The sequence below is a fragment of the Arachis hypogaea genome, chromosome 12 (genome assembly GCF_003086295.3).
Source record: "Arachis hypogaea cultivar Tifrunner chromosome 12, arahy.Tifrunner.gnm2.J5K5, whole genome shotgun sequence".
NCBI classification, from domain to species: Eukaryota; Viridiplantae; Streptophyta; class Magnoliopsida; order Fabales; family Fabaceae; genus Arachis; species Arachis hypogaea.
Window position 1 is genome coordinate 51,394,862 of NC_092047.1, and position 65,752 is coordinate 51,460,613.

The 65,752-nt window shown below is 38.8% G+C and overlaps 1 non-coding gene across 1 annotated transcript; it reads right to left on the reverse strand.

Moving 5' to 3' along the window:
* Window positions 1-39,450: 39,450 nt before the first annotated feature.
* LOC112731958 (small nucleolar RNA R71) lies at window positions 39,451-39,558 on the reverse strand. The gene has a single exon (XR_003167705.1). It is a non-coding gene; the product is annotated as a small nucleolar RNA R71 (small nucleolar RNA).
* Between the last annotated feature and the right edge of the window lie 26,194 nt (window positions 39,559-65,752).

A 65,752-nucleotide genomic window follows, 5' to 3' on the forward strand; every position in this document is an offset into this window, starting at 1 on the left:
TGTTCCTCTTCTTGCTGGTGGTTTGGGAGTGGCTTTCTCCTTTCCTTTCTTGGTGGCCATCCTGAAAAAAGAAAGAGAAAGTAATATGTAAAGCTAAGGGTTCGAGCAAGGGAGTGAACAATGTGGGTGGTAATCCATGCATGATAAATAAGGATGTCATTAACACATGGTCTAGACTACATGTGAAAAGTTCATCAAAGGTAAGATAGTAAATGCATGTGATGGGAATTAAATGCAAAATGTTTATTGGCATGCTGGCAAAGGCATGAGTAGCATAGATCAAGCATTTAATGTACAAGTTAGATTACCTCATCATTCAAACTAACAATCTGTTTGTATTGACAATTATATTTTAATCAATAAAATATAAAAGGGATTTTGTGAAAAGCAGGCATTAAAGTAGCGGGATAGAATAAATTAAAATAATGTGCAATGCCATACAGGTCTTTTCAGAAACACATAGCATGCATGTTGAATGTGTTATTGGAAGTAGTAAATTTGAACATACAAGCAACCCTTATGAAAAGTAATATTTAATTGTCAAACAAATCCATGATAATCCACAAGCAAAATATGGAAAATAAAGACTGAAATAAATTTTCAACAGCAATAAAAAGGAATAAAAAGGAAGAAAATAAGGAAAATATAGATAATAAAGGTGAAAAGAAAATTTTAAGACATAAATAAAATTGATAAGGGAATGTAAAAAGTAAAGAGAGAAAGAAAAGAACCTTGATGATGGTTGGTGAAAAATAACGAAGTAGAAGGTAAAAAGTGAGAATGAGTAGAGAAAGAAGAAGGGGGAAGAAAGAAATAACAAAGGAAAAGAAAAATTAGGATTTGGGGAGGAAAAGATAAGATATTTTGGCTGATTTGAAAATTCTGTGCGCCGCATGTGACGCAGACGCATGGCTCACGCGGTCGCGTGGCATATGAATTTGTCAAGTGACGCGGACGCATGGGTCACGCGGTTGCATGACTTGATTTGTGCGATTGGCACGAGGGCAGCGACGTGTTCGCGCAACTTTCTGTCTAAAACTTATTTTGCCAAAACATTTGGGTGACGCGATCGCGTGAATGGCGATGCTTTGAAAATGACGCGGCCGCATGGGGTACGCGGTCGCGTGATGTAGTTGGTGCTTTTAGCACCAGTCCAACCTAGCTCCATCACAACATGCTACCATACACCTATTTATGTCTATTTTACAGGGTCACGTGTTCGCGTAAGTGATGCGGACGCGTGGGAGGCCATTTTCCAAACGACGCGGCCGCGTGGGCGACGCGGCCGCGTGGGTGACGCAGACACGTGAGCATGTTTGTGCCTAAGGTACGCCTCCAGCCATGCTTTCGCGTGACTTTCTGTTTAACTTTGCTCTCTTCCCTACGCACATGTGATGCGGACGCATCGCGTGCGTGTGTTTTTTTTTTTTAAATAATATGAAAAATGCTTATGCAAATTATATGCAGCTATATGCAGGGATGATGAGAAGAGTCATTAACATCATAAAAATAAAGAAAAATTAAAACTAAGACTGAAACGGAATGATCATACCATGGTGGGTTGTCTCCCACCTAGCACTTTGCTTTTACGTCCTTAAGTTGGATGCTCTTCAGGCTCATTTTGCATCTCTTGGTTGGTCTTCCAAGAGGAAGATCTCTAGTTCCTTTTGATTCTTTGTCTTCTCACCATGATAAATATTTAGGCGATGTCCGTTGACCTTTAGAAATTTGGAGCTAGTAGGATGACGCAGGTGGAAAACTTCGTATGGCTCTACCTTTTCTACTCTGTAAGGACCTTCCCATCTTGATCTCAGTTTACCTGGCATGAGCCTCAGTCTGGAGTTATATAGTAGAACTAACTCCCCTGGTCTGAATTCTTTCCTTTTAATGTGCTTGTCATGGACAGCCTTCATTTTCTCCTTGTAATGCCTGGAGTTATCATATGCTTCTAGGCGAAGGTTCTCTAGTTCTGCTAGTTGTAGCTTTCTTTCAGCACCAGCTTTTGTAGGATTCATATTGCACTCCTTCACAGCCCAGAAAGCCTTGTGTTCCACCTCTACTGGAAGGTGGCAAGCCTTTCCGTATACCAAGCGGAAGGGGCTCATCCCAATGGGTGTCTTGTACGCTGTTCTATATGCCCAGAGTGCATCTTGTAGCCTGGCACTCCAGTCCTTTCTATGAGGTTTTACTGTCTTCTCCAGAATACGTTTAATCTCTCTGTTAGAGACTTCTACTTTTCCATTGGTTTGGGGGTGATAAGATGTGGCTACCTTGTGAATTATCCCATGCCTTTTCAGTAATCTTGTTAGTCTCCTGTTACAAAAGTGGGTGCCTTGATCACTCACGATTGCTCGTGGTGATCCAAAGCGACAGATAATATGATTTCTAACAAAGGAAACAACAGTGTTAGCATCATCAGTACGGGTAGGAATTGCTTCCACCCATTTAGAAACATAATCTACAGCTAACAGTATATAGAAGTAACCATTAGAATTTGGAAATGGACCCATGAAGTCAATGCCCCATACATAAAAAATTTCACAGAAAAGCATATGCTGTTGAGGCACCTCATCCCTCTTGGATATATTACCAAATCTTTGGCATGGGGAACAAGATTTACAAAATTCAGCAGCATCTTTAAACGGGGTAGGCCACTAGAATCCACAGTCTAGGATTTTTCTAGCTGTTCTTTGAGGGCCAAAATGTCCTCCACTCTCAAATGAGTGGCAGGCCTCTAAAATAGACTGGAATTCTGATTGAGGAGCACATTGTCTAATTACCTAGTCAGCACCACACCTCCATAAATATGGGTCATCCCATATATAATATTTGGACTCGCTTTTCAGCTTGTCTCTCTGGTGCTTATTAAAATTTGGAGGAAAAGTATGGCTAACTAGATAATTAGCTACGGGTGCATACCAAGGAACTACTTCAGATACTGCTTGTAAGTTATCAAATGGGAAATTATCATTAACAGGAGTGGAGTCACCCTTAATGTGCTCAAGGCGAGTCAAGTGATCTGCCACTAAATTCTGGTTACCACTCCTATCCTTAATTTCTAAATCAAATTCTTGTAACAGCAGTATCCAACGTATTAGCCTTGGTCTGGACTCCTTTTTAGCTAATAAATATTTTAGAGCTGCATGGTCTGAATACACTACTACCTTAGTACCAAGTAAATAGGCTCGGAATTTATCCAGAGCAAAAACAATAGCAAGAAGCTCTTTTTCAGTAGTAGTATAATTAGACTGAGCAGCATCTAAAGTCTTAGATGCATAAGCAATTACAAAAGGATGCTTACCTTTGCGCTGAGCCAGCGCTGCTCCTACTGCGTGGTTGGAGGCATCACACATAATTTCGGATGGTTGGCTCCATTCTGGTCCTCTTACAATTGGAGCTTGAGTCAGAGCGGTTTTTAGCTTATCAAACGCTTGCATACAGCTCTTACTGAACTTGAACTCAATATCTTTCTGCAGCAATCTGGATAATGGTAGTGCTACCTTACTGAAGTCCTTAATGAATCTCCTGTAAAAACCTGTGTGGCCAAGGAACGAACGGACTTCCCTCACGGAGGAGGGGTAAGGTAAACTAGAAATAATATCGACCTTTGCTGGATCTACAAAAATGCCAGTATTAGACACAACATGTCCTAGTACATTCCTTGTTTGATCATAATGTGACATTTTTCAAAATTTAATACAAGGTTTGTATTAACGCATCTGTCTAACACTTTAGATAAACTATCCAAGCAAAGGCTGAATGAATCACCATATATACTAAAATCATCCATAAAAACCTCCATACAGTTCTCAATAAGATCAGAGAAAAGACTCATCATGCATCTTTGAAAAGTAGCAGGGGCATTACACAAGCCAAAGAGCATTCTTTTATAAGCATACGTTCCAAAAGGGCATGTAAAAGTAGTCTTCTCCTGATCTTCTGGAGCTATATGAATTTGAAAGTATCCTGTATAACCATTTAAAAAATAATAATGAGATTTACCTGACAGGCGATCAAGCATTTGATCAATGAATGGCAAGGGGTAATGATCCTTGCGAGTGGCTTGGTTGAGACGCCTATAGTCAATGCAAACTCTCTATGAATTCTGCACTCTAGTTGTCAAAAGCTCTCCATGTTCATTCTTTATTGTTGTGACTCCAAACTTCTTTGGCACTACTTGTATTGGGCTGACCTATTCACTATCTAAAATCGGGTAAATGATATCTGCTTCAAGTAGCCTGGTCACTTCCTTCTTGACAACTTCTAAGATGGTGGGATTCAATCTTCTTTGAGGCTGACGGACAGGCTTTGCTCCCTCTTCTAAGAATATTCTGTGCTCACAAATTTAAGGACTAATGCCTACTATATCTGCCAAACTCCATCCAATTGCTTTCTTATGTTTTCTCAGCACTCTGAGTAGTTGCTCTTCTTGTTGAGAAGTGAGTTCCCTTGCAATGATGACTGGAAACTTCTGCTTGTCCTCAAGGTAAGCATACTTGAGGTGTGGAGGAAGGGGCTTTAACTCTAATTTCTGCTCATAGCTAGGCTCTGGATCATTCGGGGCTAGTGATAAAGGTAGAGTTTTCTCATTATTTTCAGAAAGTGTCCCCACACTTGAACCTTGCTCCATGTATTTCTCTTCTAGTTCTTCCTGGTGAACTTCAGCTACAGTTTTATCAATAACATCACACTGGAAGATAGAATGATCTTTCGGAGGATGCTTCATAGCTTCATTCAAACTGAAACTCACTGTTCTGCCATCTATCTCAAAGGAGTAAGTTCCTGAGAATGCATCCAGCTTGAACTTTGAAGTCTTCAGGAATGCTCTTCTAAGCAGAATTGATGATGGTCTTCTTATGTCATTAGGGGGCATTTCTAGGATGTAGAAATCTATGGAAAATGTAAGCCCTTTAATGCTCAATAGTACATCTTCAGCAATTCCAACTACTGTAATAATGCTTTTATCTGCCAACACAAAACGAGCTGCCGACCTTTTTAAGGGAGAGAGCCTCAAAGTATCATATATGGACAAAGTCATTATGCTAACACATGCTCCTAAATGGCACATACAGTTAGAAAGTATCACATCTTTATGTATGCACAAATCCTTTAGAAACTTTGCGTATTTAGGTACCTATTGAATAACATCAAAAAGGGGAACAGTTACCTCGACCTTTTTGAATATTTCTACCATTTTGGGGTCAAGTTCCATCTGTTTTCTGGGCTTCCTTACAAGTTGTGGAAATGGAATAGGAGGGGCGCGAATTTCAGCTCTGCCTCCTTTGGTGCTTCATTCTGTGGTTGAGCTTCCTCTTCTTCAACTATATTCTGTACGTCTTCTTCCTCTTCAACATCTTCTACTTCCACCACATCCTCTACTGACACATTTTCTGAAGGGTTTGGCCCATCATGGTTCCTCTCCTGTAGTGTGGTTCTGGACCTTAGGGTGATGGCGTTGATGCCACCCTTGGGATTAGGCAGTGGTTGAGAAGGAATTCCATTAGAGCTTAAAGGTTGATGTGTGGAATTAAGTGAGGAATCCATTCGGGAGACGAGAGCTTGTATAATGGCAGTTAAGCCATTCAGACTAGAGTTAAGCTGAGCATGCATGTCTTGCTGTCCTTGCGCAATAGAACGGAGTATCTCGTTATTTGATGAAGAATTAGAATAAGTAGTCTGAGAGACTTGTTGTTGGCTTTGCTGGGTTCCTTGTAATTGTCTAAGGTGAGGTTCTCTATAAGGTTGGTTCTGATTCTGCTGTCTGTTATTGTTATTGTTATTCTACCTCTAGTTTCCGTTATTGTTTCTGCCTCCTCTGTTAAAGTTATCTCTCCAGCCATGGTTAGAATTATCTCTCCAACCTTGGTTGGAATTGTCCTACCATCAAAGGTTATTGTTGCCACCTTGGTTGTTGGTGCACAAAATTGTGATCATCAACAATGGCGCCAAAGGACTTGGAGCTCTTAAACGTGAATCACACTTTGTCACAATTCCGCACAACTAACCAGCAAGTGCACTGGGTCGTCCAAGTAATACCTTATGTGAGTAAGGGTCGATCCCACCGAGACTGTCGGCTTGAAGCAAGCTATGGTCACCTTGTAAATCTCAGTCAGGCGAATTCAGATGGTGATGGAGAATTGATAATTAAAAGATAAATAAAACATCAAATAAAGATAGAGATACTTATGTAATTCTTCGGCTGGAATTTCAGATAAGCGTATGAAGATGCTTTGTTCCTCCTGAACCTCTGCTTTCCTATTGCCTTCTTCCAATCATTCATACTCTTTTCCATGGCAAGCTTTATGTTGGGCATCACCGTTGTCAATGGCTACTTCCCGTCCTCTCAGTGAAAACGTTCCAAATGCGCTGTCACCGCACGGCTAATCATTTGTCGGTTCTCGATCATGTCAGAATAGGATCCATTGATCCTTTTGCGTCTGTCACACGCCCCACAATCGCGAGTTTGAAGCTCGTCACAGTCATCCCTTCCCAGATCCTACTCAGAATACCACAGACAAGGTTTACACGTTTCGGATCTCAGGAATGGCTGCCAATAATTCTAGCCTATACCACGAAGGTTCCAATCTTAGATTAGAAACCCAAGAGATATGCATTCAAGCTTGTTCATGTAGAACGGAAGTGGTTGTCAGTCACGCGTTCATAGGTGAGAATGGTGATGAGTGTCACATAATCATCACATTCATCATGTTCTTGGGTGCGAATGAACATCTTAGAGAAGAAATAGACTTGAGTTGAATAGAAAAACAATAGTACTTTGTATTAATTCATGAAGAACAGCAGAGCTCCACACCTTAATCTATGGTGTGTAGAAACTCCACCGTTGAAAATACATAAGAACAAAAGGTCTAGGCATGGCCGAATGGCCAGCCTCCCAAAGAGGGTTCAATCATCAAAACATGATTCCAGGATGATCAAAAGATTAAAATACAATAGTATAAGGTCCTATTTATAGAGAACTAGTAGCCTAGGGTTTACAGAAGTCAGTAATTAATGCAGAAATCTTCTTCCGGGCTCACTTGGTGTGTGCTTGGGCTGAGCATTGAAGCTTCCATGTGTAGAGACTTTTCTTGGAGTTAAACGCCAGCTTTTGTGCCAGTTCCGGCGTTAAACGCCAGAATTCTTGAGCTGACTTGGAACGCCTGTTTGGGCCATCAAATCTCGAGCAAAGTATGGACTATTATATATTGCTGGAAAGCCCAAGATGTCTACTTTCCAAAGCAATTAAGAGAGCGCCAATTGGGCTTCTTTAGCTCTAGCAAATCCACTTCGAGTGCAGGGAGGTCAGAATCCAACAGCATCTGCATTCCTTTTTCAGCCTCTGAATCAGATTTTTGCTCAGGTCCCTCAGTTTCAGCCAGAAAATACCTAAAATCACAAAAAAACAGACAAACTCATAGTAAAGTCCAGAAATGTTATTTTTATTGAAAAACTAATAAAAACATAATAAAAACTAACTAAAATATACTAAAAACATACTAAAAACAATGCCAAAAAGCGTATAAATTATCCGCTCATCACAACACCAAACTTAAATTGTTGCTTGTCCCCAAGCAACTAAAAATCAAATAGGATAAAAAGAAGAGAATATACAATGAATTCTAAAAATATCTATGAAGATCAGTATTAATTAGATGAGCGGAGCATTTAGCTTTTTGCTTTTGAACAATTTTGGCATCTCACTTTATCCTTTGAAGTTCAGAATGATTGGCTTCTATAGGAACTCAGAATCCAGATAGTGTTATTGATTCTCCTAGTTAAGTATGTTGATTCTTGAACATAACTACTTTATGAGTCTTGGCCGTGACCCAAAGCATTTTGTTTTCCAGTATTACCACCGGATACATAAATGCCACAGACACATAACTGGGTGAACCTTTTCAGATTGTGACTCAGCTTTGCTAGAGTCCCCAATTAGAGGTGTACAGAGCTCTTAAGCACACTCTTTTTGCTTTTGGACCACGACTTTAACCACTCAGTCTCAAGTTTTTACTTGACACCTTCACGCCACAAGCACATGGTTAGGGATAGCTTGGTTTAGCCGCTTAGGCCAGGATTTTATTCCTGTGGGCACTCCTATCCACTGATGCTCAAAGCCTTGGATCCTTTTTATTTTACCCTTGCCTTTTGGTTTAAAGGGCTATTGGCTTTTTCTGCTTGCTTTTTCTTTTTCTTTCTTTTTTTTTTCTTTTTCGCATTTTTTTTCTGCAAGCTTTCTATTCACTGCTTTTTCTTTCTTCAAGAATCAATTTTATGATTTTTCAGATCATCAGATAACATTTCTCCTTTTCCCATCATTCTTTCAAGAGCCAACAATTTTAACATTCATAAACAATCAAATTCAAAAATATGCACTGTTCAAGCATTCATTCAGAAAAACAATAGTATTGCCACCACATCAAAATAATTAAACTATTTTAAAATTCGAAATTCATGCACTTCTTTTTCTTTTTCAATTAAAAACATTTTTCATTTAAGAAAGGTGATGGATTCATTTTCATAGCGTTAAGGCATAGACACTTAGACACTAATGATCATGTAATAAAGACACAAACATAAATAAACATAAAGCACAATTTTCGAAAAACAGAAAATAAAGAACAAGAAAATTAAAGAACAGGTCCACCTTAGTGATGGCGGATTGTTCTTCCTTTTGAAGATCTTATGGAGTGCTTGAGCTCCTCAATGTCTCTTCCTTGCCTTTGTTGTTCCTCTCTCATGGTTCTTTGGTCTTCTCTAATTTCATGGAGGAGGATGGAATGCTCTTGGTGCTCCACCCTTAGTTGTCCCATATTGGAACTTAATTCTCCTAGGGAGGTGTTGATTTGCTCCCAATAGTTTTGTGGAGGAAAATGCATCCATTGAGGCATCTCAGGGATTTCATGAGGAGTTTTCTCATGCTCTTGTCCATGAGTGGGATCTCTTGTTTGCTCTATCCTTTTCTTAGTGATGGGCTTGTCCTCATCAATGAGGATGTCTTCCTCTATGTCAATTCCAGCTGAATTACAGAGGTGACAAATGAGATGAGGGAAGACTAACCTTGCTATAGTAGAGGACTTGTCTGCCACCTTGTAGAGTTCTTGGGATATAACTTCATGAACTTCTACTTCCTCTCTAATCATGATGCTATGAATCATGATAGCCCGGTCTATAGTAACTTCAGACCGGTTGCTAGTGGGAATGATTGAGCGTTGGATGAACTCCAACCATCCCCTAACCACGGGCTTAAGGTCATTCCTTCTTAGTTGAACTGGCTTCCCTCTTGAATCTCTCTTCCATTGAGCGCCCTCTTCACAGATGTCCATGAAGACTTGGTCCAACCTTTGATCAAAGTTGACCCTTCTAGTGTATGGGTGTGCATCTCCTTGCATCATGGGCAAGTTGAATGCCAACCTTACATTTTTCGGACTAAAGTCTAAGTATTTCCCTCGAACCATTGTAAGCCAATTCTTAGAATCCGGGTTCACACTTTGATCATGGTTCTTGGTGATCCATGCATTGGCATATAACTCTTGAACCATTAAGATTCCGACTTGTTGAATGGGGTTATTGAGAACTTCCCAACCTCTTCTTCAGATCTCATGTCGGATCTCTGGATATTCGCCCTTTTTGAGCTTAAAAGGGACCTCGGCGATCACCTTCTTCTTGGCCACAACTTTATAGAAGTGGTCTTGATGCACCTTTGAGAAGAATCTCTCCATCTCCCATGACTCGGAGGTGGAAGCTTTTGCCTTCCCTTTCCTCTTTCTAGAGGTTTCTCCGGCCTTTGGTGCCATTAATGGTTATGGAAAAATAAAAAAGCTTTAGCTTTTACCACACCAAACTTAGAAGGTTGCTCGTCCTCGAGCAAAAGAAGAAAGAAGAGAGTAGAAGAAGAAGAGCTAGAGGAGATGGAGGGGCTTAGTGTTTCGGCCAAGGGGGAGAAGTAGTGTTTAGGTTGTGTAAAAATGAAGGAGTGAAGATGGGTTTATATAGGAGTGGAGAGGGGCATATGGTTCGGCCATTAAGGGTGGGTTTGGGTGGGAAAGTGGTTTGAATTTGAATGGTGAGGTAGGTGGGGTTTATGATGGATGGATGTGGATTAGTGAAGGGTTTATGGAAAAGAGGGTAGGATTTGATAGGTGAGGGGTTTTTGGGGAAGAGGTATTGAGGTGATTGGTGAATGGGTGACGAAGAGAGAGAGAGGTGGGGTAGGTGGGGATCCTGTGGGGTCCACAGATCCTGAGGTGTCAAGGATTTCGCATCCCTGCACCATGTGGCGTGCAAAATGCCCCTTGCTGTCAATCCTGGCGTTAAACGCCAGGTTGCTGCCCATTTCTGGCGTTTAACGCCAGCTTCTTGCCCATTCCTGGCATTAAACGCCAGTCTGGTGCCCATTTCTGGCGTTAAACGCCCAGAATGGTGCCAGACTGGGCGTTTAAACGCCAGTAAGTTTCTCCTCCAGGGTGTTCTGTTTTTCATTCTGTTTTTCCTTCTGTTTTTGATTTTTCAATTATTTTTTTGTGACTTCACATGATCATCAACCTATAGAAAACATAAAATAACAAAAGAAAATATAAATTTAATATAGATAAGTAAAAATTGGGTTGCCTCCCAACAAGCGCTTCTTTAATGTCAATAGCTTGACAGTGCCTCTCATGGAGCTTTACAGATATTCAGAGCAATGTTGGAACCTCCCAACACCAAACTTAGAGTTTGAATGTGGGGGTTCAACACCAAACTTAAAGTTTGGCTGTGGCCTCCCAACACCAAACTTAGAGTTTGACTGTGGGGGCTCTGTTTGACTCTGTATTGAGAGAAGCTCTTCATGCTTCCTCTCCATGGTGACAGAGGGATATCCTTGTGCTTTAAACACAAGGGAGTCTTCATTCACTTGAATGATCAATTCTCCTCTGTCAACATCAATCACAGCTTTTGCTGTGGCTAGGAAGGGTCTGCCAAGGATGATGGATTCATCCATACACTTCCCAGTCTCTAAGGTTATGAAATCAGCAGGGATGTAATGGTCTTCAACCTTTACCAAGACATCCTCTACAAGTCCATAAGCCTATTTCTTTGAATTGTCTGCCATCTCCAGTGAGATTCTTGCAGCTTGTACTTCAATGATCCCTAGCTTCTCCATTACAGAGAGAGGCATAAGGTTTATGCTTGACCCTAGGTCACACAGAGCCTTCTCAAAGGTCATGGTGCCTATGGTACAAGGTATTGAGAATTTTCCAGGGTCTTGTCTCTTCAGAGGTAATTTCATCCTAGTCAAGTCATCCAGTTCTTTGATGAGCAATGGAGGTTCATCCTCCCAAGTCTCATTACGAAACAACCTGGTATTTTGCTTCATTATTGCTCCAAGGTACTTAGCAACTTGCTCTTCAGTAACATCTTCATCCTCTTCAGAGGAAGAATACTCATCAGAGCTCATGAATGGCAGAAGTAGATTCAATGGAATCTCTATGGTCTCTGTGTGAGCCTCAGATTTCCATGGTTCCTCATCAGGGAACTCCATAGCGGTCAGTGGACGTCCATTGAGGTCTTCCTCAGTGGAGATCACTGCCTCTTCCTCCTCTCCAGGTTCGGCCATGTGAGACATGTTTATGGCTTTGCACTCTCTCTTTGGATTCTCTTCTGTATTGCTTGGGAGAGTACTAGGAGGGAGTTCAGTAACTTTCTTACTCAGCTGACCCACTTGTGCCTCCAAATTTCTAATGGAGGACCTTGTTTCAGTCATGAAACTTTGAGTGGTTTTAATTAGATCAGAGACTATGGTTGCTAAGTCAGAGTGGCTCTGCTTAGAATCCTCTGTCTGTTGTTGAGAAGATGATGGAAAAGGCTTGCTATTGCTAAACTTGTTTCTTCCACCATTGTTGTTGAAACCTTGTTGAGGTCTCTGTTGATCCTTGCATGAGAGATTTGGATGATTTCTCCATGAAGGATTATAGGTGTTTCTATAGGGTTCTCCCATGTAATTCACCTCTTCCATTGCTGGATTCTCAGGATCATAAGCTTCTTATTCAGAGGAAGCTTCCTTAGTACTGCCTATTGCTGCTTGTATTTCAGACAGACTCTGAGAAATCATATTGACTTGTTGAGTCAATATTTTATTCTGAGCCAATATGGCATTCAGAGTATCAATCTCAAGAACTCCTTTCTTTTGAGTTATCCCATTATTCACAGGATTCCTTTCAGAAGTGTACATGAATTGGTTATTTGCAACCATTTCAATGAGTTCCTAAGCTTCTGCAGGCGTTCTCTTCAGATGAAGAGATCCTCCAGCAGAGCTATCCAATGACATCTTGGATAGTTTAGACAGACCATCATAGAAAATACCTATGATGCTCCATTCAGAAAGCATGTCAGAAGGTCATCTTCTGATCAATTGCTTGTATCTTTCCTAAACTTCATAGAGGGATTCTCCTTCCTTTTGTCTGAAGGTTTGGACTTCCACTCTAAGCTTGCTCAATTTTTGAGGTGGAAAGAACTTTGCCAAGAAGGCATTGACTAGCTTTTCCCAAGAGTTCAGGCTTTCTTTAGGTTGTGAATCCAACCATGTCCTAGCTCTGTCTCTTACAGCAAAAGGAAAAAGCATAAGTCTGTAGACTTCAGGGTCAACCCCATTGGTCTTGACAGTGTCACAGATTTGCGAGAATTCAGCTAAGAACTGATGAGGATCTTCCAATGAAAGTCCATGAAACTTGGAATTCTATTGCATTAGAGAAACTAATTGAGGCTTAATCTTAAAGTTGTTTGCTCCAATGGCAGGGATTGAGATGCTTCTCCCATAGAAGTCGGGAGTAGGTGCAGTAAAGTCACCAAGCACCTTCCTTGTATTGTTGGCATTGTTGTTTTTGGCTGCCATGGTTTCTTCTTCCTTGAAAAGCTCTGTTAGGCCCTCTAAAGAGAGATGTTCTTTAGCTTCTCTTAGCTTTCTCTTCAAGGTCCTTTCAGGTTCAGGATCAGCTTGAACAAGTATGCCTTTATCTTTGTTCCTGCTCATATGAAAGAGAAGAAAACAAGAAAGTAGGGAATCTTCTATGTCACAGTATAGAGATTCTTTGAGGTGTCAGAGGAAAAGAAGAATAGAAGGAGGAGGTAGATAGAAGAGAATTCGAATATATAAAGAAGGAGGGAGTTCGAATTGCACCTTGAGGAAGAGTGTTAGTCCTTTAAATAGAAGGATGTGAGAAGAGGGGAAGAATTTTCGAAATTAAAGTAAAAGATTTTGAAATAATTAAAAGAAATTTTGAAAATTTGATTGATGATTTTCGAAAATTAAGATTGGAAAAGAAATTAAGTGATTTTTGAAAATATTTTGAAATTAGAAATAAAAAAGATATGATTGAGAGTTAATTTTGAAAAAGATGTGATTGAAAATATATGATTGAGAAGATATGATTGAAAATCAATTTAGAAAAATGAAGTTTTTTTTTAAATTAAAGTTGATTACTTGACTAACAAGAAATTAAAAGATATGATTCTAAAATTTAAAGTTTGATCCTTTCTTAATAGGCAAGTAACATCTTGAAAATTTTGAAGTAAATCTTTAATTATAACAAGGATTTTCGAAAAAAAAAATGGAAAGAAATTGATTTTGAAGAGATATGATTGAAAAGATATGATTTGAAAAAGATTTGATTTTGAAAAATTATGAAGATTTGAAAAAATCTAAATTAGAAACAAAATCTTCCCTCTAGTGTCATCCTGGCATTAAACGCCCAGAATGGCATCCATTCTGGCGTTTAACGCCCACAATCCTACCTTTTTGGGCGTTAAACGCCCAGCTAGGTACCCTGGTTGGCGTTTAAACGCCAGTTTTCCTTCTTCACTGGGCGTTTTGAACGCCCAGCTTTTTCTGTTTGATTCCTCTGCTGAATGTTCTGAATCTTCAATTCTCTGTATTATTGACTTGAAAAGACACAATTTTGAAAATATTTTTGAATTTTTTTCTAATGATGAGAAATAACAAAAAAATGCAACTAAGATCAAATGAATAATGCATGCAAGACACCAAACTTAGAAATTTTGTATTAGAGGCTTTAACAAATTGAGAATGCATAAGAAAAACAACAAAACACACAAAACAGGAGAATTTAAAGATCAGAGCACTGAAATCATCAAGAACAACTTGAAGATCAATGAAGAACAATATGTATAAATTCGAAAAATGGAAGAAGAAGAAAGTCATGCAATTGACACCAAACTTAAAAATTGATACTAGACTCAAACAAGAAACATAAAATATTTTTGATTTTTATGGTTTTATAAAATTTTTCTGTGATTTTCGAAACTTATATGGAAAAGAAAATAAAGAGATTCAAAACTTTTAATGAGAATTCCAGTAATCATGCAATGTTAGTCTAAAGCTTCAGTCTAAAAAGATTAGACATGTTTGGCCAAGCTTCAGCAGGACACTACATTCAGTAGCTAAATTGATGAGAATCAATCAGCTTTTGTGATGATAAGAGCATCACCTTGAAACTCTAGAATTCATTCTTAAAAATTCTAAGTGGTACCTAATCTAAGCAACAAGATGAACCGTCAGTTGTCCAAACTCGAACAATCCCCAGCAACGGCGCCAAAAACTTGGTGCACGAAATTGTGATCATCAACAATGGCGCCAAAGGACTTGGAGCTCTTAAACGTGAATCACACTTTGTCACAATTCCGCATAACTAACCAGCAAGTGCACTGGGTCGTCCAAGTAATACCTTACGTGAGTAAGGGTCGATCCCACCGAGACTGTCGGCTTGAAGCAAGCTATGGTCACCTTGTAGATCTCAGTCAGGAGAATTCAGATGGTGATGGAGAAGTGATAATTAAAAGATAAATAAAACATAAAATAAAGATAGAGATACTTATGTAATTCTTCGGTTGGAATTTCAGATAAGCGTATGAAGATGCTTTGTTCCTCCTGAACCTCTGCTTTCCTATTGCCTTCTTCCAATCATTCATACTCCTTTCCATGGAAAGCTTTATGTTGGGCATCACCGTTGTCAATGTGATAAACCCCATTTTTAGGGTTTATCTTGTATTGAATTTAGAGTATTTTGATGACCTTTTCTCGCATTTAACCTATGAATTAGCATGGTTTTGTTATCTCTCCCGTATTTGTGCTTAAGTGTAAAAACATGCTTTTTAAGCCTTATTTTGATGAATTTTGATTTCTCCTTGATTCCATAAGGTGCCTTGATGGGTTTGCTAGTGATTCCAGGATTGAAATAGGCCAGGCATGGATCAAAGGAAGCAAGGAAGGAAGCATGCAAGTAGAGAGAAGCACAAAAAGCCAAAGAATTGATCACGGCCATGCACGCGCACGCGCACAAGACGCTCGCGCGCACATTGCGGAATCAGCCAGGTACGCGCACGCGTACCGTGCGTGCACGCGTCGATGTCTGCACATTACTTCATTAAAGCAACACGTGCCTGGCGATTTTTGAGGGGTTTCTGAACCCATTTTTTGGCGCCAATTGCTGATAGAAAGGAATAAAAGGATCAAGGATTAAAGGGGAGAGGCAATTAGATTAGAAGTGAGTCATAGCTTTAGTTTAGAGTAGTTTTAGAGAGAGAAGCTCTCACTTCTCTCTAGGATTAGGATTAGGTTAGTGTTAATCTCTCTTCTTAGATCTAGGTTTAATTCATGTCTTAATTCAATTCTCCTTTGCCAATTCTTAATCTTCTCCTCTTCCTCTCTCTAGTTATGTACTTTAATTCTTGTGATTCTTCACTTTGTTTTGGATAGATTGTTGTTTCTTTTATTCCCTTTCAATAATGCAATTTGAGGTAATTCATGATAATTGTGATTTCCTTGGTTGTTGTTGTTAATTCTTTGTATTCAATTGTAGTTAGAATTCATTCTTGTTGTGATTTGCTATACTTTTCTTTTGTGCCTTCCGAGTGTTTGATGAAATGCTTGGTTGGATTTTTGTACAGATTTTGTTCCTCGTGGCCTAGGTAGAGTGATTAGTGACTCTTGAGTTATCTAATTCCTTTGTTGATTGATAATTAGAGATTGCTAATTGATTTGAATGCCTCTAAAGCTAGTCTTTCCTTTAGGAGTTGATTAGGTCTTGAGGAATCAAATTGATTCATCCACTTGACTTTCCTCCATGGTTAGGGGTTAACTAAGTGGGAGCAATGAACAATTCTCATCACAATTGAGGAGGATAACTAGGATAGGATTTCTAGTTCTCGTATCTTGCCAAGAGCTTTGTTTGTTGTTAGTTTATTTCCTTTGCCATTTATGTTTCTTGTACAAAATCTTAAAACCCCAAAATAACTCACAACCAATAACAAACCACTTCATTACAAGTCCTAGGGAGAACGACCCGAGGTTCGAATACTTCGGTTTATAAATTTAGGGGTTTGTTTTAGTGACAAACAACTTTTTGTATGAAAGGATTCTTGATTGGTTGGGAAACTATACTTCACAACGAGACTTCATTAGATAAATTCTAAACCGTCAAGAATTCGTTTATCAAAATGGGGGTAGTTAGAGTATTTTGAATTTGTATAGGTTATTATATAGTTAGGTGGGAAAGTCTATACTAATCAAAGATCTAAACTCTAGCCCACTTAACCATAAATGATCCTACCTTGACCCTAACCCCATTACAACTTAAATGAAAGACCTCATGATGAATTTATGCATACATTGAATAAGTGTTGATTGTTAGAAGAAAATCAAATTTTGGAAAGCTTGATTAGAAGAGAATTGAGTGAATTAACCCTTAAACACTTGAGTGAATAGAGCGGATACACATCCGGTGAGGGTTCAAAAGTTTAAGTACATGTGTTCACCCATATTATTTATATTCTTGCAAGCTTGGACTCTTTTGATTTGTTTTTGATAAGTCAATACAATTGTGGTTTGGGCTTAATTCCTATTGCCTAGCTATTGTGCTTATACATGTCTCTTGGGAATTGATTTGTTTGAACTAAGCATTTCCATTTGCTTTAGGTAACTGCATATAGATAGGACTCATATAATTTAATTGCATTTAATAAATGTCATACCCCTTAGTTCCTTCTTATTTTAGCATGAGGACATGCTAAGGTTTAAGTGTGGGGAGGTTGATAAACCCCATTTTTAAGGTTTATCTTGTATTGAATTTAGAGTATTTTGATGACCTTTTCTCGCATTTAAACTATGAATTAGCATGGTTTTGTTATCTCTCCCATATTTGTGCTTAAGTGTAAAAACATACTTTTTAAGCCTTATTTTGATGAATTTTGATTTCTCCTTGATTCCATAAGGTGCCTTGATGTGTTTGCTAGTGATTCCAGGATTGAAATAGGCCAGGCATGGATCAAAGGAAGCAAGGAAGGAAGCATGCAATTGGAGAGAAGCACAAAAATCCAAAGAATTGATCACGGCCATGCACGCGCATGCGCACAAGGCGCTCGCGCGCACATTGCGGAATCAGCCAGGTACGCGCACGCGTATCGTGCGCGCACGCGTCGATGTCTGCACATGACTTCATTAAAGCAACACGTGCCTGGCGATTTTTGAGGGGTTTCTGAACCCATTTTTTGGCGCCAATTGCTGATAGAAAGGAATAAAAGGATCAAGGATTAAAGGGGAGAGGCAATTAGATTAGAAGTGAGTCATAGCTTTAGTTTAGAGTAGTTTTAGAGAGAGAAGCTCTCACTTCTCTCTAGGATTAGGATTAGGTTAGGGTTAATCTCTCTTCTTAGATCTAGGTTTAATTCATGTCTTAATTCAATTCTCCTTTGCCAATTCTTAATCTTCTCCTCTTCCTCTCTCTAGTTATGTACTTTAATTCTTGTGATTCTTCACTTTGTTTTGGATAGATTGTTGTTTCTTTTATTCCCTTTCAATAATACAATTTGAGGTAATTCATGATAATTGTGATTTCCTTGGTTGTTGTTGTTAATTCTTTGTATTCAATTGTAGTTAGAATTCATTCTTGTTGTGATTTGCTATATTTTTCTTTTGTGCCTTCCGAGTGTTTGATGAAATGCTTGGTTGGATTTTTGTATAGATTTTGTTCCTTGTGGCCTAGGTAGAGTGATTAGTGACTCTTGAGTTATTTAATTCCTTTGTTGATTGATAATTAGAGATTGCTAATTGATTTGAATGCCTCTAAAGCTATTCTTTCTTTTAGGAGTTGATTAGGTCTTGAGGAATCAAATTGATTCATCCACTTGACTTTCCTCCATGGTTAGGGGTTAACTAAGTGGGAGCAATGAACAATTCTCATCACAATTGATGAGGATAACTAGGATAGGATTTCTAGTTCTCGTATCTTGCCAATAGCTTTTTTAGTTGTTAGTTTATTTCCTTTGCCATTTATGTTTCTTGTACAAAATCTTAAAACCCCAAAATAACTCACAACCAATAACAAACCACTTCATTACAAGTCCTAGGGAGAACGACCCGAGGTTCGAATACTTCGGTTTATAAATTTAGGGGTTCGTTTTAGTGACAAACAACTTTTTGTATGAAAGGATTCTTGATTGGTTGGGAAACTATACTTCACAACGAGACTTCATTAGATAAATTATAAACCGTCAAGAATTCATTCGTCAAAATGGCGCCGTTGCCAGGGATTTGCAATGGTGTTGTGTTATTGGTTATTGTACATATGTGAATATTGTGAATAGGTTTATCTTTTGTTTGTTTCTTAATTTTTGTTAGCTTTATTTTGTTCTCTCATTATGAATTCTCACTTTGGCTTTGAGTTTGGTTCTAAGTGTGTTGTAGGAAATGTGGACTTTAATGGCAACATGTACCATGGATGGAACCAACAAAGATGGGAAGAGCCTCAAGGAATCGATCACTCCTATTGGCAACAACCTCTGGATACTTATAGGTATAATTTCCATCCTAATGCATGCCAATTTAACGGCTATGATGATTCTTTTTGTGACACTCAACAACCACCATCATATGCCTATGAATCTCATCCTCAACATGAACCTCAACCATTCTCACAAGCCTTTCATCACCAAACACCACCCTATGATCCATATCCATCATATAACCAATCATCCATACCATATTCTTATGGCCATTATGAGCAAGAACCTCTAGAATCACCACAACCATATCAAGATTACTCCCAAGAACCACCTCAATACTCACCATCTCCATACCTTTACCAAAAAGAATCACCTTCCTACTATGAACCCTCTCTCCAAAATGATGAACCTTCCTACCCACCCCAAGCCCCAATAGACGATTCTCTCACTTTGTTACTTCAAGAACAAGAAGCTATGAAGCAGGATACACTTGAGTTTGTGACCAATTTGACCAAGGTAATGCACACTTTAGCCCACCAATGTTTGAATACTCGAGGTGCTTCCATAGCCACATGTGGAACCGCGAAAGAAGAGCAAAGCATGAAGGAGAGATTGGAAACTCCGGTAGGGGATGAGAAATGCCATTTTGTATTGGAGCAACTAGAGGAAGCTACAATCATTGAAGAAAAGGAAGAAGTGGTTGAAGATTTAGGAGATGTTAAAAGTCCAAGGGAATGTAGCACCATGGAGCACTCTTCCAAGGAGCTTGATATTGATGTTGAAGAGGGTGCGCAACCTCTAAGGCATACCGTCGTTGGAGACTTGGAAGAAGTTTATCAAGAGATGGATTCAATCATGGATGAATTTCTCTCTACAATGGAATCTTCTCCCATTGGACATAAAGTTGAAATTATAGAAGAGTGTGCACAACCTCCAACACCCTAGGTGAGCAATGAGAAAGAGAGCTACCAAGAGGAAAACGTTGGCACGGTGTATATTGAGATTGAAGACTATAAAGAGGTTGATCAAGAGATGGATTTAGTCATCAATGAATTTCTATCCAAAATTGAATCACCTCCCATTGGGCAAGAAACCGAGGTTCTTGAAGACAACACCAAGCCAAGTAAAAGGGAAATGGTTGAAATTAAAGAAATTTTTCAAGAGGTGGAAATACACAAAGAAGAGTACAAGGAAGTAGACCTTGCATTGTCTAAGTGTGGGGAGGTACCCCTTCCCAAGTTACCATCTAATACAACATTTAAGTGGGTAAAATCTCTATCTCTAGACTTTAATTTCCCACTTGAATATGGTTTGATTGAAAATAATGGACAACTTAGAGCTCTTTGTGGACTTAAAGGAAAAAGAGAATTGTGTAATGGTTGCAAGTTAGGAATTAGGCTCATTAAGGTCAAAGTTTCAAGGCATAGGAACGATGATTGGAAGAATACCACTTTGCATGGGTCTCAAAGGAAGGCGTGGCATATTGAAGAGAATTCTATATGTTTACCACCCGGAAGGAAAAAGTATGAAGATCAAATTGAAGACGGGTGCGAAGATAAGATATGGGACCCCGGCTTGCTAGGTGAAGACCAACTATGGGAGCTCATTTCTTGGGAAGAACTTTGCCCAAGGATGGTGAAAATGGTTGGAAATTCTGTCAACCAATTGAGAAGCAAAGATCCTTGGAAATTCAAGGATGAGTACAAACATAAGCCACCATGACAATAAGCTCTTCAAAATGTCCAACTTAAGGACTTAAACTAAAAGTGCTAGGTGGGAGACACCCCACCATGGTAAACTCTTTCCATTCTCTTTTGAATTTGCCTAATAAGTGATTTGAGTTGCCATTGAAGGTAGATGTTTCACATAATTTGGTTGTACAACTTAATTGTTAGCTTAGTCACGTGTATGTTGTGTTTAGTAGTAGATGAATAATATCAAATTGCATTTTTGTGAATTGTATGATGGTTGATTGAATAAAGAGTTGCGAGCAGTATAGGGAGCACTTGAGCATAATTTTCTGCATGAAAAAAAAGGGGGTGGGGAGGATGCGCACGCACACCGTACGCGCACGCGTCCCTGAGCGGATGCATCATCACCCATATTCCAGAGAGTTGGGTCTCTCTTAGGCCAGCGCTATGCCTCAAGCCCAATTCCTTCCACGCTGACGCGCACTACGTGCGTGCGCGTCCATACAGCTATAGGGAAACGCACGCGTACGCGCACCTGCCGCGTACGCGTCGATCTGCTGCTACAACTTCTGGGCCAACAGCCAGAGAGTTGCGCTGGATCTGGGCCAACTTTAAGCCCCCAGCTCAACTCAACTCACGCGAACGCATGCTGCACGCGTCCGCACCCCTCTCTGTTTCGCTGTCCACGCGTTGGCGTACTTCACGCCTCCGCGCCCAACCAATAAGTTCAAGCCATCCACGCGAACGCGCACAGTGCGCGTGCGCGTCGATGCGTATTAGCATCACCAAGGCCAAAGGACCCAAGAGTTGTGCCAACTCTGGGCCTCTTTTGTGCCTTCAGCCCAGCACATCCGCGCCGACGCACACCTTGCGCGTCCGCTCGCGTTCCTATTTCTTCATCTACGCGCAAGCGCGTAGGGCGCTCTCGCGCCATTCTTCCATTCCTTCCACCCATGCAAACGCGCAAAGTGCGCGAACGCGTGGATTTGAATTCTCACTTACCCCAGAGATGCGAGCCCTAGCGCATTTGCGCACCCCAACTCTCTCTTCCTCTAACGTTCCATTTTCCCCTCTCCCACCATTCTTCACCTTCTTCTTCTCCTGACCGGCTGTCCTCCGGCGAGCGCTCCGTCATCGTCGCTGCCGCCGCCATCATTGCCTCGCCCTTCCCCTCTTCTCCCTCCCTTTCTCTCTTACTCCTCTGACCTCCTCTCTGCTTCTCGCTGCCTCTGCGCAACCAGCGCCGCCGCGACCACCATCGCCGCCGGTGCAACCCAACAGCCGCGCTGCTCTGGCCAGTTCTTCCTCTCACCGCTTCACTTCATTTTTTTTCTTCCTTTTTCTCAGTTCAATCTCTGCACCCAGGTTCCTCCTCTCCTCTGTTTTACTTTGTTTCGCTGCTTTTTGTTAATTACGTTAGTGCAGTTAGAATTAGCCTAGTTAGTTAGTTTAGTTTGATTTAGGTGGTTAGCGAATTTGGGCTGAGTAGTGGATTTAGGCATTGTTTGATTTTCTGTTGCTATATGAAATTGCTCTGTTCTGCTGCATTGCCCTGTGTTCATGTATTCTGTTAATGCTGCTCATTTGTGATGAATTGGTGAAGGAATTGTTGATTGCAGCAACTGCTTATACCCTTTGTGCTGTTTGAATTGTTTTGTTGTTAAACTATTGACTGTCTGCTGCTTCTATATGAACTCACATATGGTTTTGTGTTCTTCATTGTTGTTGAATTCATATGGAGCCTGCTTCGACTTTTAAGTTTGGGAAAAAAAACCAATTTGCTGCTGAAATGCTGCCGGATTTTCATTAACCACAGTTTTCTTTGTGCTGATCTTGTTTGATGGATGTAACAGCCCCTAGCTGATGAATTCTGTTCAATTAGAGCGCTGTTGCTTAAATGGTTTTTGAAACTCCTTAAGAACAAGTTCTTTGGTCATGCTTTTCGTATTCTTGCTTGCTAGTCATGCCGATTTGCTTCCTTACATTGCATAGTTGAGTAAGCTTTTCAATTGACCATTGCTTGTTATTCATGCCTCTTTTACATCAACATACAAGTTGAAGATTTTTCCACGTTTCTCTTGACTTGTGACATTGATGTATCATTGGATTTATTGTTGAATGCCTTTTGATTGGTTCACTCCTTGATGAATTGATTCTACCAACATAAATTCATATGATTTTAGTGATTTTCACATTGATTGATGGTTTGTTTCATATTAGTTGCTTTCTAGCAATATCATATTTCATCATCAATAACCTGTTGCAATTCATGATTGTGAACGTGCTTACAGCATTGTTTTGTTCACTCTTTTCAAATTGAGATAGTAATTACCATATCACTAATTTTCAAACTGATTTCTAACTCTAACTCGTTTAACCAACTAACTTCTTTTGATTTTCCACCTAACTCTTTATGTCATTCTTTTGGATATGGTGCTTTCTGAACTCAATTAATGAATAATGTGCAAGACATGGTTTGCATTCTTGGTTTGAAGTTCGATTTGAATTCTATATTCTGTTGCTTGCATTCCAAGAAACCTTCTTCCTTTATTCACTTCATGAATATGCTTTGCTTTGAGTGCTTTGTATCTACTTGGCTATAGGCTTATGTTATATTATCTATGTTTTCAGGATGTCGGATAAAGGAAAGGCTATAGCCACTACTTCCAAAAAGAGGAAGCGCTCCAAGACCTCTACACCCTCACCATATGCTAACTATGCTAAGAATCCGCTGAATGAGGAGGAGAAAGAAAATCAGTTACTCCCATCCACTGATCCAACCAAGTTTCCAAATCTCTACTGCGAGCTACGCCTTTCCCGTTATGCAAAGAAAAATCTGAATATTGAGAAGAAGCTGAATCTTCCCAATTATGTGAGGCGTGCCATAAACGCCCGTATTTCTGAGCTGGGCTTGGATTTCGTCGATAGGGACTTGGGACGGATTAACATCTCGTGGGTCAAGGAATTTTACTGTAACTTCTTCTGACAAAACTTGGATTCAGTATACTTGAGGGGTAGAGAGATTATGATCACTGAGGATGCCTTACAGGATGCACTGCTCTGCAGAGTTAGTACTCCTGAGACTTGTGCCTACCAGCAGGCAGAGGTAGCTCTCCTCTCTATGACTTTTGACTATGAGGCGCTTAGGCGCGTGATCGCTACACCAGATGCTTCCTGGGTGATGGATTCGAGCAACACAAAGCCCAAGGGCATGCTATTTGCATATCTGACTAGGGAGGCTAGGACTTGGCAACAAATATTTGCCCACTATGTCTTCCCTACCACTCACTTTTCAGAGATTCCGATGGATATGCTAGTCTTGATTCGGTGTGTCATGGAGGGGAAGGAGGTATATTTTCCCCGACTGATTAGGCATAGCATGTGGAGAGCTCATATTCGCGGCTTGTTACCGTTCCCGACACTGGTTACTAGCTTAGCTGAGCTAGCTGATATCCTGTGGGAGGACAATGACGTGACACCACCACCTCCAGATGACGATGACAAGGAAATTACTATTCCCTAGGGTGTATGGGTGCACGAGAAGCCCCCATCTAGCCGCCGTTCTCGAGCTAGAGCGGCAGTCGAGGCAACTATACCATCTTCTTCGACAGCAGCCCTACCTCCTTCAGCACCTGAGCCCACTTACCTACTGGTCCAGTGTCTATTTCGGTTTTTGGAGCGCGAGAGGCTCCATGTCAGACGCTGACTGGATCGGATGGATCAGGCACTCATCTCCCTTGGCGCTGAGTTACCTCCACTTCCAGACTCTCCGGCCTCCGATGAGCAGGATCATCAGGAGGAGGATGCGGATGAGCCGATTCAGCAGGATGCACCTCCAGCTGCTCCTGACACTACAGAGATTCCACAGACCCATGAGGAGCCGGTTCCACAGCCTCAGACAGATTCCGCAGTTACTGTTGTACCTTCCACTGATCCTCCGGTTTAGCATCGAGGACGATGCTTGGTCTTAAGTGTAGGGAGGTCACCGGTAGCATCATTAGAGGACCGGTGAACATTTTGGTCACTTTCTTAGTTACCTTACTTTGCATATCTCTTGTATATATTTGATGCATCTTGAGTTTATTTTGGATACTCTTGCTATTTTGGCTCGTTTTGGGATACCTTTATTGCTTATTTTGGATTTTAGATATTTTGATACTTTTGGATATCTTTAGATGTTTTAGATGATAGATTCCATATTTTTAGTTGGATTTTTCTTTATACATTTTTGCATATCTTCTTTTGTATATCTTTCTTTTTTAGTTTGAGTTTGTGATTAGAAATCATGTTTTAAGTGAAAACTTAGTCATCCTTCCTTTTTGCATAGGAAATTGGTTTTAAGTGAAAAAGAAAAGGGTGAACTAAGGAAAATTTTTGCATTTTTCAATCACAACAATGCTTAGTCAAATATTGAGATTTTCCAAGAATTTTAATTAAAGGACATAGGGCACCAACCCAATTGATTGAAGGAAACTTTTGGTGCAACTTGCTTGAATTTCATACTTTGTGAAGCATGTATTGAATTAAGAACACAAGCTTATGAGACTTGAGCCTATTGATGTGGTTACATTTTATAACCACTTATTTTCCATTCTTGTGTGCGATTGTTCTCTTTCTATGATTGTGATCCTTGATTTGCTTGATTCTATATGTCCATTTATTTCTTGTATTCATGTATTTATATGATTGAGGCCATTATTTCATTAGCCTACTTACCCAATTAACCTACCTTTTTACTCTCCATTGTTAGCCAATTTTGAGCCTATGCTTAACCAACTTATTCTCATTTTAGCACATTACAAGTCCAAGGCGGAAAACCAATGAAAAGTCCTTGTTTGGATCTTTGATTAGCCTAGGCTAGTGAGAATATTTATTATTCAAAGTTGGTGAGGCTTGGGAACATTGGATGGGATAAAAAGGGGTAGTACACTTCCATATTTAGGAATTGGGAACATACTCATGTATTGATTGAATGTATAAGACCTTATGCAATTGATGTCCTTGTACAGAGTATAAAAGAAAAGAAGAAAAAAAAAAGAAGAGAAAAATAAAATGAAAAAAAAAAGAGAGAAGAAAAAAAATAATAAAAGGGGACAAAATGCCCCAAAGTGAAGTTCAACAAAAGGGAATCAATGCATAAGTGTTATAAATCAAGAAATAAGATGCATGAAAAAGAAAAAAAAAATGAAGAATGGGTAGTTAGAGTATTTTGAATTTGTATAGGTTATTATATAGTTAGGTGGGAAAGTCTATACTAATCAAAGATCTAAACTCTAGCCCACTTAACCATAAATGATCCTACCTTGACCATAACCCCATTACAACTTAAATGAAAGACCTCATGATGAATTTATGCATACATTGAATAAGTGTTGATTGTTAGAAGAAAATCAAATTTTGGAAAGCTTGATTAGAAGAGAATTGAGTGAATTAACCCTTAAACACTTGAGTGAATAGAGCGGATACACATCCGGTGAGGGTTCAAAAGTTTAAGTACATGTGTTCGCCCATATTATTTATATTCTTGCATGCTTGGACTCTTTTGATTTGTTTTTGATAAGTCAATACAATTGTGGTTTGGGCTTAATTCCTATTGCCTAGCTATTGTGCTTATACATGTCTCTTGGGAATTGATTTGTTTGAACTAAGCATTTCCATTTGCTTTAGGTAACTGCATATAGATAGGACTCATATAGTTTAATTGCATTTAATAAATGTCATACCCCTTAGTTCCTTCTTATTTTAGCATGAGGACATGCTAAAGTTTAAGTGTGGGGAGGTTGATAAACCCCATTTTTAGGGTTTATCTTGTATTGAATTTAGAGTATTTTGATGACCTTTTCTCGCATTTAACCTATGAATTAGCATGGTTTTGTTATCTCTCCCGTATTTGTGCTTAAGTGTAAAAACATGCTTTTTAAGCCTTATTTTGATGAATTTTGATTTCTCCTTGATTCCATAAGGTGCCTTGATGTGTTTGCTAGTGATTCCAGGATTGAAATAGGCCAGGCATGGATCAAAGGAAGCAAGGAAGGAAGCATGCAAGTGGAGAGAAGCACAAAAAGCCAAAGAATTGATCACGGCCATGCACGCGCACGCGCACAAGGCGCTCGCGCGCACATTGCGGAATCAGCTAGGTACGCGCACGCGTACCGTGCGCGCACGCGTCGATGTCTGCACATGACTTCATTAAAGCAACACGTGCCTGGCGATTTTTGAGGGGTTTCTGAACCCATTTTTTGGCGCCAATTGCTGATAGAAAGGAATAAAAGGATCAAGGATTAAAGGGGAGAGGCAATTAGATTAGAAGTGAGTCATAGCTTTAGTTTAGAGTAGTTTTAGAGAGAGAAGCTCTCACTTCTCTCTAGGATTAGGATTAGGTTAGGGTTAATCTCTCTTCTTAGATCTAGGTTTAATTCATGTCTTAATTCAATTCTCCTTTGCCAATTCTTAATCTTCTCCTCTTCCTCTCTCTAGTTATGTACTTTAATTCTTGTGATTCTTCACTTTGTTTTGGATAGATTGTTGTTTCTTTTATTCCCTTTCAATAATGCAATTTGAGGTAATTCATGATAATTGTGATTTCCTTGGTTGTTGTTGTTAATTCTTTGTATTCAACTGTAGTTAGAATTCATTCTTGTTGTGATTTGCTATACTTTTCTTTTGTGCCTTCCGAGTGTTTGATGAAATACTTGGTTGGATTTTTTTATAGATTTTGTTCCTCGTGGCCTAGGTAGACTGATTAGTGACTCTTGAGTTATCTAATTCCTTTGTTGATTGATAATTAGAGATTGCTAATTGATTTGAATGCCTCTAAAGCTAGTCTTTCCTTTAGGAGTTGATTAGGTCTTGAGGAATCAAATTGATTCATCCACTTGACTTTCCTCCATGGTTAGGGGTTAACTAAGTGGGAGCAATGAACAATTCTCATCACAATTGAGGAGGATAACTAGGATAGGATTTCTAGTTCTCGTATCTTGCCAAGAGCTTTGTTAGTTGTTAGTTTATTTCCTTTGCCATTTATGTTTCTTGTACAAAATCTTAAAACCCCAAAATAACTCACAACCAATAACAAACCACTTCATTACAAGTCCTAGGGAGAACGACCCGAGATTCGAATACTTCGGTTTATAAATTTAGGGGTTTGTTTTAGTGACAAACAACTTTTTGTATGAAAGGATTCTTGATTGGTTGGGAAACTATACTTCACAACGAGACTTCATTAGATAAATTCTAAACCGTCAAGAATTCGTTTATCACAATGGCTACTTCCCGTCCTCTCAGTGAAAACGTTCCAAATGCGCTGTCACCGCACGGCTAATCATCTGTCGGTTCTCGATCATGTCGGAATAGGATCCATTGATCCTTTTGCGTCTGTCACACACCCCGCAATCGCGAGTTTGAAGCTCGTCACAGTCATGCCTTCCCAGATCCTACTCAGAATACCACAGACAAGGTTTAGACGTTCCGGATCTCAGGAATGGCTGCCAATAATTCTAGCCTATACCACGAAGGTTCCAATCTTAGATTAGAAACCCAAGAGATATGCATTCAAGCTTGTTCATGTAGAACGGAAGTGGTTGTCAGTCACGCGTTCATAGGTGAGAATGGTGATGAGTGTCACATAATCATCACATTCATCATGTTCTTGGGTGCGAATGAACATCTTAGAGAAGAAATAGACTTGAGTTGAATAGAAAAACAATAGTACTTTGTATTAATTCATGAAGAACAGCAGAGCTCCACACCTTAATCTATGGTGTGTAGAAACTCCACCGTTGAAAATACATAAAAACAAAAGGTCTAGGCATGGCCGAATGGCCAGCCTCCCAAAGAGGGTTCAATCATCAAAACATGATTCTAGGATGATCAAAAGATTAAAATACAATAGTATAAGGTCCTATTTATAGAGAACTAGTAGCCTAGGGTTTACAGAAATCAGTAATTAATGCAGAAATCTTCTTCTGGACCCACTTGGTGTGTGCTTGGGCTGAGCATTGAAGCTTCCATGTGTAGAGACTTTTCTTGGAGTTAAACGCCAGCTTTTGTGCCAGTTCCGGCGTTAAACGCCAGAATTCTTGAGCTGACTTGGAACGCCTGTTTGGGCCATCAAATATCGAGCAAAGTATGGACTATTATATATTACTGGAAAGCCCAAGATGTCTACTCTCCAACGCAATTAAGAGCGCGCCAATTGGGCTTCTTTAGCTCCAGAAAATCCACTTCGAGTGAAGGGAGGTCAGAATCCAACAGCATCTGCAGTCCTTTTTCAGCCTCTGAATCAGATTTTTGCTCAGGTCCCTCAGTTTCAGCCAAAAAATACTTGAAATCACAGAAAAATACACAAACTCATAGTAAAGTCCAGAAATGTGATTTTTATTTAAAAACTAATAAAAACATAATAAAAACTAACTAAAATATACTAAAAACAATGCCAAAAAGCGTATAAATTATCCGCTCATCACAACACCAAACTTAAATTGTTGCTTGTCCCCAAGCAATTGAAAATCAAATAGGATAAAAAGAAGAGAATATACAATGAATTCCAAAAAAATCTATGAAGATCAGTATTAATTAGATGAGCGGAGCTTTTAGCTTTTTGCTTCTGAACAGTTTTGGCATCTCACTTTATCCTTTGAAGTTCAGAATGATTGGTTTCTATAGGAACTCAGAATCCAGATAGTGTTATTGATTCTCCTAGTTAAGTATGTTGATTCTTGAACATAGCTACTTTATGAGTCTTGGCCGTGACCCAAAGCATTTTGTTTTCCAGTATTACCACCGGATACTTAAATGCCACAGACACATAACTGGGTGAACCTTTTCAGATTGTGACTCAGCTTTGCTAGAGTCCCCAATTAGAGGTGTCCAGAGCTCTTAAGCACACTCTTTTTGCTTTTGGACCACGACTTTAACCGCTCAGTCTCAAGTTTTTACTTGACACCTTCACGCCACAAGCACATGGTTAGGGATAGCTTGGTTTAGCCGCTTAGGCCAGGATTTTATTCCTGTGGGCCCTCCTATCCACTGATGCTCAAAGCCTTTTTCAGCATCTACAGTTCTTTTTCAGCCTCTGAATCAGATTTTTGCTCAGGTCCCTCAATTTCAGCCAGAAAATACCTGAAATCACAAAAAAACACACAAACTCATAGTAAAGTCCAGAAATGTGATTTTTATTTAAAAACTAATAAAAACATAATAAAAACTAACTAAAATATACTAAAAACATACTAAAAACAATGCCAAAAAGTGTATAAATTATCCGCTCATCAGTTGTAGTTGCCACCTTATTGATTGTATCCTTGATTCGAGCGGTCATAGAAGTTGTGAGTGGCTGCCACGGTGTTGTCTTCCTGGAGTTGCGGGCATTCATCAGTATAATGACTGTAATCAGCACAGATCCCACATACCCTTTGTGGAACTAACTGTTGGCTCTGTTGTGGTGAAGGCTGAGCTTGTTGTTGATTCAACTGCATTTATTTCAGTAAGTTGGTCATTTCACATATACTCTGTGTCAGAGCAGTAGTTTCTTTGCTAGAAGAAATCTCTGCAACAGCCTTGGGGTTGCGTCTCTGCCTATGATTCCTAGTGGACTCAGCTAAGTCGCTGATCAGCTGCCATGCTTTATCTGCGGTTTTGTATTTCTTCAAAGATCCATTACTAGCACCTTCGAGTGTAGTTTTATCCTGTGGGTTCATGCCTTGAGTGAAGTAGCTGATCAAAACTAGTCTATCAATCATGTGATGGGGACATGCGTCCAGGAGATTGTTGAAGCGCTCTTAGTATTCGTAGAGAGTCTCGGATTTGCCTTGGACAATCATTGAAATCTCTTTCCTCAATCTATCAGTAACTTCAGCTGGAAAGTATTTCTCCAAAAATTATCTTCTAAGCGTGTCCCAGTTAGTAACAGTTGCTTGAGGTTGGGAGTAGTACCACTCCCTCGCTTTTCCCTCAAGAGAAAACCGGAAAGCGATTAATAGAACAGAAGTTTCATCTGCACCATGACGCCTAACAGTAGAACAGGCTGTCTGGAAATTCCTAAGGTGCTTGACAGGCTCTTGAGCAGGTAAGCCATGAAACTTGGGCATCAAGTTGATCAGTGCGGTTTTCAGTTCAAAATCTGTATCTGCAGTCGGGTGATGCACTTGATACGGCTGCAGTGTAAAATCTGGGGCTCCTGCCTCCTGGAGAGTAATCCTCCTAGGTGCTGCCATATTTCCTGCACGTAAATCAACTGGATCAGTAGTAAATGAGCTTGTCTCGCTCTCAGATGGCGGTTCAGATTCGCCCTCAGATGAAACTGGTGAATTGATAATAATCACTTCACCGCCCTCGGAGGCTAACCGACGTCGAGTTCGTCTAATATGTGAAAGAGTTCTTTCAATTTCAGGATCAAATGGGACTAAACTCGGATCAGGCAATGAACGCGTCATTTAATGAGAAATACATGTAACTCATGGTAACAGAAATAAAAATAAAATATGCAAATAAAATAAAATATATACACTAATTAATAATTTAGCACACTATTGCAACTCCCTGGCAACGGCGCCAAAAATTGGTGCGTGGCAGAAGTTAACCAATTTAGAGATTCAATTAAGAGTCAGCGTTGCACGTATAGCTCTTAACCAGCTAAGATCTGCCTCACCAATTTAGAAAAGGGTTGTCACAAATTTTAGAAATAAAATACTGGGAGTATGAGTCCCAGGTCGTCTCCCAACGAGTTGCAGGAAAGAGTGCTAATTTATTATTCAGAAAATTCCCAGAAAGTTGAGTTTGATAATAAGCAATTGAAATAATTGTGAATTATGGCAATAAAAATAAACTAAGAATAATTATTGATGCTCTGAATAGAAAAAGGCCTTGACTGGGGGAATAATAAAGTGGAACTCCTATCCTTATTGGGATCTTCTCAAGTATGGTGTAAAAAGGTTGTTGTTCTCACTCGATTTTTCCTTACTAAATAAGGAAAGGTATGGTGACTGAGCTAACTCTTACCCTCAGATCCTAGCCCTCTCCCTTGGGGAGGTCTAGTGTTAGTAGGTATGGAATTAGCCAACAACGTCCAGTTTGACCAGGCACTTGAGCATTCCATCTCAAGTATCTCCCGTTAATTAACCCCCATGTCAAGTGGAGGATCTACTCCATTGACATGAAATTAATAATCATAAAAATATGCGAAGACATAATTAAATAAAATAAAGTAGAGAATTAAAATTAATTAAAATAAAAATGACTTTATATATTAATAAATTCGAAACGCAACATAATCATCTGAACATAATTAATAATTAAAAATAAGAGAATAAGGAAACAAACTAAAGTAATGTCTTCAACGGAGGTAATGACTCTTCAACATCCACTATCAAAAGCAAAAGCATAAACTATCAATGTAATGTAACTCTAAAAACTCAGATATGAAACTAAGAGTAATCCTAATGTCGTGAATCTGAATGTGTGTGGATGCTTCCTTGAGTTTCTTCATGTTCCCTAGGTTTAGTCTGTGTTTCTGGGCCAAAAACTGGGTCAAAAAGCGGCCCAAAATTGCCCCCAGCGTATTCTCTTATTTTTGCAGATCGCGCAGGTCACGCGTATACGTCGTCCACGCATTCGCGTCATTCAGCGATTTTCCTCGTCACGCGATCGCGTTAGGCACGCGTCCGCGTCAGATGTGGAGACTCCAATTCATGTGTTTGCATCGGGCACGCGTCCGCGTCGCTGCGATTTCTCCATTTTCACGCGTTTGCGTGGGCCATGCGCTCGCGTCATTACTCGCTGGTCATCTCCTCAATTTCTTGTGTTCCTTCTATTTTTGCAAGCCTCCTCTCCAGTTTCCAAGTCATTCATGCCCTATGAAGCTTGAAACACTTAACACACGAATCACGGTACTGAATGGGATAAAGGAGAATTAAAATACATAATTGAAAGTCTCTAGGAATCAAGTTTTCAATCATGAACAATTTTGGGAAGGAAATGTAAATACATGCTAATTATATGAATAAGTGGGTAAAGATTTGATAAAACCACACAATTAAACACAATATAAATTATAAAATAATGGTTTATCAATCGTGCTAAATTCTAAGTGTAGGGAGGTCGTTCGACCGATCTCCATGGGTAACAATCTCTTCCTTTCAACACCCATGGATTTATCTTTTGCTTAGTAGTTAGTACATTGCATTTGTAGTTAGTCTTGCTTGTAAATACCCTTTGCATGATAGTTAGTCTCTATAGAGTTACTTGGTCAAAATAATGACCTCTTCCCCAAGAAACTGTAATTTCGGGGTACCCTACCAATTTTGTTGAAAAAATTTTTGCGGTGAACTTGCTTCAAGAATGTATTTTGGAACATAGTGATTGAGCTAAGAACACAAGCATGTGAGTTTTGAGCCTATTGTGTTGTTATATCTTCTAACCACTATTTCCCATTCTTGTGTGCATTATTCTCTCTATGATTGTAATCCTTGCTTTGTCTGATTCTATATGTCCATTACTTTGTGTATGAATGCATTTACATGATTGAGGCCATCATTTCAATAGTCACTTTTCCCAAACAGCCTTAACCCTTTTATCAACCATTGCTAACCAATTTTGAGCCCATGATAAACCCTTTGTTCTTAATGAGAGCACATCAACAATCCTAAGTGAAAACTAATGAATGTCCCTAGATTTGGATCCTTGATTAGCTTAGGCAAGTGAAGGCGTGTATCATTCAAATGGGAGGGTGCACTTGGGAACTTGGGTAGATGTAAAGAGGTGTATTTGTAATTATAATTGAAAATTCTGGGATTTGGTAACATACTCGTGTATTGAATGATTGAACCATATGCATTGAAACTTTTGTACATGAAACCTTAAGTAAAAGGGGACCAAAAAGAAAAAAAATTTATGTGTATATATGAGAATGTAAGAAAAAGAAATAGAAAAAAAAATAGAAGAAACAAAAATATGAAAAAAAAGAAAGCAATGAAAGGGGACAAAAATGCCCCAAGACAAAGTAATAATAGCAATGCATGTGGGATGTGAATTGAAAAGAATGCATGAGTATGCAAAACGTGAAACCCATGGGTAGCTAGGTATTGTATTATAGTTGTATAGGTTGTTCTATGTGTCTAGTGGGATCTTAGGTTAATCAAGGATTCAAATTTTAAGCTCACTTGACCATATACATCCTTACCTTCACCTTTGCCCCGTTACAACCCATGAATAAGACCTCATGATACTTGTAAGTATGCATTAAGTAATTGTTGATTGTTAGATGAAAGACAAATCTTGAAAAGCATGATTAGGAGGGGATTGAGTGACGAACCCTATACACTCGAGCGAATAGATCGGATACACCTCCGGGGAGGGTTCGATGCTCAACTCCTTGTTCCTGGCTTTCACAAGCGTTCATCTAGCAAGTTATATGCACTTCATAGTAATGTTCAAATTGGTAGGATTTATGAACTACATATCATTTTCACCCGTATGCTCATATGTGTTCTTGGAGGATAGATTTATCCTTGACCAAGTAGATAGATGATTTTACATTAGTTGCATGGATTCATTTAGGAAAGTTGCACTTCATAAACCCTTTCTTACCATGATCTTTGGTCTTTTTATTTTTAGAAAGAGGACATGCTTGGTTTAAGTGTGGGGAGATTTGATAAACCCCAATTTTATGGTTTATATTGTGTAGAATTTAGGGGGTTTTGTCAATATTTTTCACACTTATTCACAAGAATTGCATGGTTTTGTGTTCTCTTCCAAATATTGCTTCATGATGGAAAACATGCTTCCTTTGCTTTAAAATTGCTATATTTTGATCCTCTTTTATTACCATTCAATGACGTGACGTGTTTGTTGAGTGATTTCAGAATTTATAGGGCAAGAATGGCCTAGAAGAGAGAAAGAAATCATGCACAAGAGGAAGGAACATGAAGATTTGGATTTTGGGAATTTCAGCATGGGCGCGCACGCGCACCTCGCGCGCGCACGTGGATGTGGACAGATGGAAGCAGCGCGCGTATATCAGTGCATACACACGGAATAGAGAAATTCACAGCGGTGCGCACGCGTACATGGCGCGCACGCGTTGATCGCAAAATCAATCGGCGCGCATGCAAGCATGGCGCGTACGCGCGACAAGCTGCACGTGACCTCATTAAAGGAAATTGTGCCTGGCGATTTCTGAGGCTCAAGAGGCCCAAATTCAAGCTGGTTCTGCATGGAAAAGACTGGTGCACAAAATTGTGATCCTTAACAACGGCGCCAAAAACTTGGTGCTCGGAACGTAATTCACACACTTTGTCACAACTTCGCACAACTAACCAGCAAGTGCACTGGGTCGTCCAAGTAATAAACCTTACGTGAGTAAGGGTCGATCCCACGGAGATTGTCGGCTTGAAGCAAGCTATGGTCACCTTGTAAATCTCAGTCAGGCGGATTCAAATGGTTATAGAGTTTTAATAATTAAAAGATAATAAAACGTAAAATGGGATAGAGATACTTATGTAAGTCATTGGTGAGAATTTCAGATAAGCGTATAGTGATACTTTTGTTCCTCCAGAACCTCTACTTTCCTGCTGTCTTCATCCAATCATTCCCACTCCTTTTTATGGCATGCTTTGTGTAGAGCATCACCGTTGTTAATGGCTACTTCCCATCCTCTTAGTGAAAATGGTCTAAGATGCCCTGTCACCGCACGGCTATTCATCTGTCAGTTCTCGATCATACTGGAATAGGATTTAGTAATCTTTTTGCATCTGTCATTACGCCAAGCACTCGCGAGTTTGAAGCTCGTCACAGCCATCCCTTCCCGGATACTTCTCGGAATACCACAGACAAGGTTTAGACTTTCCAGACCTCAAGAATGGCCGCCAATAGTTCTAGCCTATTGATGAGCGGATAATTTATACGCTTTTTGGCATTGTTTTTAGTATGTTTTTAGTAGGATCTAGTTACTTTTAGGGATGTTTTTATTAGTTTTTATGTTAAATTCACATTTCTGGACTTTACTATGAGTTTCTATGTTTTTCTGTGATTTCAGGTATTTTCTGGCTGAAATTGAGGGACTTGAGCAAAAATCAAATTCAGAGGTTGAAGAAGGACTGCTGATGCTGTTGGATTCTCACCTCCCTACACTCAAAGTGGATTTTCTGGAGCTATAGAACTCAAAATGGTGCGCTTCCAATTGCGTTGGAAACTAGACATCCAGGGCTTTCCAGCAATATATAATAATCCATACTTTGGGCGAGTTTAGATGACGCAAAAGGGCATTGAACGCCAGTTCTACGCTGCAGTCTAGAGTTAAGCGCCAGAAACACGTCACAAACCAGAGTTGAACGCCAGAAACACGTTACAAACTGACGTTCAACTCCAAGAATGACCTCTCCATGTGTAAACTTCAAGCTCAGCCCAAGCACACACCAAGTGGGCCCCGGAAGTGGATTTATGCATCAATTACTTACTTCTGTAAACCCTAGTAACTAGTTTAGTATAAATAGGACTTTTTACTATTGTATTTTCATCTTATGATTTTTAGTTCATCTTTAGATCATATTGATCACGTTTGGCGGCTGGCCTCTCGGCCATGCCTGAACCTTCATCACCTATGTATTTTCAACGGTAGAGTTTCTACACACCATAGATTAAGGTGTGGAGCTCTGCTGTTCCTCATGAACTAATGCAAAGTACTACTGTTTTTCTATTCAATTCAACTTATTCCGCTTCGAAGATATTCATTCGTACTCCAACATGAATGTGATGAACGTGACAATCATCATCATTCCCCCACGAACGCGTGCTTGACAACCACTTCCATTCCACCTTAGATTGGATGATTATCTCTTAGATCTCTTAATCAGAATCCTCGTGGTATAAGCTAGATTGATGGCGGCATTCATGAGAATCCGGAAAGTCTAAACCTTGTCTGTGGTATTCCGAGTAGGTTTCAGGGATTGAATGACTGTGACGAACTTCAAACTCGCGAGTGCTGGGCGTAGTGACAGACGCAAAAGGAGGGTGAACCCTATTCCAGTATGATCGAGTACCTCAGATGATTAGTCGTGCTGTGACAGAGCATTTGGACCTTTTTCACAAGAGGATGGGATGTAGCCATTGACAACGGTGATGCCCTCACATACAGCTTGCCATGGAAAGGAGTAGGATTGATTGGATGAAGACAGCAGGAAAGTAGAGGTTCAGAGGAACGAAAACATCTCTATACGCTTATCTGAAATTCTCACCAATGATTTACATAAGTATTTCTATCTTTATTTTCTGTTTATTTATTATTATTATTCGAAAACTCCATAACCATTTGATATCCGCCTGACTGAGATTTACAAGATGACCATAGCTTGCTTCATACCAACAATCTCCGTGGGATCGACCCTTACTCACGTAAGGTTTATTACTTGGACGACCCAGTGCACTTGCTGGTTAGTTGTGCGAAGTTGTGAAGTTATGTTTGGACCATGGTATTGTGCACCAGTTTTTGGCGCCATTGCCAGGGAGAGAACGAACAACAAATTTTACAACCTCAGAGTAACAATTTCGCATACCAAGTTTTTGGTGCCGTTGCCGGGGATTGTTCGAGTTTGGACAACTAATGGTTCATCCTGCTGCTCAGATTAGGTAATTTTCTTCTTATTTTGTTTTCAAAAAGTTTTCAAAAATTTTTCAAAAATATTTCCTTCTTTTTCATTTTTACCAATTAATTTTCGAAAAAAAAATAAATCTTTTCAAAAATATATTTTTCTTCAGAATTTTTAAGAATGAATTCTAGTGTTTCATGAAAATTGTTGAAGCCTGACTGGCTGTAAAGCCATATCTAAATTCTTTTGGACTGAGGCTTCCAAACCATCAGCATAGGGGCAAGTTAATTTAATGACTTAGCTGTTGAATGTCTGATTTGTATCTTCTAAAGCTTGGCTGGCTATTAAGCCATGTCTAACCCTCAGATTGGTGCTTTAGACTAAGAGTACAAGATTCCTGGAATTCATATTAAAAATTTTGAAATCCTTATTTTTCTTTTTCAATTAATTTTTGAAAAAATACAAAAATTTTACAAAATCATAAAACCAAAAATATTTTGATGTTTCTTGTTTGAGTCTAAAGTAAATTTTTAAGTTTGGTGTCAATTGCATATTTTTATTTTTCTAAAAATTTTCGAAAATTCATGCATTCATAGTGTTCTTCATGATCTTCAAGTTGTTTTTGGCCAGTCTTCTTGTTTGATCTTCATATTTTCTTGTTTTGTGTTTTTTCCTGTTTTTCATATGCATTTTTGCATTCATAGTGTCTATACATGAAAAATTTCTATGTTTGGTGTCTTGCATGTTTTCTTTTCTTGAAAATTTTTCAAAAATAAGTCTTGATGTTCATCTTGACATTCAAAGTGTTCTTGGTGTTCATCTTGACATTCATAGTGTTCTTGCATTCATCATATGTTTTGATCCAAAATTTTCATGCATTGAGTCAATTTTGTGTTTTTCTCTTTCATCATTAAAAATTCAAAAATAAAAAAAATATCTTTTCCTTTTTCACTCATAAATTTTCAAAAATTTGAGTTGACTCTTTCAAAACTTTTTAAAATTTAGTTGTTTCTTATGAGTCAAATCAAATTTTCAATTTAAAAATCTTATCTTTTCAAAATCTTTTTCAAAAATCAAATCTTTTTTATTTTTCTTATTTATTTTCGAAAATTTTAAAAATATTTTTTAAAAATCTTTCTCTTAATTTTATATCAAATTTTCAAAAATATCATCAAAAATTAATGTTTTGATTCAAAAATTTCAAGTTTGTTACTTGCTTGTTAAAAAAGATTCAAACTTTAAGTTCTAGAATCATATCTTGTGATTACTTGTGAGTCAAGTCATTAATTTTGATTTTCAAATCAAATCTTTTTCAAAACTAATTTTAATCATATCTTTTTAAATCATATTTCCTTTTTTCAAAAATTTGATTTTAAAATATCTTCTCTAACTTATCTTTTTGTTTCAATCATATCTTTTTAAAATTTCAATCATATCTTTTTCAAAAACAAATTTCAAAACTTTTTCAATCAATCTTATCTTTTTGTTTCAATCATATCTTTTCTAAAACTACCTAACTAACTACCCCTTTCTAATTTTCGAAAATACCTCCCTCTTTTTCAAAAATTCTTTTTAATTAATTAATTGTTTAAATTTTTAATTTTAATTTTAATTTTATCTTAATGTTCGAAAATCATTAACTCTTTTTCAAAATTAATTTTCGAATTCCCTCTCCCTCATCTTCTTCTATTTATTTAATTACTTACTAACACATCTCCTCATCTCAAATTACCGCTCCTATCCTCACCCTTGTGTTTGGATTATCCATTCTTCTTCACTGTTATTCCCTTTCTTCTTCTACTAACAACAAGGGAACCTCTATACTGTGGTAAAAAGGATCCCTATTATTATTTTTCTGTTCCCTTCTTTTTCATATGAGCAGGAGCAAGGACAAGAACATTCTTGTTGAAGCAGATCCTGAACCTGAAAGGACTCTGAAAAGGAAATTGAGAGAAGCTAAAATACAACAATCCAGAGAAAACCTTACAGGAATTTTCAAACAGGAAGAGGAGATGGCAGCCGAAAATAATAATAATGCAAGGAGGATGCTTGGTGACTTTACTGCACCTAATTCCAATTTACATGGAAGAAGCATCTCCATCCTTACCATTGGAGCAAACAATTTTGAGCTTAAACCTCAATTAGTTTCTCTGATGCAACAAAACTGCAAGTTTCATGGACTTCCATCTGAAGATGCCTTTCAGTTCTTAACTGAATTCTTGCAGATCTGTGATACTGTTAAGACTAATGGAGTAGATCCTGAAGTCTACAGGCTCATGCTTTTCCCTTTTGCTGTGAGAGACAGAGCTAGAATATGGTTGGATTCTCAACCTAAAGATAGCCTGAACTCTTGGGATAAGCTGGTCAAGCCTTTCTTAGCCAAGTTCTTTCCTTCTCAAAAGCTGAGTAAGCTTAGAGAGGATGTTCAAACCATCAGACAGAAAGAAGGTGAATCCCTCTATGAAGCTTGGGAGAGATACAAGGAACTGACCAAAAAGTGTCCTTCTGACATGCTTTCAGAATGGACCATCCTGGATATATTCTATGATGGTCTATCTGAATTAGCTAAAATGTCATTGGATACTTCTGCAGGTGGATCCATTCACCTAAAGAAAACGCCTGCAGAAGCTCAAGAACTCATTGACATGGTTGCTAACAACCAGTTCATGTACACTTCTGAGAGGAATCCTGTGAGTAATGGGACGCCTCAGAAGAAGGGAGTTCTTGAAATTGATACTCTGAATGCCATATTGGCTCAGAACAAAATATTGACTCAGCAAGTCAATATGATTTCTCAGAGTCTGAATGGAATGCAAGCTGCATCCAACAGTACTCAAGAGGCATCTTCTGAAGAAGAAGCTTATGATCCTGAGAACCCTACAATAGCAGAGGTAAATTACATGGGTGAACCATATGGAAACACCTATAATCCCTCATGGAGAAATCACCCAAATCTCTCATGGAAGGATCAAAAGCCTCAACAAGACTTTAATAATGGTGGAAGAAATAGGTTTAACAATAGTAAACTTTTTCCATCATCCACTCAGCAACAGACAGAGAACTCTGAACAAAATACCTCTAATTTAGCAAATTTAGTCTCTGATTTATCTAAGGCCACTCTGAGTTTCATGAATGAAACAAGGTCCTCCATTAGAAATTTGGAAGTACAAGTGGGCCAGCTGAGTAAAAGGATCACTGAAATCCCTCCTAGTACTCTCCCAAGCAATACAGAAGAAAATCCAAAAGGAGAGTGCAAGGCCATTGAATTGACCATCATGGCCGAACCCACAAGAATGGAGAAGGACGTGAATCCCAAGGAGGAAGACCTCCTGGGACGTCCAGTGATCAATAAGGAATTTCCCTCTGAGGAACCAAAGGAATCTGAGACTCATCTAGAGACCATAGAGATTCCATTGAACCTCCTTATGCCATTCATGAGCTCTGATGAGTATTCTTCTTCTGAAGAGAATGAGGATGTTACTAAAGAGCAAGTTGCCAAGTACCTTGTTGCAATCATGAAGCTGAATGCCAAATTATTTGGTAATGAGACTTGGAAAGATGAACCTCCCTTGCTCATCAATGAACTGAGTGATCTGGATCAACTGACATTGCCTTAGAAGAAACAAGATCCTGGAAAGTTCTTAATACCTTGTACCATAGGCACCATGACCTTTGAGAAGGCTCTGTGTGACCTTGGGTCAGGAATAAACCTCATGCCAGTCTCTGTAATGGAGAAACTAAGAACCCTTGAGGTACAGGAAGCCAATTTCTCATTAGAAATGGCAGACAAATCCATGAAAATAGCTTATGGACAAGTAGAGGACATGTTAGTAAAGGTTAAAGACCTTTACATCCCTGCTGATTTTATAATCCTGGATATTGGGAAGGATGAGGATGAATCCATCATTCTTGGAAGACCCTTCCTAGCCACAGCAAGAGCTGTGATTGATGTGGACAGAGGAGAATTGATCCTTCAATTTAATGAGGACAACCTTGTGTTTAAAACTCAAGGATCTCTCTCTGTACCCATGGAGAGGAAGCATAAAAAGCTTCTCTCACTGTAGAGTCAACCAGAGCCCCCACAGTCAAACTCTAAGTTTGGTGTTGGGAGGCCACAACCAAACTCTAAGTTTGGTGTTGAACTCCCATATCCAAACTCTAAGTTTAGTGTTGGGAAGTCTCAACAATGATCTGAACATATGTGAGGCTCCATGCGAGCCCACTGTCAAGCTATTGACATTAAAGAAGCGCTTGTTGGGAGGCAACCAACTTTTATTTATCTAATTTTATTTTTATTTTTATTGTTCTTTCATGTTTTATTAGGTTCATGATCATGTGGAGTCACAAAATAAATCAAAAAATTAAAAACAGAATAAAAAACAGCAGAAGAAAAATCACACCCTGGAGGAAGGGCTTACTGGCGTTTAAACGCCAGTAAGGAGCATCTGGCTGGCGTTCAATGCCAGAACAGAGCATGGATCTGGCGTTGAACGCCCAAAACAAGCAGCATCCTGGCATTCAGACACCAGGAATGCACACTAAGGAAAGCTGGCGCTGAACGCCAGAAACAAGCATAGAACTGGCGTTCAACGCCAGAAACATGCTGCATCTGGGCGCTAAACGCCCAAAACAAGCATCAATTCGGCGTTTAAACGCCAGAATTGTATGCAAAGGCCTTTTACATGCCTAATTGGTACAGGGATGTAAATCCTTGACACCTCAGGATCTGTGGACCCCACAGGATCCCCACATACCTCCACTCACCTTCCCTCCTCATAATCCTATATCACCCTCTCTCTCTCTCCATTCACAGTCATCCCTTCTGTTTTCCATTCACCACTCACATCCATACACCCCACCTACCTTCAAAATTCAAAATCTCTTTCCCACCCAAGCCCACCCATATAGCCGAATACACACATCCCTCCATCTCCTCCATATCTTCTTCTTCTTCTAGTATTCTTTCTTCTTTTGCTCGAGGGCGAGCAACATTCTAAGTTTGGTGTGGTAAAAGCATAGCTTTTTGTTTTTCCATTATCATTGATGGCACCTAAAGACCGGAGAAACCTCTAGAAAAGGGAAAGGGAAGACAAAAGCTTCCACCTCCGAGTCATGGGAGATGGAGAGATTTATCTCAAGGGTCTATAGCTCAGTGGTAGAACATTTGACTGCAAATCAAGAGATCCTTGAGATACCTCAGGGGATGCACTTTCCTCCACAGAACTTTTGGGAGCAAATCAACAACTCCATAGGAGAATTAAGGCAGTGTTTGGTTGTTGTCTCAAAAAAATAGAGACATAGACACAAAGACACAAATACACATGAACACAAAGATACACAAATTTTATAACATGTTTGGTGATAATACACAAGACACATGTATTTAATTCAAAAGTCCATTTTATCCCCAAACTAAAACAACTCAAGTGTTAAAGATAAAGGACAATGGTTGGAATTTTAAAAAATAATTAGGGATAGAATCGGAAAAATCTGTGTCTCATGGGTTGTGTCTTAGTGTCATAGCTTGAAAGAGATACACTAAATACATGTCTTTTATGTGCATCTGTGTGTAACCGTGTCTTTTAAAATTTTATGTCTCAGCAAACAAACGGTGTACACGTACCACCGTGTCCATGTCTCTGATGGACATGGACATTAACCAAACGGAGCCTAAGTTCCAACATGGGACAATTAAGGGTGGAACATCAAGAGCACTCCATCATCCTTCATGAAATTAGAGAAGATCAAAGAGCAATGAGGGAGGAGCAACAAAGACAAGGAAGAGACATAGAAGAGCTCAAGGACATCATTGGTTCCTCAAGAAGGAAACGCCACCATCACTAAGGTGGACTCATTCCTTGTTCTTAAATTTTCTGTTTTTCGTTTTGTTTATGTTAAGTTATCTATGTTTGGGTCTTATTACATGGTCATTAGTATTTAGTAACTATGTCTTAAAGTTATGAATGTCCTATGAATCCATCACCTCTCTTAAATAAAAAATATTTTAATTCAAAAGAACAAGAAGTACATGAGTTTTGAATTTATCCTTGAACTTAGTTTAATTATTTTGATGTGGTGACAATACTTTTTGTTTTCTGAATGAATGCTTGAACAGTGCATATGTCTTTTGAAGTTGTTGTTTAAGAATGTTAAATTTGTTGGCTCTTGAAAGAATGATGACAAGGAGACATGTTATTTGATAATTTTAAAAATCATAAAATTGATTCTTGAAGCAAGAAAAAGCAGTTAATACAAAAGCTTGCAGAAAAAAAATAGGCGAAAAAAAAAAGAGAAAAAGCAAGCAGAAAAAGCCAAAAGCTCTTAAAACCAAAAGGCAAGAGCAAAAAGCCAATAACCCTTAAAACTAAAAGGCAAGGGTAAATAAAAAGGATCCCAAGGCTTTGAGCATCAGTGGATAGGAGGGCCTAAGGGAATAAAATTCTGGCCTAAGCGGCTAAACCAAGCTGTCCCTAACCATGTGCTTGTGGCGTGAAGGTGTCAAGTGAAAACTTGAGACTGAGCGGTTAAAGTCAAGGTCCAAAGCAAAAGAAGAGTGTGCTTAAGAACCCTGGACACCTCTAATTGGGGACTTTAGCAAAGCTGAGTCACAATCTGAAAAGGTTCACCCAATTATGTATCTGTGGCATTTATGTATCCGGTGGTAATACTGGAAAACAAAGTGCTTAGGGCCACGGCCAAGACTCATAAAGTAGCTGTGTTCAAGAATCAACATACTGAACTAGGAGAATCAATAACACTATCTGAACTCTGAGTTCCTATAGATGCCAATCATTCTGAACTTCAATGGATAAAGTGAGATGCCAAAACTATTCAAGAGGCAAAAAGCTACAAGTCCCACTCATCTGATTGGAGCTATGTTTCATTGATAGTTTGGAATTTATAGTATATTCTCTTCTTTTTATCCTATTTGATTTTCAGTTGCTTGGGGACAAGCAACAATTTAAGTTTGGTATTGTAATGAGCGGATAATTTATACGCTTTTTGGCATTGTTTTTCGTATGTTTTTAGTAGGATCTAGTTATTTTTAGGGATGTTTTTATTAGTTTTTATGTTAAATTCACATTTCTAGACTTTACTATGAGTTTGTGTGTTTCTCTGCGATTTTAGGTATTTTTTTGCTGAAATTGAGGGACTTGAGCAAAAATCAGATTCAGAGGTTGAAGAAGGACTGCTGATGCTGTTGGATTCTGACCTCCCTGCACTCAAAGTGGATTTTCTGGAGCTACAGAACTCAAAATGGTGCGATTCTAATTGAGTTGGAAAGCAGACATCCAGGGCTTTCCAGCAATATATAATAGTCTATACTTTGGCCGAGTTTAGACGACGCAAAAGGGCGTTGAATGCCAGTTCTACGCTGCAGTCTAGAGTTAAGCGCCAGAAACACGTCACAAACCAGAGTTGAACGCCAGAAACACGTTACAAACTGGCGTTCAACTCCAAGAATGACCTCTCCACGTGTAAACTTCAAGCTCAGCCCAAGCACACATCATATGGGCCCCGGAAGTGGATTTATGCATCAATTACTTTCTTCTGTAAACCCTAGTAACTAGTTTAGTATAAATAGGACTTTTTACTATTGTATTTTCATCTTATGATTTTTAGTTCATCTTTAGATCATATTGATCACATTTGGGGGCTGGCCTCTCGGCCATGCCTGAACCTTCATCACTTATGTATTTTCAATGGTAGAGTTTCTACACACCATAGATTAAGGTGTGGAGCTCTGCTATTCCTCATGAATTAATGCAAAGTACTACTGTTTTTCTATTCAATTCAACTTATTCCGCTTCTAAGATATTCATTCGTACTCCAACATGAATGTGATGAACGTGACAATCATCATCATTCCCCCATGAACGCGTGCCTGACAACCACTTCCCTTCCACCTTAGATTGGATGATTATCTCTTGGATCTCTTAATCAGAATCCTCGTGGTATAAGCTAGATTGATGGCGACATTCATGAGAATCCGGAAAGTCTAAACCTTGTCTGTGGTATTCCGAGTAGGATTCAGGGATTGAATGATTGTGACGAACTTCAAACTCGCGAGTGCTGGGCGTAGTGACAGACGCAAAAGGAGGGTGAACCCTATTCCAGTATGATCGAGAACCTCAGATGATTAGCCGTGCTGTGACAGAGCATTTGGACCTTTTTCACAAGAGGATGGGATGTAGCCATTGACAACGGTGATGCCCTCACATACAGCTTACCATGGAAAGGAGTAGGATTGATTGGATGAAGACAGCAGGAAAGTAGAGGTTCAGAGGAACGAAAGCATCTCTATGCGCTTATCTGAAATTCTCACCAATGATTTACATAAGTATTTCTATCTTTATTTTCTGTTTATTTATTATTATTATTCGAAAACTCCATAACCATTTGATATCCGCCTGACTGAGATTTACAAGATGACCATAGCTTGCTTCATACCAACAATCTCCGTGGGATCGACCCTTACTCACGTAAGGTTTATTACTTGGACGACCCAGTGCACTTGCTGGTTAGTTGTGCGAAGTTGTGAAGTTATGTTTGGACCATGGTATTGTGCACCAGTTTTTGGCGCCATTGCCAGGGAGAGAACGAACAACAAATTTTACAACCTCAGAGTAACAATTTCGCATACCAAGTTTTTGGCGCCGTTGCCGGGGATTGTTCGAGTTTGGACAACTAATGGTTCATCCTGCTGCTCAGATTAGGTAATTTTCTTCTTATTTTGTTTTCAAAAAGCTTTCAAAAATTTTTCAAAAATATTTCCTTCTTTTTCATTTTTACCAATTAATTTTTGAAAAAAAAAATAAATCTTTTCAAAAATATATTTTTCTTCAGAATTTTTAAGTATGAATTCTAGTGTTTCATGAAAAATGTTGAAGCCTGACTGGCTGTAAAGCCATATCTAAATTCTTTTGGACTGAGGCTTCCAAACCATCAGCATAGAGGCAAGTTAATTTAATGACTTAGCTGTTGAATGTCTGATTTGTATCTTCTAAAGCTTGGCTGGCTATTAAGCCATGTCTAACCCTCAGATTGGAGCTTTAGACTAAGAGTACAAGATTCTTGGAATTCATATTAAAAATTTTGAAATCCTTATTTTTCTTTTTCAATTAATTTTTGAAAAAATACAAAAATTTTACAAAATCATAAAACCAAAAATATTTTGATGTTTCTTGTTTGAGTCTAAAGTAAATTTTTAAGTTTGGTGTCAATTGCATATTTTTATTTTTCTAAAAATTTTCGAAAATTCATGCATTCATAGTGTTCTTCATGATCTTCAAGTTGTTTTTGGCCAGTCTTCTTGTTTGATCTTCATATTTTCTTGTTTTGTGTTTTTTCCTGTTTTTCATATGCATTTTTGCATTCATAGTGTCTATACATGAAAAATTTCTATGTTTGGTGTCTTGCATGTTTTCTTTTCTTGAAAATGTTTCAAAAATAAGTCTTGATGTTCATCTTGACATTCAAAGTGTTCTTGGTGTTCATCTTGACATTCATAGTGTTGTTGCATTCATCATATGTTTTGATCCAAAATTTTCATGCATTGAGTCAATTTTGTGTTTTTCTCTTTCATCATTAAAAATTCAAAAATAAAAAAAATATCTTTCCCTTTTTCACTCATAAATTTTCGAAAATTTGAGTTGACTTTTTCAAAACTTTTTAAAATTTAGTTGTTTCTTATGAGTCAAATCAAATTTTCAATTTAAAAATCTTATCTTTTCAAAATCTTTTTCAAAAATCAAATCTTTTTTATTTTTCTTATTTATTTTCGAAAATTTTAAAAATATTTTTTAAAAATCTTTCTCTTAATTTTATATCAAATTTTCAAAAATATCATCAAAAATTAATGTTTTGATTCAAAAATTTCAAGTTTGTTACTTGCTTGTTAAGAAAGATTCAAACTTTAAGTTCTAGAATCATATCTTGTGATTACTTGTGAGTCAAGTCATTAATTTTGATTTTTAAATCAAATCTTTTTCAAAACTAATTTTAATCATATCTTTTTAATCATATTTCCTTTTTTCAAAAATTTGATTTTAAAATATCTTCTCTAACTTATCTTTTTGTTTCAATCATATCTTTTTAAAATTTCAATCATATCTTTTTCAAAAACAAATTTCAAAACTTTTTCAATCAATCATATCTTTTTGTTTCAATCATATCTTTTCTAAAACTACCTAACTAACTACCCCTTTCTAATTTTTGAAAATACCTCCCTCTTTTTCAAAATTAATTTTCGAATTCCCTCTCCCTCATCTTCTTCTATTTATTTAATTACTTACTAACACATCTCCTCATCTCAAATTACCGCTCCTATCCTCACCCTTGTGTTTGGATTATCCATTCTTCTTCACTCTTATTCCCTTTCTTCTTCTACTAACAACAAGGGAACCTCTATACTGTGGTAAAAAGGATCCCTATTATTATTTTTCTGTTCCCTTCTTTTTCATATGAGCAGGAGCAAGGACAAGAACATTCTTGTTGAAGCAGATCCTGAACCTGAAAGGACTCTGAAAAGGAAATTGAGAGAAGCTAAAATACAACAATCCAGAGAAAACCTTACAGGAATTTTCAAACAGGAAGAGGAGATGGCAGCCGAAAATAATAATAATGCAAGGAGGATGCTTGGTGAATGATTGTGACGAACTTCAGGGATTCAGGGATTGAATGATTGTGACGAACTTCAAACTCGCGAGTGCTGGGCGTAGTGACAGACACAAAAGGAGGGTGAACCCTATTCCAGTATGATCGAGAACCTCAGATGATTAGCCGTGCTGTGACAGAGCATTTGGACCTTTTTCACAAGAGGATGGGATGTAGCCATTGACAACGGTGATGCCCTCACATACAGCTTACCATGGAAAGGAGTAGGATTGATTGGATGAAGACAGCAGGAAAGTAGAGGTTCAGAGGAACGAAAGCATCTCTATGCGCTTATCTGAAATTCTCACCAATGATTTACATAAGTATTTCTATCTTTATTTTCTGTTTATTTATTATTATTATTCGAAAATTCCATAACCATTTGATATCCGCTTGACTGAGATTTACAAGATGACCATAGCTTGCTTCATACCAACAATCTCCGTGGGATCAACCCTTACTCACATAAGGTTTATTACTTGGACGACCCAATGCACTTGCTGGTTAGTTGTGCGAAGTTGTGAAGTTATGTTTGGACCATGGTATTGTGCACCAGTTTTTGGCGCCATTGCCAGGGAGAGAACGAACAACAAATTTTACAACCTCAGAGTAACAATTTCGCATACCACCTATACCACGAAGACTCTGATCTCACGATCAGAAAGCTAAGAAATACACATTCAAGCTTGTTTGCATGTAGCACGGAAGTGTTTGTCAGGCACGCGTTCATAAGTGAGAATGATGATGAGCGTCACATAATCATCACATTCATCATGTTCTTGTGTGCGAATGGATATCTTAGAGAAGAATTAGGCTTGAATTGAATAGAAAAATAATAGTACTTTGCATTACTTCATGAGGAACGGCAGAGCTCCACACCTTAATCTATGATGTGTAGAAACTCCACCATTGAAAATACATAAGAACAAGGTCCAGGCTTGGCCGAATGGCCAGCCTTCCCAAACGGCATATGAATTCGAAAATAGGGAAAAAGATCCCTAGTAAAGAGTTCTATTTATCCTAAATTAGTTACTAGGGTTACATAATTGAGTAAATGATGCAGAAAATCACTTCTGGGCCCACTTGGTGTGTGCTTGGGCTGAGCATTGAAGCTTTCACGTGCAGAGGTCTTTCTTGGAGTTAAACACCAGTTTGTAACCCGTTTCTGGCGTTTAACTCTGCTTTGCAACCTGTTTCTGGCGTTTAACTCCAGAATAGGGCAGAGAGCTGGCGTTGAACGCCAGTTTGTGTCATCTAAACTCGGACAAAGTATGAACTATTATATATTGATGGAAAGCCCTGGATGTCTACTTTTCAACGCAATTGAGAGCGTGCCATTTGGACTCCTGTAGCTCCAGAAAATCCACTTTGAGTGCAGGGAGGTCAGAATCCAATAGCATCTGCAGTCCTTCTTCAACCTCTGAATCTGATTTTTGCTCAAGTTCCTCAATTTCAGCCAGAAAATACCTGAAATCACAGAAAAACACAAAAACTCATAGTAAAGTCCAGAAATGAGATTTTTATTTAAAAACTAATAAAAATATACTAAAAACTAACTAAATCATACTAAAAACTATGTAAAAATAATGCGAAAAAGCGTATAAATTATCCGCTCATCACAACACCAAACTTAAATTGTTGCTTGTCCCCAAGCAACTGAAAATCAAATAGGATAAAAAGAAGAGAATATACTATAAATTCCAAAATATCAATGAAACTTAGCTCCAATCAGATGAGCGGGACTAGTAGCTTTTTGCCTCTTGAATAGTTTTGGCATCTCACTTTATTCCTTGAAGTTCAGAATGATTGGCATCTATAGGAACTTAGAATTCAGATAGTGTTATTGATTCTCCTAGTACAGTATGTTGATTCTTGAACACAGCTACTTTATGAGTATTGGTCGTGACCCTAAGCACTTTGTTTTCCAGTATTACCACCGGATACATAAATGCCACAGACACATAACTGGGTGAACCTTTTCAGATTGTGACTCAGCTTTGCTAAAGTCCCCAATTAGAGGTGTCCAGGGTTCTTAAGCACACTCTTCTTTTGCTTTGGACCTCGACTTTAACCGCTTAGTCTCAAGTTTTCACTTGACACCTTCATGCCACAAGCACATGGTTAGGGACAACTTGGTTTAGCCGCTTAGGCTAGGATTTTATTCCTTTAGGCCCTCCTATTTACTGATGCTCAAAGCCTTGGATCCTTTTTATTACCCTTGCCTTTTGGTTTTAAGGGCTATTGGCTTTTCGCTCTTGCCTTTTGGTTTTAAGAGCTTTTGCCTTTTTCTGCTTGCTTTTTCTTTTTCTTCCTCTCTTTTATTTTTGCATTTATTTTTTTCTGCAAACTTTGTTCTTCACTGCTTTTTCTTGCTTCAAGAATCAATTTTATGATTTTTCAGATTATCAAATAACATTTCTCCTTTTTCCTCATTCTTCAAGAGCCAACAATTTTAACATTCATAAACAACAAATTCAAAAGACATATGCACTGTTTAAGCATTCATTCAAAAAACAAAAAGTATTGTCACCACATCAAAATAATTAAACCAGTTTCAAGGATGAATTCGAAACTTTGTATTTCTTGTTCTTTTGTTTTTAGAACATTTTTCATTTAAGAGAGGTGATGGATTCATAGGACATTCATAACTTTAAGGCATAGACACTTAGACACTAGTGATCATGTAATAAGACACAAACATAAATAAACATGAGGCATAATAAATGAAAAATAGGAAAATAAGAACAAGGAGATTAAGGAACGGGTCCACCTTAGTGAGGGTGGCGTCTTCCTCTTCTTGAAGAACCAATGGTGCTTTTGAGCTCCTCTATGTCTCTTCCTTGTCTTTGTTGCTCCTCCCTCATAGCTCTTTCATCTTCTCTAATCTCATGGAGAATGATGGAGTGCTCTTGGTGTTCCACCCTTAGTTGTCCCATATTGGAGCTTCATTCTCCTAGGGAAGTGTTGATTTGCTCCCAATAGTTTTATGGAGGGAAGTGCATCCCTTAAGGCATCTCAAGAATTTCATGGTGAGGAATTTTCTCATGCTCTTGTTGAGGTCCATGATCTCTTGTTTGCTCCAACCTTTTCTTAGTGATGGGCTTGTCCTCTTCAATGAGGATGTCTCCCTCTATGTCAATTCCAGCCGAATTGCAGAGGTGGCAAATGAGGTGAGGAAAGGCTAACCTTGCCAAAGTAGAGGACTTGTCAGCCACCTTGTAGAGTTCTTGAGGTATAATCTCATGAACTTCCACTTCCTCCCCAATCATGATACTATGGATCATGATGGCCAGGTCTATAGTAACTTCAGACCAGTTGGTAGTAGGAATGATTGAGCATTGAATAAACTCCAACCATCCTCTAGCTACAGGCTTAAGGTCTAGTCTTCTCAATTGAACCGGCTTGCCTCTTGAGGCAACTTTCCATTGAGCTCCTTCCACACATATGTCCATGAGGACTTGGTCCAACCTTTGATCAAAGTTGACTCTTCTAGTGTAGGGGCGTGCGTTTTCTTCCATCATTGGCAAGTTGAACGCCAGCCTTACATTTTCTGGACTGAAATCTAAGTATTTCCCCCGAATAATGGTAAGCCGATGCCTTGGATTTGGGTTCACACTTTGATCATGGTTCCTAGTGATCCATGCGTTTGCATAGAACTCTTGAACCATTAAGATCCCAACTTGTTGAATGGGGTTGGTGAGAACTTCCCAACCTCTTCTTTGGATCTCATGTCGGATCTATGGATACTCATTCTTTTTGAGCTTGAAAGGAACCTCAAGGATCACTTTCTTCTTGGCCACAACTTCATAGAAGTGGTCTTGATGGACCTTTGAGATGAATCTCTCCATCTCTCATGACTCAGAGGTGGAAGCAATTGCCTTCCCTTTCCTCTTTCTTGAGGTTTCTCTGGCCTTAGGTGCCATTAATGGTTATGGAAAAATAAAAAGCTATGCTTTTACCATACCAAACTTAAAATGTTTGCTCGTCCTCGAGCAAAAGAAGAAAGAAAGAAGGAGAAGAAGAACAAAAATAGAGGAGAGGGAGAGAGGTGTGTATTCGGCCAAGGGGAAGAAGAAAGGGTTGTGTTGTGTGAAAATGAAGGAGGAAAGAGGTGTTTATATAGGAGTGGGGGAAGGTTTAGGGTTCGGCCATTAGGGTTGGGTTTGGGAGGGAAAAGAGTTTGAATTTTGGAGGTAAGTGGGGTTTTTGGGGAAGAGAGGATGGATGGGAGTGGTGAAGAGGTGATGGGGAAAAGTGATTAAGGTGATTGGTGAGGGGTATTTGTGGAAGAGAGTTATGAAAAGGTGTGAAAAGGAGAGATGAAAATGTGGGGATCCTGTGGGATCCACAGATCCTGAGGGGATCCTGTGGGGTCCACAAATCCTGTGGGGTCAAGGACTTAACATTCCTGCTCCAATTAGGCGTGTAAAACGCCCTTAGCATGCATGTCTGGCGTTAAACGCTAGCTTGCTGCTTGTTTTTGGCGTTAAACGCCCAAATGTTGCTTGTTTCTGGCATTTAACGCCACTTCCATGCTCTGTTCTGGCGTTAAACGCCAGTCTGGTGCTTGTTTCTGGCGTTTAACGCCAGCTTGATGCTTCTTTCTGGCGTTAAACGCCAGTTTGATGCTTCTTACTAGCATTTAAACGCCAGTAAGTTCTTCCTCCAGGGTGAGCTATTTTTAAAGCTATTTTTCATTCTGTTTTTGATTTTTTTCAGTAGTTTTTGTGACTCCACATGATCATCAACCTAAAAAAACATAAAATAACAATAAAATAAATAGATATAATTAGATAACATTGGGTTACCTCCCAACAAGCGCTTCTTTAATGTCAATAGCTTGACAGTGAGCTCTCATGGAGCCTCACAGATGTTCAGAGCATTGTTGGGACCTCCCAACACCAAACTTAGAGTTTGAATGTGGGGGTTCAATACCAAACTTAGAGTTTGGTTGTGGCCTCCCAACACCAAACTTAGAGTTTGACTGTGGGGGCTTTGGTTGACTCTGCAGTGAGAGAAGCTTTTCATGCTTCCTCTCCATGGTTACAGAAAGAGATCCTTGAGTCTTAAACATAAGGTTGTCCTCATTCAGTTGAAGGACCAATTCTCCTCTGTCTATATCAATCACAGCTCTTGCTGTAGCTAGGAAGGGTCTTCCAAGGATGATGGATTCATCCTCATCCTTCCCAGTGTCTAGGATTATGAAATCAGCAGGGATGTAAAGGCCTTCAACCTTTACTAACACATCCTCTACTTGTCCATAAGCCTATTTTCTTGAGTTGTCTGCCATCTCTAATGAGATTCTGGCAGCTTGCACCTCAAAGATCCCAAGTTTCTCCATTACAGAGAGTGGCATTAAGTTTATGCCTGACCCCAGGTCACACAGAGCCTTCTCAAAGGTCATGGTGCCTATGTTATAGAGAATTAGGAATTTACCAGGATCCTGTTTCTTTTGAGGTAGAGTTTGTTGACCCAAGGTATTTAGTTCCTTGATGAGCAATGGAGGTTCATCCTCCCAAGTCTCATTACCAAATAATTTGGCATTCAGCTTCATGATTGCTTCTAAATATTGAGCAACTTGCTCTTCAGCAATGTCTTCATCTTCTTCAGAAGATGAATAGTCATCAGAGTTCATGAATGGTAAAAGGAGGTTCAATGGAATCTCTATGGTCTCCAGATGAGCCTCAGATTCCTTTGGTTCCTCAAAAGGAAGCTTCTTATTCTCACTGAACGTCCCAGGAGATCTTCCTTACTAGGATTCATGTCCTCCTCCTCCTCTCTGGGTTTGGCCACACCAGGTAAGGTAATGGCCTTGCACTCTCTTTTTGGATTCTCTTCTGTATTGCTTGGGAGAATACTAGGAGGGGTTTCAGTGACTCTTTTACTCAGCTAGCCCACTTGTGCCTCTAAATTTCTAATAGGGGACCTTATTTCATTCATGAAACTTAAAGTGGCCTTAGATAGATCAGAGACTATATTTGCTAAGCTAGATGGATTCTGCTCAGAATTCTTTGTCTGTTGCTGAGTGGATAATGGAAAAGGCTTGCTATTGCTAAACCTGTTTCTTCCACCATTATTAAAGCCTTGTTGAGGCTTTTGTTGATCCTTCCATGAGAAATTTGGATGATTTCTCCATGAGGGATTATAGGTATTTCCATAGGGTTCCCCCATGTAATTCACCTCTGCTATTACAGGGTTCTCAGGATCATAAGCTTCTTCTTTAGAAGATGCCTCTTGAGTACTGTTGGATGCAGCTTGCAATCCATTCAGACTCTAAGAACTCATATTGACTTGCTGAGTCAATATTTTATTCTGAGCCAATATGGCATTCAGAGTATCAATTTCAAGAACTCCCTTCCTCTGAGGCGTCCCATTACTCATAGGATTCCTCTCAGAAGTGTATATGAACTGGTTATTTGCAGCCATGTCAATGAGTTCCTGAGCTTCTACAGGCATTTTCTTTAGGTGAATGGATCCACCTGCAGAATGGTCCAATGACATCTTAGATAATTCAGACAGACCATCATAGAATATATCCAGGATGGTCCATTCTAAAAGCATGTCAGAAGGATACTTTTTGGTCAGTTGCTTATATCTCTCCTAAGCTTCATAGAGGGATTCACCTTCTTTTTGTTTGAAGGTTTGAACATCCACTCTAAGTTTGCTAAGCTTTTGAGGAGGAAAGAACTTGGCTAAGAAAGCCGTGACCAACTTATCCCAAGAGTTCAGGCTATCTTTAGGTTGAGAGTCCAACCATATTCTAGCTCTGTAGACTTCATTGGTCTTAACAGTATCAGAGAAACTAATTGAGGCTTTAACTCAAAATTGTTTGCTCCAATGGCAGGGATTGAGATGCTTCTTCCATGTAAATTGGAATTTGGTGCAGTAAAGTCACCAAGCATCTTCCTTGCATTGTTATTATTTTCGGCCATGTCTCCTTCTTTTTCGAAAATTTCTGTCAGATTTTCTCCAGAGAGTTGTGCTTTAGCTTCCCTTAGCTTCCTCTTTAGAGTCCTTTCAGGTTCAGGATCAGCTTCAACAAGAATGTTCTTATCCTTGTTCCTGCTCATATGAAAAAGAAGAAAACAGAAAAGAAAATATGGAATCCTCTATGTCACAGTATAGAGATTCTTTTGTGTGAGTAGAAGAAGAAAAGAATAGAAGAGGAGAAATTCGAACAACAAGAGGAAGAGAGGGTTCGAATTTTTAGATGAAGAGAAGTGTTAGTAAATAAATAAATAATTAGAAAGAGATGAGAGAGAAAAATTTTCGAAAATAATTGAAAAGAAAAGAAAAATATTTTTGTTTTTAATTTAAAATTAAAGTTAAAATTCAAAAATAAGAAAAGAAATAAAATTAAAATTAAAATTTAAAATAATTAGTTAATTAAAAAGGAATTTTGAAAAAGAGGAAGGTGATTTTCGAAAATTAGAGAGAGAAAATTAGTTAGGTAGTTTTGAAAAAGATAAGAATCAAACAAGATAAGATTAATTGAAAAAAAAGATTTGAAAATCAATTTTTGAAAAGATAGAAAGTTAGAAAAGAAGTTAGAAAAGATTTTGAAATTGATTTTGAAAAAGATGTGATTGAAATTTAAAAAGATATGATTGAAAATTATTTTTGAAAAAGATTTGAATTGGAAATTAAAAAAATTTGATTTTGAAAATTAAAGTTGATTACTTGACTAATAAGAAACAAAAAGATATGATTTAAAATTTAAAGATTGAACCTTTCTTAATAGACAAGTAACAAACTTAAAATTTTTGAATCAATCACATTAATTGTTAGTAAAGATTTTGAAATTATGAAACAAAATAAGAAAAAGATTTTTGAAAATCAATTTGAAATTTTCGAAAATCATAAAAGAAAAATGAAAAAGATTTGAAAAAGATAGAATTTTTAAATTGAAAATTTGATTTGACTCATATGAAACAATTAAATTTAAAAAATTTTTTGAAAATGTCAACTCAAATTTTTGAAATTTTATGAGAAAAAAATGGAAAGATATTTTTTTTATTTTTGAATTTTTAATGAAGAAAGAGAAAAACATAAAATTGATGCAAAACATAAAAATTTCGGATTAAAATAAAAGATGCATGCAAGAACACTATGAGTGTCAAGATGAACACCAAGAACACTTTGAATGTCAAGATGAACACCAAGAACTTATTTTTGAAAATTTTTAAGAAAAGAAAAACATGCAAGACACCAAACATAGAAATTTTTAATGTTGAGACATTAATAATTCAAAATGCATATGAGAAACAAGAAAAGACACCAAACAAGAAATTTTAAAGATCAAACAAGAAGACTTATCAAGAACAACTTGAAGATCATGAAGAATTCAATGCATGGATTTTCGAAAAATGCAAGAAAGAGATAAACATGCAATTGACACCAAACTTAAAAACCGACACAAGACTTAAACAAGAAACATCAAATTATTTTTGATTTTATGATTTTATTAATTTTTTTGGTTTTTTTCAAAAATTAATTGGAAAGGAAAATAAGGATTTCAAAATTTTTAATAAGAATTCCAGGAATCTTGCAATGTTAGTCTAAAGCTCCAGCCAAGCTTTTAGTGAAAGCTTCGGTCCAAAACACTAGACATGGCCAATGGCCAGCCAAGCTTTAGCAGATACAAATCAGACATACAACAGCTGATACTTCATTTAACTTGCTTCTGTGCTGATGAGTGGAAGCCTCGGTCCAAAAGAATTAGACATGACTTTACAGCCAGCCAGGCTTCAACATGTTTCATGAAACTCTAGAATTCCTTCTTAAAAATTCTGAAGAACATAAAATAATTTATTTTTAAATTTCTCTTTTTTTTTGAAAATTTTTTCGAAAATAAAAATAATTAAAACAAAAACTTAAAATAAAAATAAAATTACCTAATCTGAGCAACAAGATGAACCGTCAGTTGTCCAAACTCGAACAATCCCCGGCAATGGCGCCAAAAACTTGGTGCACGAAATTGTGATCCTTAACAACGGCGCCAAAAACTTGGTGCTCGAAACGTAATTCACACACTTTGTCACAACTTCGCACAACTAACCAGCAAGTGCACTGGGTCGTCCAAGTAATAAACCTTACGTGGGTAAGGGTCGATCCCACGGAGATTGTCAGCTTGAAGCAAGCTATGGTCACCTTGTAAATTTCAGTCAGGCGGATTGAAATGGTTATAGATTTTTAATAATTAAAAGATAAATAAAATGTAAAATGGGATAGAGATACTTATGTAAGTCATTGGTGAGAATTTCAGATAAGCGTATAGAGATGCTTTTGTTCCTCCTGAACCTCTGCTTTCCTGCTGTCTTCATCCAATCATTCCCACTCCTTTCTATGGCAAGCTTTGTGTAGGGCATCACCGTTGTCAATGGCTACTTCCATCCTCTCAGTGAAAATGGTCCAAGATGTGCTGTCACCGCACGGCTATTCATCTGTCGGTTCTCGATCATACTGGAATAGGATTCAGTAATCCTTTTGCGTCTGTCACTACGCCCAGCACACGCAAGTTTGAAGCTCGTCACAGCCATCCCTTCCCGGATCCTACTCAGAATACCACAGACAAGTTTTATACTTTCTAGACCTCAAGAATGGCCGTCAATAGTTCTAGCCTATACCACGAAGACTCTAATCTCATGATCAGAAAGCTAAGAGATACACATTCAAGCTTGTTTGCATGTAGAACGGAAGTGTTTGTCAGGCACGCGTTCATAAGTAAGAATGATGATGAGCGTCACATAATCATCACATTCATCATGTTCTTGTGTGCGAATGGATATCTTAGAGAAGAAATAGGCTTGAATTGAATAGAAAAACAATAGTACTTTGCATTACTTCATGAAGAACAGCAGAGCTCCACACCTTAATCTATGATGTGTAGAAACTCCACCGTTGAAAATACATAAGAACAAGGTCCAGGCATGGCCGAATGGATAGCCTCCTCAAATGGCATATGAATTTGAAAATAGGAAAAAAGACCCCTAGTACAATAGTAAAGAGTTCGATTTATCCTAAACTAGTTACTAGGGTTACAAAATTGAGTAAATGATGCAGAAAATCACTTCCGGGCTCACTTGGTGTGTGCTTGGGCTGAGCATTGAAGCTTTCACATGTAGAGGTCTTTCTTGGAGTTAAACGCCAGTTTGTAACCCGTTTCTGGCATTTAACTTGCTTTGCAACCTGTTTCTGGCGTTTAACTCCAGAATAGGGCAGAGAGCTGGCGTTGAACGCCAGTTTGAGTCATCTAAACTCAAGCAAAGACTATTATATATTTCTGGAAAGCCCTGGATGTCTACTTTCCAACGCAATTGAGAGCGCACCATTTAGACTCCTGTAGCTCCATAAAATCAACTTTGAGTGAAGGAAGGTCAGAATCCAACAGCATCTGCAGTCCTTCTTCAACCTCTGAATCTGATTTTTGCTCAAGTCCCTTGATGCAGTCGCATATTTGCTATATTAGCTAGTTAATTTAGTTAGTTCAAGTTAAATTTCAATCATTAGCATTAAAATAAATAAGCATTTTTGTGAGTTTTCTCTCCATGCATTCATGAACCAAGAACTAGGTGAAATTTGGCATAATCTATGCAAATGATTCAATGAGTTTACAAATGAATTAGTATGAATGAATCTCTTGAAATTTATTGTATAGAATGGCAATACTTTGAGGAAGTTTCTTTGGTTAATGATAGGAAATGAAGCAAGAGATGGAGCAAGAATTTGAGCAAGAAAGATTGAGGACATAGCAAGCTGGGCAAGGAGGAAGGGACTTGGGCGTTGCTAACGCCAGGAACAAGGGCGTACTCCTAGGCAATGCCAGGAACAAAGGAAGCAACCCTGGGAAGTGATCATGCACGTTGCCAACTCCAGGAAGAGCTGGAGTGTTTGCCAACAACGCCCAACAATGCAAGATAGCCCTGGCTCTCCCCCAAGCACGTTACCAATGCCACCAACAATGGCGTGTTTAAGGATAACGCCAGCAGCCATGGATCTTCACTCATGCACGTTGCCAACGCCAGTTTCTATAGGCGTGTTTAGGGGCAACGCAGCAAGCAACTTTGGGGAGCAAGTCCAAAGCTCGAGCACGTTGCCAGCCAAGAGATACAGGGGTGTGTTTGATGGTAACGCAGGCAAGCAAAGCCAAGCAAGAAAGCTTGCCCAGGAAAGGAAGCCAGTACGTTTCCAACACCAGAGTCCAAAGGCGTGTTTAGGGGCAACACTGCAAGTAAGGCTGGAAGCTATAAGGCAGCACTGGAGGGAAATCCCAAGGCCTCAAGCACGTTGGCAACGCTGAGTGTATGGGCGTTTTCCAAGGCAACGTCAGCAAACAAAGTTTAGTGCCATGGAGAGATTCGAGCACGTTACTACCATGCTGGAACAAAGGCGTGCTTTTGGATAACGATGGCAAGCAACGCAGCAAGAAAGCAAGGCCTTGAAGAGGAGCTAGGGAAGCTTGAGCATGTTACCAACGCCATCTTTCATTGGCGTGTTCCAAAGCAACGTTGAGCTAGAAGACTTGGTCCAGGAAGGGGGCACGTTGCCAACGCCAAGTTCTATGGGCGTTTTCCAAGACAACGTAGCAAGCAAAGCTTGGTGCCATAAGGAAGGCTCGAGCACGTTGTTGGACTGGGAGAGTATGGGCGTGTTCCAAGGCAATGCCAAGTAAGGAGGCAGCCCTGGAGAGGTCATCGCGAGCGCGTTGCTAACTTGGAGAAAGGGTGCGTGTTCCTTGGCAACACAGGCAAGCCAGGATTCTGGGCCAACCAAGAGCTCGAGGACGTTGCCAACTTGGAAATGAACTGGTGTGTTCATCAATAACGTCAGGGACAAGATTCTGGGCCAACAAATAAGCCAGCACGTTGCTAACTTGGAGAAAGGGTGCGTGTTCCTTGGCAACGCAGGCAAGCCAGGATTCTGGGCCAACCAAGAGCTCGAGGACGTTGCCAACTTAGGAATGAAATGGCGTGTTCATCAACAATGCCAGGGACAAGATTCTGGGCCAACAAATAAGCCAGCACGTTGCCAACTTGGAAGAAAGGGTGCGTGTTCAGCAACAACTCCAGCAAACTTGGCAGCCTAACCATACCTTCTTTAAGGAAGCATAACTTGAGATAGGAAAATCCAATTGAGATAATTTTAAGAGCATTAGAAAGAAGACATTCTGAGCTTTCCAAAGATGTATGATAGTCTATATTGAAGCAGAGGATTGAAACTCAAATTCTAGGCAACATTAGGCATGAAAAGTGGAGCCAAGAAGAAGAAAAGCCAAATTGTTAGCAACAACTTGGGCTAACAACGCCCAGCACAAAGCTCCCAGCCCAGGAAACTCATGAGCACGTTGCCAACGTGCTTTTACACTAGCGTGTCTACCAGTAATGCTAGGCCATTGGGCCAGAAGCAATGAGAATGAGCCCTGCTCCCTCTGTTTAGCAACACTTCTTCCATTGAGCCAAGAATTCAACAAAGATAAAGCCCACATTGCTAGCCCAATTGAAGATCTCTGAAGAAGTTTTAGGAGTAGTATAAATAGAGAAGAGTTTTGTAATTTTGGAGGACTTTACTTTTACTTGTTTTTAGACTTTTGGACACTAAGACTTTTTTCTATTACACTAGCATTTTACTTTTTACTTTTTTCTCACCGGTCTTCTATTTTGTTTTGCTTGCAACTTTGAATTCCAGTTTGAAGAAATTATTCTTCATTCTTCTTTATTCTTCTTCATTCATCATCCTTCTCTATTAAATTTTAATGTCTACTTTTGCACTTGTTGTTGAATTTAGAGCTATGATTCACTAAACCCCATTTTCATTAAGGGGAGGAGCTTTGTATATTTGAATGGGTTGATAACTCTTCTTCTTCTTCTCAATTCAAGTGGTTCATCCAAGAGGAAACTCTTGTTCTTCAAAGATTTAATCACCATCGAGAGATGGGTTGAATCTATATGAATTGTGTGGTGAACTTGAGAAAGGAGCCATATAATTCAGTTTAGAGTTCATCCTTTCATAATTTCCTTGATTAATACACTTTGGGTTGGTATGTGAGATGTAACTACCCTTGGTTGAGATCCTGGGAATTGGGTGGCTTGAAGGATCAGTTAATGAGCTTCATCTCTTCTCGTGAACAATTAGATCACGAGAGTGGCAATTAGTTGTGTTGAGAGAAATTGAGTTACCAAGAGATTGGAACGCAATTACCTACAATCTGCCATGGATCTATACCCATGATTGAGAAGGAATTGATCAACATCAATTTATGAAAATTTGCATCTCTGATTCCTAATGATCTCTTCCATCATTAATTCTCATTTCTTTTGTTCTTTAGTTATCTTAAATACCCACTACCCAATTCCCTTCTACATTCTTGCAATTTATCATTCTGCCATTTACATTTTGCTCTAAATTTACTTGCAATTTAATTTCTGCACTTTATATCCATACACTTTACTTCCTTGCAATTTATCTTCAATGTCATTTAAGTTTCTTGCAATCTAAGTTTCTGTGATTTACTTTTATTCTCATTCTTCATTGCAATTCTTTAAATTCCTTGTCATTTAATTTTTGCAATTACTTTCAAGTGTTAAAATCTCATGAAATCAAAACCATGTTAGCTCAACTAAACTACCAATTAACTAAAGTTGCTTAATCTACCAATCTCCGTGGGATCAACCTCACTCCGGTGAGTTTTACTACTTGATACGATCCGGTATACTTGCCGGTTAAACGTGAATATCTAATTTTTTACGTATCAAGTTTTTGGCGCCCTCAATTTCAGCCAGAAAATACCTGAAATCACAGAAAAACACACAAACTCATAGTAAATTCCAGAAATGTGATTTTTATTTAAAAACTAATAAAAATATACTAAAAACTAACTAAATCATACTAAAAACTATGTAAAAATAATGCCAAAAAGCGTATAAATTATCCGCTCATCAAAGACCCAAGGATGCTAGGGGGAAAGGGGGGATCATTCATTCACACTTGGACACAATTTTTAGCTAGTTTTTAGTTTTTGTTCTTCTAGAGAGAGAAACCCTTGTTCCTCTCTAGATCTAGTTTGATTTGATCTTCCCTTGTTGAATTCTGAATTGGATCTTGTTAATTACTAGTTTTGATTGTTTAATTTGAATTCCTTAGCATAATTTTGTTGAGATCTTGTGTTAGATTTATGTTTTCTTATCAATTGTCATTTTATACCTATTTCATGAATATTGTGAATCTTGAATTGCTAATGTTACATTGATGATTTTCATGGTTAATTGTGTTGTTTGAGTGATTGTATGTTGATAATTGTTAGTGGGTACTTGTTAATTTCAATTTAATTGCACTTTGAATATGTCTTTTAGTAATGCTTACCATGTGTTTGATGAAATTTTTCCTTTGATTATGGAGTAGTTCTCTTTACTCTTGGCCTAGGCTAAGGGAATTGGGTAAACTTGAGTCATTAGGTCTAATGGATTTGATGATTTGGGAACCCTTAGTAGTCAATTTGATAACCATTGACACTAGCCTACTACTAAGTCAATTAGTAGCTAGGTTGGACCTTATGGGTTGATGTTGACTAAACCATTTAATATACTTCAAGTATAGAAGTAAACTTAATGAGTTTGGTTCCTCATAATTGTCAAGATATGTTTATTAGACAAGGATAGTGATCCCAATTCCTATGTCTAGCCAAGAGTTGGTTTATCATTCATATTTGAAAATCCAAAAATCCTAATTGCTTTGTCTTAGTCATAGTAATTTGTGTAGTTTTAGAGTAGACTTATATTGGATGTTATCTTATTAGTTTGGAATTGCTCACATCTTGCTTTAGTTATTTGAATTAGTTTCTTGCATTTCAAGATTACTTGATTGTTAGGATTCTTAGTTTAATTTCTTGCTCATGACTTGCAACCACAGAATTCTAACCAATGTTGATGCATATGCTTGCCTATTCCTTGTGAGACGACCCGAGGTTTAAATACTTCGATTACTCTTATTGGGGTTGAACTTGTGACAATCAATTCCTTCGAAATTTGATTCGCGGATTATTTGTCGGTTGAGGGCTATACTTGCAACGCGAAAATCTTGTGAAATTCCTTAACGACGGTATTCCGTAACCATCACACAACTCTCTGTTCGCATTGCACTAGGCCAAATTTGTATATGACGCATGCGCGTCAGGCACGCGCACGCGTAAGGGACCCGTACGCGTGAATGATTTTGTGCCTCTAGCACAGTGCCAGTGCCAGACCATCACAACTCTCTATTCAAAAGCATATTTATGCCGATTTCCATATCCACGCGTGCGCGTCTAGTTGCCAAAACTGCAAGTCACGCGTAGGCGTGAGATACGCGTACGCATGGGCTTGCTTGTGCGCAAAGCACGCTTCCTTCGCCACTCCCGCATAACTCTCTGTTCAAACCTAATGTTTTTTGGATTCACATACGACGCGTGCGCGTCTTAGACGCTTGCACGTCGAATGTGTTTTTTTTTATGCAAAATGCAGGTGATTATGCAGAAATTATGAATGAACACTGATAAAAAAAACAAAATAAAATAAAACTAGGAATGAAAAGGGACGATCATACCATGGTGGGTTGTCTCCCACCTAGCACTTTTAGTTAAAGTCCTTAAGTTGGACATTTGGTGAGATCCTTGTCATGGTGGCTTGTGCTTGAACTCATCTTGAAATTGCCACCAACGCTTGGACTTCCAATAAGCTTCAACCTTATGGAAACACCTATAACCCCTCATGGAGAAATCACCCAAATCTCTCATGGAAGGATCAACAAAGGCCTCAACAAGGCTTTAATAATGGTGGAAGATATAGGTTTAACAATAGTAAACCTTTTCCATCATCCACTCAGCAACAGACAGAGAACTCTGAACAAAATACATCTAATTTAGCAAACTTAGTCTCTGATCTATCTAAGGCCACTGTAAGTTTCATGAATGAAACAAGGTCCTCCATTAGAAATTTGGAGGCACAAGTGGGCCAGCTGAGTAAAAGAGTCACTGAAATCCCTCCTAGTACTCTCCCAAGCAATACAGAAGAAAATCCAAAAGGAGAGTGCAAGGCCATTGAAATGACCATCATGGCCGAAACCACAAAAGAGGAGGAGGACGTGAATCCCAAGGAGGAAGACCTCCTGGGACGTCCAGTGATCAATAAGGAGTTTCCCTCTGAGGAACCAAAGGAATCTGAGGCACATCTAGAGACCATAGAGATTCTATTAAACCTCCTTATGCCATTCATGAGCTCTGATGAGTATTCCTCTTCTAAAGAGAATGAGGATGTTACTGAAGAGCAAGTTACCAAGTACCTTGGTGCAATCATGAAGCTGAATGCCAAATTATTTGGTAATGAGACTTGGGGAGATGAACCTCCCATGTTCACCAATGAATTGAGTGTTCTGGATCAACTGACATTGCCTCAGAAGAAACAGGATCCTGGAAAGTTCCTAATACCTTGTACCATAGGCACCATGATCTTTGAAAAGGCTCTGTGTGACCTTGGTTCAGGGATAAACCTCATTCCCCTCTCTGTAATAGAGAAACTGGGAATCTATGGGGTGCAAGCTGCTAAAATCTCATTAGAGATGGCAGATAATTCAAGAAAATAGGCTTATGGACAAGTAGAGGACGTGTTAGTAAAGGTCGAAGGCCTTTACATCCCTGCTGATTTCATAGTCCTAGATACTGGGAAGGATGAGGATGAATCCATCATCCTTGGAAGACCCTTCCTAGCCACAGCAAGAGCTGTGATTGATGTTGACAGAGGTGAACTAGTCCTTCAATTGAATGAGGACTCCCTTGTGTTTAAAACTCGAGGTCATCCTTCTGTAAACATGGAGAGGAAGCATAAAAAGCTTCTCTCAAAACAGAGTCAACCAGAGCCCCCACAGTCAAACTCTAAGTTTGGTGTTGGGAGGCCACAACCAAACTCTAAGTTTGGTGTTGAACTCCCATATCCAAACTCTAAGTTTGGTGTTAGGGAGTCTCAACAATGCTCTGAACATCTGTGACGCCCATGAGAGCCCACTGTCAAGCTATTGACATTAAAGAAGCGCTTGTTGGGAGGCAACCCAATTTTATCTAATTATATTTTTATTGTTATTTCATATTTTATTAGGTTCATGATCATGTGGAGTCACAAAATAAATATAAAAATTGAAAACGGAATCAAAAACAGCAGAAGAAAAATCACACCCTGGAGGAGGATCTCACTGGCATTTAAATGCTCGTAAGAAGCATCTGGCTGGCGTTCAACGCCAGAACAGAGCATGGTTCTGGCGCTGAACGCCCAAAATGGGCAACATCTGGGCGATTTGAATGCCAGAATTGCACCCTGGAGAAGAGCTGGCGTTGAACGCCCAGAACAAGTATGGTTCTGGCGTTCAACGCCAGAAATGAGCAACAAATGGGCGTTCAACGCCCAGAACAAGCACCAATCTGGCGCTGATCGCCCAGAGCTGTGTGCAAGGGCATTTTGCATGGCTAATTTGGTGCAAGGTTGTAAATTCTTGAACACCTCAGGATCTGTGGACCCCACAGGATCCCCACCTACCTCCACTCACTTTTTCTCACCCCTCTTTCACACAATCCCATAAACACTCTTCCCCAAAACTCTTCACCAATCACCTCAATCTCTCTTCCCTATTACCACTTCACCACTCACATCCATACACCCACCTACCTTCAAAATTCAACATCTCTCTCCCACCCAATCCCACCCATATGGCCGAATACACACATCCCTCCATCTCCTCCATATCTTCTTCTTCTTCTTCTTCTATTCTTTCTTCTTTTGCTCGAGGGCAAGCAACATTCTAAGTTTGGTGTGGTAAAAGCATAGCTTTTTTTTGTTTTTCCATAACCATTAATGGCACCTAAGGCCAGAGAAACCTCAAGAAAGAGAAAAAGAAAGACAATTGCTCCCACCTCTGAGCCATGGGAGATGGAAAGATTCATCTCACATGCCCATCACTAAGAAAAGGATGGAGCAAACAAGAGAGCACATTCATGGATCTCAATAGGCACATGAAGAAGCTCATCATCAAGAGATC